The sequence below is a fragment of the Eretmochelys imbricata genome, chromosome 2 (assembly GCF_965152235.1).
Source record: "Eretmochelys imbricata isolate rEreImb1 chromosome 2, rEreImb1.hap1, whole genome shotgun sequence".
NCBI lineage: Eukaryota > Metazoa > Chordata > Testudines > Cheloniidae > Eretmochelys > Eretmochelys imbricata.
Genome location: NC_135573.1, coordinates 81,947,628 through 82,019,716, shown reverse-complemented (window position 1 = coordinate 82,019,716; position 72,089 = coordinate 81,947,628). Strand labels below are relative to the sequence as shown.

Below are 72,089 nucleotides of genomic sequence, written 5' to 3'. Positions count from 1 at the left end.
CTTCTTAGCTGCATACTGATTGCAGGACTAAAGGATATCTTTAAAGTGTAATAGGTATGATAAAAATAAACATCTTTCCATAAATTTAAAGGTGGTTCATGTGGACCAGATCCTCAGTTGGTGTAAACTGGCATAGGTCCACTGAAGTCAATGGAGCTCTGCTGATCTACATCAGCTGAGGAACTAGCCCTGTGTATTTATTGGGATACATGTGCTTGAAAGAAGAAAATACTTTAATGCAGTGAGCCTATAAAGTGATTCTGGGGTGGAAATATTTACTAGCTTCCTCTCTTTTGAGCTCTAGTTCACTGTGACATGTTAACATGCCAAAGTAATGTCAATAGCCAGCCAGCCAAGTAACATTCACTGTCATTCATGTCATTCCGTTAAAATTTGCCTGAGCAAGGTCCAATACAGGGGTTCTCAAACTGGGGGTTGGGACCCCTCAGGGGGTTGGGAGGTTATTACAGGGGGGCAGGACGGGCTCTAGGCTCCAACAAAGCAAGCACATGGTTGGGGCAGCACAATCCCAGGGGCGGCGTTCTGGCCACTCCTTTTTTTTTTTTTGCTTGGGCGGTTTGCTTGGGGTGGCAAAAAACCTAGAGCCGGCCCTGCATGCGGGGTAGTGAGCTGTCACCTCCACCCAAAACCCCACTTTTCCTCCAGCATTTATAATGGTGTTAAATATATAAAAATGTGTTTTTAATGTATAAGGGGGGGGGGGGTCGCACTCAGAGGCTTGCTATGTGAAAGGGGCCACCAGTACAAAAGTTTGAGAACCACTGGTCTAATATGCCTTGCTCCTTGTTTCTTACTGAAAACCATCACTCGTACTATTTCCGTATTATTTTGTCAGTCTGAAATAGCGCTGTGCACATAATTGATTTTTCCATTCATCCTGAACTAAAACTGATTTTAAAAAAAAAAAAATTGGTGAATTGAAAAAGTTGGGAAAATGTTTTTGGTCCAACTAAATGTTTTGGGCATTTTTAACCATTTTAGTCAAAGCAAAGGAAATGAAGGATCTAGATCCACAAAACAGAGGCGGTGTTGGTTGGTTTGTGCATCTCTTATACTTATTAGTCCTGTAGATAAGACAGCAGCTCAGTTCCAGGCCCAGCTCCAATTAATATTTAAGAATTTATACAACATGGAACAGGAGATATTGAGGTCAACCCCCTAACTCATAAGAATAACCTATAGCCTTGTGATGAGAGCACTGACTAGCAATGGGCAGACCTGGATTCAAGTCGAAAGTAGGGATTTTCACCTAGATTTCCCTCCTGCCAGTCAACTGCACTAACTACTAAGTTATTGAGTCTAAGTGGGGGCACCTCAGTTTGTGAATAGTGCCTAAGTCCCCTTGTGAGTCTAGCTAAAAAAAAATCAAAGTTTCATTTTAATAATATCAAAACAACATTTTTATGTTTTCATTTTATCTGAAACAATTCACCCAGATCAACACAAGTTCACAAAATGTTTGTCTACCTGAATCTGTCAAAATTTTTCAAAATGTTGAATTGCTTATATTTTTTTCTTTCTCCCCCTCTTTCCCTTTTTCCTTTGTTCCTTTTTGCTACTGTAATTAAATGAATGTTATCTAGGTTTCCCCCAGTTTTTCTTTCTTTTGTTCCTTTTTTTGTTTGTTTTTTTGGCCGCTTTGTAAATTTTCAAAACTTGTGTAACTTTGGAAAGTTACAGAGTGGCAAAAGGAAAAATGAAACAGACAGACAGACCTTGGATGTTCATTTTATTACACTCTGCGGCAAAAAAGGGGAAGACAGGAGAAAAATGAAATTTCAAATTGTTTTGCAAGAATTTAAAAAAAAAATGGTTCCCCTGTGAACCTGCAAAACAGAAACAACTTTGAAATGTCAGAGTTCTGTGATATTGGGTTTCCATTTTTCTATCCACTCTAACAATGGATGGGATGCTCATTCAGAGCCTCCCATGTGGGCCTATGGTGAACAGGTTAGGGGACACAGGGAGATTCCATTCAGATGGGATGGACATTGAATATATTCTTCAAAAAACAACAAGAAGGTCGGCCTTCCCGCTGAACTACAAAAGGCCAATTAACCTTGGGATGAAATAAAGGAATTTAATTTTTCTTCATTCTTACTGCAGACACAGACAACCTTCCTCCCTTATGAGGTAACTTAATATTCACATTATGCTTTATGGGATATCCTTTATTTACCTAATGCTTTCCTGTCCAGTCTTTTCAGGCTATGAATCTTGTATATTTTATATACACAAAGGTGACTTTTCCTTCCTTTAATGACCGTGGCTTATCAGTGTAGGCAACCGATACTGGACTCATAAATATGTCACTCTCAGTTTAGTCGCTGCCCTTCTACTTCATAAGAATATTCCTTAGTGCTCACCCCTCCCCTCCACCCACTGCATCACCACAGTCCACTCATACCCTTGATTTTTGTTGAACTCTCCACTGATTGATGTAAACAAATCACCAATTTAAGCTACTGGCAAAAATCACTGTAACGGGAGCACACAGAGAATATAATACAAGGTTGGTGGAGCCAGTGCCTTCCGATTCCAATTAAATATTTCCTGTAAGTCTGTGCCAATTGTGCATCTTGTAAGAACATTTGAAAGCAGGAGTTTGAACTCCAAGGGACCCTCTTGCCTCAAAACCTGTTTCCTGTTTAACAAGATTTAACAAGTAGAACCAAACATGCGCAATCAGCAACAAAAGTCATTGTGAGCAGCTCTGATGTGTGAAGGTGCTGTGTTTCCTCCCTGCTACATATGCCCACTCTACTGGCCCTGGAGTTGGCTTGGATGATGCAGTCCCCCAACATCCTATGGTGCAGGTTTCTCATGGATGGAGATCTAAGGAATCAATGCAAAATTAGTTTGTCTAAATGAGTTAAAGCTTCTTGGCCAAATGACATCTTCCCACTTCTTAAATGCTTTTATGTTTCCAATTTATTTACCTATCTGGTATCATTCCCTGGAAAGTTGTGTGAAATTCAGCAAAAAATCATTTTCACAAAATATCCAGTACAGTACGTTTAATATCTGCTTTCTGAGGCAAGGTATCTTGTAGTGTTTGCTGTACTTGAGAGTAAGTTTATCCCTTCAATTGGAGACAGAGCCGCAGAGTTTAGCAGATTGTGTTGAAATTTGGACATGGTTTCTGGCTGGGGAAGGGGAGTAGATTTGCGGAAGGGGGGAATTAAAGCTCCCTCAGTTCAATTAACTTAGGCTAGGCCCTACTTTTTTGGAAGGCTCTGTGGCTTCTGCTCCCACCCACACTGCCCACCTGGTATACAGATGGTCCATGGTCCCGTAGCTGCTGCTTCTCCTCCCACAGCTGAGCCCTCTGCTCCTCTCTCCTTCCTCTTGCCCCTAAAAGGAGCAGGCACTGAAGGAGGGAGCCTGGCTGTCCAAGAGCCAATGGTTATTTCTGAGGAGGGAAGGGTTGAGGGACCAGCTGGAGAATGCTTCATTTTACAGAGGAGCAGAGTGGTGGAGACAAGAAAGAGAAGCCAGAGGGAGTGAGTGGGCTGAGGCTGCGACATGAGCAGGGCTTGGAGTGGAACCCAACTTCCACTTCCAAATCCTAGAGGCAGAAATGGTCCATTTCTAAATGTTGAATATGATTACATCCGAAACTGAGAAGATGGACCCTAGCAACCCCAAAGTTCAAGAATTCCAGTTCAGGTCCATCTCTAATCAGAGTGAATATTTACTGAGTGGTGAGATTATATGCATTTTGGTACAGAACACTGAGGAGGCACTGCCTGTTCCCAAAGCAGCTTTCAATCTATGAAATGGTAAGGAATTAATCATATATATTTGTATAATTGCTGCATGTGTGTTCTGTGTATGCATAATGTATGTTATGTAGATTGTAAGCCCATGAAGCTTTCTTCCCAAGCATTTGCCCTGCGCCTAGCACAATGGGACCATCATTTAGGTTGCATCCTCTAGGTGCTACTGTAATAATAATAATAATAATAATTAATAATCCTGTTGGTCCAATACCAACGGTAATGAAATTCATATTTCTTTTTCCTCAAAAATGCTTGTTGATCAAGTCTCTCAAATACATTCTACACCTTTCAGCCCTCTGAAATCAACCCTGGTTCCAGAGTTATGTCCATTGGTGGGTGACCTTTGTCATAACTATTGTGCTAGGGAATTAGGTATAGTGAAGACAGTGCTCTACATGTTTCTATGTCATTTCCTTTGACATCCTCCTTGGTATCATTGATCATGCCAATGGGGAATTATGAAGTTCAGGTTTTAAAATGAGGTTTGTTTGTTTACTGAGATCATGAATTCTGCCATTATGATTGGCTATTGGAGAAAAAAGAGCTTAAAAATTGGATAAGGGTTCTTGGAAAAAAAAGTTTTATCTGGACCACTCCTAGTTTCAGAGCTATCATCAGGTGAGGTACCTAATGGGTCAAACTAGGGTCTTTCTGTAGAGAAGTTCCTCAATCACCTAAACTTTCTAGGTCAGGCTAGCTCTTCAGCTGACACAATCTACCACTATTTGATGAATACTGTGTTGTTACCACTTCTGATAGGTTTCGGGAAATAGAAAGCAGGGTAATGAGCACTCAAATTCCATAGTTCTGCCATCTGGGGAAAACATCAGGAGGTCTTCACTCAGTTTTTAGACCCAATAAAGTATCTATAATATAGTTATAATGACTTATTCTTGGTGGGACTCTCAATTTCAGATAAATTCTAGAGCTGTAATTCTGAACTCAGTCGATGCAGTGAGATTGTGCTGGACTGCCTGTTGTTGTTAGTAGTAGTATTGTGGTAGCACCTACCAGGTACAATCAGGATTGGGTCCCTGTTGTGCTAAGCACGGTACCCTGTACCCTGTTGTGCTGAGCACTGCATTATAAATGACTCTCCTTGCCCCAAAGAACTTCCAGTCTCCCTAGATTCTTCAGGATGATGTACTAATTCCCAATAACAACGCCTATCACAACAAACAACACTGATCACATTTTTGTATATTAAGAAACCTGGCCCCATGTTTTAAACCTTCCTCATAAAAATGCATTATTCTGACAAAGTGGAAATCCTCTGACATCTCTGTTTTTTGACTGAAGAATCAGTGTGTGTATGACTTTTCCTGATAAATTAGGTATCTTTGACTGGCTGTGGTCTGCATTGCTTAATTGATAAGCACAGCAATGTCTTCCCTTTTATGATTCAATCTGCTCATATTTGCACCATTCCACTCTCATATTTGTCTTATTTCATATTACCTGAGACATATCATCTTACCTAATTTATGTAAACTGAAAGAAAACTGTTACAAAATTTAAACAATAAAAAAGATGACAGCTGATATAGCCAGGCACTGTTGTCGTGAGAACAGATTCTGGAGAGCCTATAAATATCCTCTGTGTACTGCCAGTCATGGAGAACATAGAAGACGGCCGTCCTGCTGGAATAGATTATTTACATTACCTCACATCTGTCATCAGTCCAGAGTATTCTTTGTGTGTGCATGCAGCAGGAGATTAGAGAGGCTGCTTCCAGAAGAGAAACAGACAGGATTTGTGGCCGCATTTGTTTGGGTGGTTGAATAGTCAATAGCACTAGTGTTTGGTTTATCAGCAGGTCCAGTTAACTTGCTGTAACTTGGGCCTTTTCTTGATGCACTTGTTAGCTTGCCATGTTGTAGTTTAGGCTCCCCACTAAGCAAAAATGTGGGTAGCAAACATGGCTTCAAAATGTATTAGCCTGCATCTTAACAGGGCTTTTCAATCATGTTGAGCTAACTTGATGATGCTAACGTCAGTGCACCTTTTGCCCATCAAAGTAAGGCTTGAAGTTTAGAAAACCTACACTGCCAAGCAACTGATTACATAGTATCTCTGGGAACTGCCACAAAAATGTGAAAGTACAGATCCCAAGCCTGCTGCCACTGAAGTTAACAGCAAAACTCTCATTCACTTGAATGAGGTAAGGCTTAGTCTCATTGGCCAAGATTTTCAAAATTGACTAGATATCTTGGGTGTCTCAAATTTTGTAGTGCTCAGCTTAAGACAACTTTAAGAAACACAATTTTCAGAAAGTGTTGAACACCTGAAGTTGCCTCAGGTTGGGTATCCAAAAATTGAGGCACCAGAAACCCCTAGTCCCGTTTGAAAATCTTGGCCATTTAAGATGTTCCGAGGCCTACAGGCATCGAGACCAAAATTTTCAAACCTCCGTGCCTAAAGTTAGGCTCCTGAATCCATATTTAGCCACCGAAATAAAAGTGGCCTAATTTTCAGAGCATGAGCAGCTCCCATTGGCTCCGACCATGGCTTAAAAGCGACATTCTGGCTTCCAGTTTGTTAGTAATGATACACCTCACAGTTTAGTATTGTGTAACTAACAACAAAACAGCATCAGCTCCTTTGGGGGAGGGGGTCTTTTCTCCAGTAAGTGTGTGTGCGTAACTCTCCTTCTTCACTGAAGGGAGGAGTAGCTAAGGGATCTAAATAGATCTACTACATTTTTAATCCAAGACATAGAATTTCCTACCCTCTCCCTCCACACACAAGCATCAGAGTGCTGTCCGGCTCCAGATGAGAGAGTAGATGAACTTGAGCTACCAATTTGGGAATCTTCTGGGCTCAGGTGAGATGACCTGGATAGAAATGGAAGCGGGAGAAGATTTCCTCTTAGGCAGTGTGGATGTGGGGTTGTGCTTACCACATTGGCTCTGACCTTTAACATCAAAAGCGGAGCCCTGATTAATACTGTGTACAGGAAGAAAGAGAGATTTTTTTGCTTACCAGCCTGTGAAAAGGAGAATTTGTTTAATTCTAAACTGTTTGCTTTATCATCCTACGACAAGACCAAAATGACATTTTCAACCTGGACTTTGTGCACTGTTTTGTTGACTTCCGCAGAGCTGGCTAATTATTTGACCCATCGTGGCATAGTATTGTCCCCTTATATGACATGCTTACACAGAGTGCTAGGAAAGGGTTGGGAAAAGCACACAAGAAGAAGGCAAATGTGAGAATTCAGAATCTTAAAATTCTTCTAGTGGAGGGGATAATTCAAATGTAAAGTTTGGAGGAGACTTGTGGAGTCCCACATGGTATGGGAGTTATATGAAAAAGTGAAATTTCTTTTTCTAATACCTTCATATTTGAATTATAAAAAGACAGATCAAGAAACTATAAATGTTTATTATTATTATTTGTTATCATTTACATTACAGTAGCTGTTAAATAGACAAGACTAACAAAGAAAAGAAGAAAGGAAGTATTATACACATTTCACAGAAGAGAAACTGAGGAAAAGAGCAAAGACTTACTTAAGGATGTCTGGGACGGAGCTGGGAATTAAAATCAGAAATTCTGAGTCTAGCTACTTAAAATTATGTTAGACCCTTATAGCTCTTCAGCATTATACTTTAATTTTAAAAAACAAGCCAGAAAACCATTTGGTGTCTAAGGGATCAAATAACTATTAAACATATTGCAAAAAATGGTCAAGAGAAAAGAACAGTTGCAGCATGAATAAGCATGTAATCAAAATGATGGCTATACTTCATGGAAATTGGACTCTGTGTGTACAATATGTCAGGTAAATCCTTTTCATGCCAACTGTCTATAGCATGCCCAAACAGCTGGATAAGGGAGATAGGGAAGGGATGATTGGACCAAACATTCCCATCAGGATGTGGGAGGGATAAGGAGAAAAGAGGATGTGAAGCGCAGCCAGCTTGGCTTCCAGAAGAGTAGGGAAGAGAGGGAGGCAGAAGGGAGGGGAGTAAAGTTATTCTGAGCAGGTGGTAGAGCACAGGTGCAAGGGCTGCTTCCTGAGACAGCTGTGCTGTTATCTTTTCTTGAGCCCTTAGCTATTCATTAAAATATTCTCTTTGGAACTCTCTCTCTTCATACTCACATTTCCCTCTTGTTCCTGCAGTAGTTCTGCATAAGTGACTTGTCCACCTGCAGTGATTCCCTCTTCCTCATACAGGAACATTTGGTACAGGTCACTTTTCATCACTTTCCCTATGTGCAGAAAAAGATCTTCCCACATTTTCTTTTTCGTTGCCTTCAGGTTATTTGATGTTCCATCACCTGGGATCACATTCACCAGTCCCCTTTCCTGCTCTACACTACAATTAGAGCTGGTTGAAAAATGCTAATTATTTTTCATGGGACATTACAAAAAGTTTTCACTGAAAAAATTCTCACAAGGGTGTGCTGTTTCAATTAAAACACGAAAACCAAAATTTAGGGGTGGGGGGAGTTTTTGAAAACTGTTTAGAGGGAAATGTAACAGTTTTCTGTAAAATTCAGGGTTTAAAACCAAAAATCAAATCATTTTTCCTAAAACCAAAAATGTTCACTGTTCAGGTTTTTGTTGAAAAACTAGAAAATTGTGACTAAAAAAAAATGGCCACAAACATTTTTGTTTTGTTCAAAAAGACATTTTCCATTGAAAAAATATTCTGATTAACATTTTTTCAGTCAAATCTAACTAAAATGAAAACCAAGAAATTGTAAAATTGATAACCATGATGGTAGCTCATCCATCCTTTGCAATTCCAAGGAATGTGGTGAAAATAACAATTTTGCTTCCTGTGATTTCCTACCAGGTGCATTCTCGTTGGACTAGAGATGATAAAAATAGCTTAGGTAATTAGAATTCACACACAAATCTCATAAGAACAGGGAAGTGGGGTCCAAGATTATTGTGTAAATGGGAGCACTACAGGGAATAAGGAGAAGTAGAAGGCTTCATTTAGTCACTTTATAGTTAGTTTAGCTTACTTAAAAAGATTTTTGTAGAGGTAAACAGGAGACTCAAAACCATCTCCGTGTGAAGGGTCTCAGCAAGTGAATGAGAGGTAATTTTCAAGGGAAAGTTCAGAGAAAGGATGAAAAGTTTACTTTAGAGAACCTTGCAGAGATTCTATCAGAAGATCAGCTCATCTGTGTAAGACATTCAGGTTCGGGACGGAGCCTGAGCTCTGTGATTCCGCTAGGGGGAAGGGTCCACGTTGCAATTTTATAGCCCCGTGAGTCTGAGTCAGCTGACAGGGCCAGCCGTGGGTGTTTTATTGCTGTGTAGACATACCCAGAGAGGCTAGTTTCTCTAGGCAGTGTTTACAAGGCATGCCCATGCCATAAACCAGTCTATAAAACCACACTAACAGGGCTCTGTCTACAAAGGCCAGGAAAACCATGGGTCCAATCACAGTCCCATTTACTTCAAAAGAAGATTCCCAATTGATTACAATGGGAGCAGAAGAGGCCCCATCTCAGAACTCTTCTAATATAAATGGTATTGTATTTCAGAATGATATTGATATGTTAATACAGTTTCCTCGGCCACTAAAATAGGGTGTTTAATTTAACAAAGGGGTTCCTTGGGATGTCTGAATATAATTCAGAATACCTGTTTCCACTTGCATCAGTGCTAGCTGTCAGAATAGATTGGTTTTAAAAGATTTCAGAAATGAGCCACCAGATTGTGTTTATTTCAAAAAAAGCAGAATGAAGCAGAAAAAATAGCAGTCATCAATGCACAATTTCCAAATAGACATGCATCCTTAAAAAAGCCATTTAGTTTCCTAGTTCAAGGGTAAGTTTGTTCCCAGAAGATGAGGTAATTTAGTGAAATAATAATGTCCCCCCATTAAAAAAAAACCCCATAATAGAATTCAGCTTTAGGAACTGCAGAGGAAGGAAACTGTAACTTCTGTCAAAGCATAGGGATGAGATTAGCATTAATAAAGCATTCTTCACAGAGCAGAATGATAGCGTATGGCCTAATACACATCCAAATAACTCCCATTTCCACAATGTTTCCTTTCAGATATGGGATTTTTTAATTAATTGTAGACAAGAAAGCTGAAAGTGTACTTTCTTCTGCTAAATTCCTCTTGACTATTAATTCCTGTGCTGAGTATTGTACCATCGTATCACTGTTAACTATTTGAGAAACTAAAGAGCTACACTTACTTTCCTTATCACAGTGTTGAGATATTTTCTCTGTGTTACCAGGAGTGTTTTGATTGGTTTTGACTGGGTCCACAGAGAAGACATAGTTGCTATTTTCCAAAGCTGACGTTATTTCTAGAATAAAGCCTCTAGTTAGCACTGCCCAATAGTCACTCGTAGGTTTGAATTGTTAATCTCTAGTAGTTATTTTTAATCTCCTTTTAATGTTATGCCAATCTGAGGCAAAACAGTTATAAAGAATTGCTTCTAGAGCTGGTCAACTATTTTCAGTTAGTTTGATTAATTTAATACTTCTTTTTGTGTGCAAATTATCTGTGAACAGACTTTGATATTTGCTTATTTTGTTTGCTGTTTGTAATTACTAAGTGAATGGGTTTATGCGAACATCAGTCAGTTTATGGATTGCTTGCTATTTGCATGGTGTAAATAGTCACCTAAATCACATGGTATTGTTTCTGCTTCCTGATTGGCTGACTCCCAGACCTGCAGTTTTAAAGATGGCCACGCAATCCCTTCTGGTGCAAATACTTCTGCAAGTAGGCTCCTGTATGTGTATTCAGGTGTGAATACCTAATCAGATGAGCATTCATAACACTTTCACTTTCTGTTGACTTTCCAGTAAACAGAATTGCTCCGCCATGGATGGTCGTTCACCATAAACTAGCGAAAAGGGAACATGAATGTCATCAAGGCTAATATGCAGTCTTTATTTGAACAGACGTTTGTGAATAGATTGGCTGCAGAATTTACCTGGTTCTAACTGTGACTATTAGGTTGTTTTTTGTTACTGTGCAATATGCTCATGTGGCATAAAACCGACAGGTCTCTACAGGACCAGCACCCAGAAGGGAATGGTTTTCTCCTGATTTCTATAAAGCTTTTATTATGTTGTAACAAGCTGGCGTGTTTGCCTGAAACTCTGACCCTGTCTGTTGGTGTTGGTCTTACTGCGAAAGGGTTAAGTGGCTCTGCTGGCTCAATGAAGCAGGTGGCTTGTTACTTTGCCGAGTTAAAACAAAAACAGAAGAGCCTGTAGTGAAAGGATCTAGACAGTCCTGAGGCAACCCTACCAGCAGCCAAGCTTGGGGAGAAAGTCTGAGCTGAACTTTGTTGCCGAATTGTTAATAAAGCCCAAACCCCAAGGAAAGTAAAAAGATTTTGACTCTAGGCAATGTGTAGATGTTGTTTTAGGATACTTCGGGAAAGATATCTGCTCAGAGTTGTATTTTCCTTTTTGGTGATGATAATGTTACACTCTGAGTTGAACTGAATTGAGGAAACTTTCAGAAGTACTAGATTTAAAAATCAAGTACTGGCAAAACTCCCATTGAGTTAAATGAGAGCAGGATTGTGTCCTGTGTCCTTTCATCTATTGCTCTGCTCAGTTGTGGTGCCAGAGATCTTATAAAAAGGGCATAACATTCAGGAGCATTAATTAGGCATCAGCTCAACCCTTTCAATAATAATATTATTACAACCTGCCTTTATTTTCCACATGGGTAATGGAAAAACAATGGCAAATAGGCGATCCTATTCATAGATTCCAGAGTGAGTAGCTCGCAGTGCTAACATTTCCTAGTTTGTCAGCTTATTAGTAGGACTGTGTATGATGGAGGAACAGAGGGCACTTCATTGTGATTTTATCAACAATTTATCAACACAGAAACCCACAGACTTTCCCTTTAAAGTTGATAACACCTTAAACCATAGGCAAGGATTTGTCCACTGGGATGACATGGAGGATAGATACCACCTCACAGGACAGTTGAGCTATTCCCACTGAGATACTCTATCATGAAAGAGTGGCAGCTGTCCGGGGACAGCAGAGGCAAAGTGTGCTGCACGCCTTGTCAGTATATTTAGCTATTGTTAATGGGGGGCATAGCTAGCAATTTGGAATTTGCACATACACACATTGACCATACCATTGCCTTCCCTACCCACAGTTCCCCCCAAGTCGAATACAATAGGAATGCTTACACTGTGGGGGAAGGTAGACAAAGACATCTAGCAGTGTGTTTATGAAAGTCCTGGTGCAGATTCTTTCCATTTTTCTGGCCCCCGTAAGGAATAATCCCTAGGAAACTCTTCATACAGTGGCATAGATGGCCTATATCTGCCCATATACTAATATTATTTTGGGAATAATACAAAAAGGCATCTCTAAAATGTACCCAAATTACATAATCATTAATGCTTTAAATAAAAACTCTCTTCAGTGAGTAGGTGAGTCCCATGCTCGTGGAAAAATTGTTTACTACCAGTTTCTAGAAATGCTACTGCAAGACATTATTAATATTATCACACTTGTTCCTTGGTGTAGTGTGTGGCATAGAACCGATCTGACTCTCTTATGTAGGCATTTGCCAATGAAGTACTGTAACAGGGCTCACAACCCACCCCTCTTCCTGGGACCCGCTTGCCCTCCCCAATAAGGCTCAGAGAGGCTTCAGGGTTGTGCAACACCAGTGTCTTTATTTACTTAACTTCATCGCACCACCAGTGTCCATCTATGTACAGCTTTACAGGATTAATCTCTTCCTTTACAGGCAGAGTCAGCCTTCAGCTAGGAGGCCTCCAGTTCCCTGGCTGCCCCCCAGCCATCTGGCTCCCTCCCAGTCTTTACAGCCCTTGGCTTGTCAGGCCAGCAGGTGCTGCCAATCCTCAGGCCAGCATCAGGCCTTTTCCATCAGCCCCAATCTGCTTCCCCTGATTGAAGCTGACTGGGCTGGGGATAATTTAGGTGCCTTTGCACCAGTACCCTGCTATAAATACATAACTCATACACAACCTGTATCAATGAAACCAGTTTAGCAAATTGGCCAGCTACTAGAGAGGAGATGTATATCATAATAGTTCTCCTGGTCAGCGCTGAAGGCTCATGACATTGTTACGAGGAGGTTTCTCCTGGCTGTAGATGATACACACTGACTTTCTGCTGCTCAAGGGTCTTCAGATACAAGCTGATACTGCTACACACCTTCTAAAAAACGCAGCTGTTTTTATGAGGGTCACGCAATGCTCGGGTACAGGAACTGTTTTCACAAGATTCACACTGTTTCACGTTAATGGCAGAAGAATAAAGCTCTGCTGTCTGTCCAAGTGGAAATGAAAGATTTCATGTGGCTCTTTGCAAAAAGAAATACTGATAACACTAGTGGTTTGGGCATGTTCTCTCACTCGCTCTAAAACAGGATTGCATGTTCATGGCTCTATGTGTGTGTGAGAGAGAGACCTATTACTTCTGGATTCGTAACTGCTGCTATGTTACTGCACCACCGGCGTCTAACTCACTGCGCTTTGTGAAGTCTCTCAGGGTACTTTAAATATGAAGGGAGAGATTCTGTGCTCTATTTCTAAGAGGTGCCACACAGAATGTGCAGCCCAGGAGGAGAGGAGGTTAAACCACATTTGCACTCTCTTAATCCTGAGTTGCACCAGCTCCTGGCACATTAAAGACAGCCCCAGGTATCTAAGTTACAGCAGCCTCCCTGGGTTATTCCATGGGCCCAGTGCTGCCCAGGTTTTCCACAGCACTGTGTGCTGTATGGCCTTGCACCTGAGACATTGCTTTTGCCCCCAGTGTGCCCCCCACCCCCATGCCAGGGCTTCTGAGGGGATCCCAAAGAGGCAGTCTGACGGCTGTCTTCTGCTGTATCTATGCTGGAGGAATCCTTCCTGTGCCCGATATGGCACTTTCAGGGCTCGTTTCTGCCCGCAGTTTTGTGTGGTTTAAAGGGGCACTGTGATGGGGCGCACAGTGCCCCTTTACAGGAAAGGGTTAGCGCCACATTGTGGGCTGAGGAAGCCATGCCCCCACCTCCCAACTGGGCATGCTCCAGCTGTACCAGTATAAAGGAGAGCAGCCCAGCTCAGTCTAGAGGAGATGCTGGCGGGAAAGGACTGTGTGCCAGGAGCTCCTGCTGAGGATGGCCTCCAGCCTGTGCCAGAAGAGAGCGGCGACATGGACCACAGCCTCGGACCCCAGCAGCCCATGGAGCCCCAGAGAGCGACCAGTGCTGGGGAACTAAGAGATCCCAATGCCTCCTGGACTATGACACCTGAGACTACGGTATTGGAGTGGTATCTCCCACTGAGGTAAGCTTGGCATGTTTTGGTGGGACTCCCCACGGAGCTAGTAGCTGGTCATATCACCACTACTAGGGCCCTGGGTCGGGGCCCAGTGGAGTCAGGTGGGCCTGGGTCCCCAACCCCCCAGCTGATGGCCCCCATAGACTCTGGCCATTGGGCCCCACTGCCCTGACAGGAGGGGCAAGTTTCATAGACTCCGGCCACTAGGCCGTACTACCCCAAATGAGCATGGCATTTTGTATAAACTCTGGCCACTAGGCCACTCTACCCCACAGCTAAGCCTAGACGTGCGAACTTGAGCTGAGGGAGATAGGCATGTAAGGCTCGTGCGCCAGCCCCTACTCCTCGAGAAAGGCAGGCACACTCACCCCACACCGGACAGGGCCTTAACCATGTCACAGGCACCATAAAGTTTTATAGCTGGAAATGCTTAAAGTTGACTTCCTTTCAGAAGGACTTAAGCTCATATTTCAAATTAGCCCTGCTCTTAAAGGCTTTGCAGAACTAGGCCTAAATCTGTCCGTCTACGCTGGCAAAAATGAAACCTTTGATTCACCACCAGGATCCACCAGGCCAGCTCCGTGTGAGGTAGTAATGATAAAAGATGCAGTGTAGACACTGCTCAGGCCTATTTATCACTGTGCCATCCAACCCTGCTCTGGACTTCCACCAGTTCTACCATCCTACCTACACTACAGCCCTTCACCAAGTAGTACCAGGAATAGGGGAGCATAAATGTGAGCCCAAACCCAGCTTTGCTTCTCTCACAATTTACTCCCTATGCACATCAACCATAGCCGAGGCTCTGGCCCACAGAGACCCCCTTCTGGACCAAACTCCACGTGCAGAAACAATTGAATGGGAGCTGTATATTCATCCAAGGATGGAATTTTGATCTCTGCATTTAGGCTACTATATGGTCCCTTGGTTGGGATGGGAATTTGCCTCACAACTATGTACAAGATCAGGTCAGAGGCTGATGTGCCTGAAAATGGATGAATCACTTGTCTGTTCCTGTATTTTTCCTATGTATGGCAGCTGCTTTTTATAAATAGTGTGAGTCATCTGTGTGGTAACCACCAACCTGTTGGAGATATGCCTTAGGGGAATTAGGCAAATTAGGAGAGGAAAAAATACATTACTTTAAAACAATGGATTTCAACAACTTCAATATTGCAGATCTTAGAATGTGCACCCTCTTGTTTTCATCAGGGACCCTGACTAGTTGTAGAAAGAACTGTGGACTCCCTATATACCATCCACAGCATTGTATTCTGTGTCTTCTCTGGTGACTAGGGCCAGGAAAGTTATGAGTTAGACTACTGACAGAAGTTCTTTGAAGGACAAGTGGGTAAAAATGAAGCTCAAGTTATTGAAATTAAGAAAACAATGAGAGACTTTCTGTCTGTCCTCATTGGAGTATGGAAAAAAGTTTAGAGAAGGCAGAGAAGAGCTGAGAATTTGAAAGGGGTTAAGGTCCCCAGAGTAGTGAAAGATACAGGTTTTCATGAGTTTCATGGATAAATCCCTGCCCAAGCTGTTAGATATTGTGATACTGGCTCAGTGGTTTGAGCGTTGGCCTGCTAAACCCAGGGTTGTGAGTTCAATCCTTGAGGGGGCCATTTAGGGATCGGGGGCAAAAATTGGGGATTGGTCCGAGCAGGGGGTTGGACTAGATGACCTCCAGAGGTCCCTTCCAACTCTATGATTCTATGATATTGGTCATGTCATGAAGAGATGTTCAAGTGCCATGGAGGCGCTCAGTTAGAACAGAGGAAAATAAAACTACTAACATTATTATTTTATTTATTATTTATTTGCATTACAGTGGAGCCTAGAAACCCCAGCTGAGACTGGAACCCCTCTCCCCAGAGCAGAAAAGAAATACAAATAGTGCGGCTAAAATATAGGGTTTCAGGTGAGGGGTTTAGCACCGAAGTCTTATACCTGGCAAAGCTGCAGGGTATATACATCAGGGAGATTCACATGTTCTGGGACAGTATTCTACAGCAAGGTGGCTTGGAAAAGTAGTGGCTGATGGAAGTAATAGTCTCAAAAACCAAAGGTTATGTATGACGTGAGCTATCTTGAGAGATTCAGGGAGTGATCCAAAGCTCATTGACCTCAATGGACATTTTCCATTGACTTCAATGCATTTTGGATTGGGTCCTAGATTAGAATTTAAAGGCACAGACTATCACATGCAAACAACACTGCCTTTAACATATGCTATACTGATCAAGTTAAAGCCTAGGAAGGAGTGTAGACTTTAACTCAGGTATTTTAGCATTTGTTAAGGTATATGTTGCCTTACACATTTAGAATGTGTTGGTTAATATATGCTAACAATGCACCTTTCAATTCCTAGTATAGACAGGGCCTTAGTGACTTACTTTGGTTTGAAACATTTTTACACCCAGTGCAGAACATCTGTGCTAGGAGTTTGCACTGATGTAAAAATACTCAGTGCAGACAAGGTCAACATTTATATTGTAAGTCAGTGGCTGGGCCAAGATTAGAACTCAGGAGTTCCTGGCTCCCAGTCTTGTGCATATTCTATTAAGCCTCACTGTGTGTCCCTTTTTTAAAGGTGCCATATAAGAACAAGTGCCATTCACAAGAAAGGTGTAGCAGGCATTTGTTTGTCCAGATTCATAAATGAACATTTGCATAATCACTCTCTGAACACAGATTGTTGGTCATCTGTTACTACTCGTTTTACTACACGGTAAGTTAGATGCCACCAGTCAAAATATATTTAAATACTAAATGTAAATAATATCAAACGATAAAAAGTCAAAAATAAATAAAATGGTCATAACTGATGCAACACAAGACTTTATTACGTTAAGTTTTATTAGATTCCAGACAAAGAAAATATTTTTACATTCTTTAGACAACAGCTAATGTTCAAAGAACATTTGAAAACAGTTCAAAACGTTGCTGGCAGCAGTACAGATATGATTTGGCAGTATGAAAATAATTCAATTTGTTTTCATTCTGGTCTTGGTCACCTCTCTGATTCTGTGTGCTACACAATGAGAATCTGTAGAGTGCACTCAAAGCTCTGACTAAAAATTAGTGCTATAGCTGAAACACCTTAACATTTGACCTCGGTTCAGAGGTAACATGCAGGCATACACACACAAATATTGCTCTGTTTGATGAGTACAAGGAGACACAGTACCATGAGGATTATCAATGTAGCACTGGAAGTGCTGGCATTTTTCAGAATTATGGTAATATTAATAATAATATAATAGGTAGTTAATAAAACCTTTTGTTGCATATTTTTCCCAAGATCCTAAAGCATTTTTACTAGATTAATTAAACTGCTAAATGCCTTTCTGAGATTGAGGAAGTTGTGTTATTTCCATTTTATAGATGTGTAAACTAAGGCACAGAATGGTGAAGTAACTTGCCCAACATGTCACAGCCCGTAAATGACTGAGCTGAGGTTAGAACCATGGAGTACTCTTGTCAGTCTCCTATTTCATCGGTAGGATTACACTGAATATTTTAATATACATAGCCATAAGATTCCAATTAAAACTTAGGGGCTAGATTCACAAAGGGACTTAGGTGCCTGGAAAATCTCTGGCCCAATGACACTTTAATTATAGATAATTATTAATAATTAAATCGTCATTGGGCCAGCAAGAGAGCAAGTATGAGAATGACTGTGTAGCTGGTGGTTAGGGCATCCATGTGGGATACTCAGAGTCCAGCTCCCCTGCTCTAATGACTCTTCATTATTTATCCACAGTGGAACAGCTTCCACAGCAGAGACTGAGGGAGCCCCAAATCTGAATATCCCATATCCCCAGTGGTTAGTGCATGCTCCTGAAAGGTAGGAGACGCCTGTTCAAATCCTTAAGCAGAGGGGGGAATTGAAACTTGGTCTCCCACATGCCAGGTGAATGCTCTCACTACTGAGGTGAAAGTTATAAGGGTGGCCATTTTCAATGGGACACGATCTGAGCACACCTACCAGATGTGACCTTGCATGTAAACAGGTGTTCTCTTGCCCCAGGTTGTGAATCGCTCTAGGGATCAGGCAGGGAAGAGGACACTTAAATGAAGCAGCAGTGTGCATACCTGGAGGCAGGAACTTAGGTCCCTAGGAAACTTTTACCCTTACTATTTAGGCACCAAGTGAGTTTAAGTGCTTACAGAGTTTGGTGGGAGTTTTGTGAATTGCAGTGGAGCCTAACTTAGGGTTTTAAGTGCCCAGGTACCTTTGTGAATCCACCATGAGTTCCAAGCAAGTAACTGAGCTCTCTTAATGAACAGCAGCTAGGTTATATTGATTCCGTTTCATAGATGATATAACTGTCTCATGAACTCCAGGCAATTGATCTCGTCTCTGTATTGTTTTTGCAGTGTATTTTTTTTTATTGAATAATATGGGCACAAATCCAGTTTATATTGCAGTCAATAAGTTATACTATTTTACAGCTTGATGAACCACAAATGAATAACTGACATCAACAGAAGTAATTAAGCCCTTGCTGTTTCTAAGTACTGTAGATATTGTGCATTTAGATGGTAAGTGTATTTTTAATTAACACGTTTCCAGAAACACATCTTTCACATTTTTACTAAGATGTAACTGTATAACTACCAACTTGCTCTACTTAGAATGTTTTCATGAATCTGAGTCTGACACTGATGTGTTATAAAGCAAAGGATAAGGTATTTTATCACAGCATTTAAATTCATTAGGTAAAATCCTGCAGCCGTTTCTCCAGCAAAACTCCCATTGGAATTTGATACCCATTGGATATTTGATAAATATTTTCTTGCTAGAACTTTGTGTGCCAAACACTCCAGTATGTTTTCCAAATCGCACAAAGTTATAAAAGAACTTAGTCCATTGTACGGTAAGATTGTAGCATTCAGATTTTAAAATACTGGGAACCATAAGTAATGTTCCACGATCAAAATATGTCTGCAATAGTTTCCTTTTTGCAGTAAAATAATTCTACCTTAAGTACTAATGTATGAAGACCACTTTATACTTTACCTGTGATTTAGCTAGTTGTAATATTAACACTTGAATACGATTCAAGACAGCTGGTGTAGCACAAATACTCTTAATGTTGAGCTAAGCTTTTATAGAGCCAAAGCTGCTCGCTTTGGTGAGTCGTCCCACTGAAGTCAATGAGCCTATTTGTGTAAGTAAAGTGAACGTGATTTCTGGCCCATTATTATTTAGCTCTATACGTTCTGATTCTTTATCTTCTATAGATTCATGCCCAATGTGTTTTATCTTCCACAGTGGTTAAGATTTGCTATTGTTGAATCATTGTTTCCGAAGTTTTTAGAAAACTTCTAGTGCAGCAATCACAGCTCATGACTAATTGCTTATTCACTATAAGCTTTTTGTTACAGTAAACACTTGCATATGATATGCCAGTTTTTGGAAACCCAGGAGGTTCACAGGAGCAAACAAAGTGTTTTCCTGCTCTTTGAAAGCAATTACCCCTGCACGGTGAAAATGAATTGGTTTTGAAAACGCCCTCTTATGGTATGTCTACACTGCAATTAAACATGTGCAGCTGGCCCATGTCAGCTGACTCGGGCTCATGGGGCTCGGGCTGCGGAGCTGCAGAACTGCCATGTATATGTTCAAGCTCATGTTGGACCCCGAGCTCTGGGACCCCTTGAGGCGGGAAGGGCCCCGGAGGCCAGGCTCCAGTCCAAGCCCAAACACCTCCACTGCAATTTTACAATCAGTAGCCCAAGCCCCGTGAGCTCAAGTCAGCTGATGTGGGCCAGCTGTGGGTGTTTATCTGCAGTGTAGCCGTATCCTAAAGGAAGAGTCATTCAGTCATTCTGTGAAAGGTATCAAAAGTAAGGATTTCAAATACTTATTTCCAGTTTAAAAACTTTGCATAGGCCATAGACAAGAATTATAAGAATGACAGTCACATATTAAGGGCAGTTAGAGTGAAAATCAGAACAGAGCTGAAGTTCCCTTTTTGGACTCAGAGGGTATGTCTACATTGCAATGAAAAACTCAGGGTTGTGGGGCTCAGGCTAAGAGGCTGTTTAATTGCAGTATCGAACATTCGGGCTTCTGCTGGAACCAGGGATCTAAGAATCTGAAAGGTGGGAGAGTCCCACATCTTGGCTATGGTCCGAGCCCAAACGTTTACACCACAGTTAAACAGCCCCTTAGCCCAAGCCCCGCAAACCTAAGTCTGCTGGGACAGGCCATTCGCCGATGTCTTCTAATTGCAATGTAGACTTATCCACAATCACATTTAAGAGCCAATGCTTATTCCCGCCTGACCCACGTCAAATATCTGGGGAATGGAATTATCTTATCATGATCTCTTATACACACACACAGTTTTGTATATATGTTACATACCAAAAACTTCTTTAAAAGAACATTAAGTCTGCAAAATTAACCCCACTCAAAAGCTAGGAAATGTCAGAATTAAAGTTGTCCATGAAATCTTAATTCAGTCCCCTTGTGTGTGTGCTTTATGGTACGGTCTTTAATTACATGCTCACGTACTATCATTTGCACAGGACTCCTGTCTCGTTCTTCAGTTCCCTAGTTTTTGAAAAAGCAAATTGAAAAACCAGAAATTCCATCCTGTAGAATCTTATGGACTCCCACATAGTTCAACAGGGTTAGAAACTTTAAATCTAAAGGACAGACCGCCGTCACTTGAGCTAACTCGTAGCAGTAGTAGGTTGTCATCTTAAATATGAGCAAGCCTCTTGAAGGAGATGAGGCACACGCTTTGACAGTGGGTTTCACAACTATTTGCTGACAGCAGAGGAATGTTGAGACTCAAAAATCCTTTGTTCTATTCCAGATTCTGGGGGGAGTTGTACATTCGTGGTTACAGACCCTCCTGCCTCTGTTCCCACGCATCTTCCCAATCCTGACCTCTTCTGTCCCTGGCCCTTCCGGCCTGTCCTCATCCCAATCCAGTCTAAATTCCCCATCCCAGGCCCACATCCCCACACACATTGGACTAGCTCCTCATCACGATACATTCATGTCAGGTTGTTTCCTCCTTGCTGTCTGGACACCAGCAGGAGGAACACTGAGAGCACAGGAGAGACAGTTTCCCTGCCCTCAGGTCCTTTGTGCAGCAGCACAGTGACATATGGCTGCTGGGAGGAGCAATTTCAGGGAAAGTCCTGATCAGCCCCAGCATCCCCAGAATGGAACATGCTCAGTACAGAAAGAATGTTTGGAGAATTTACCTGTGAAATTCTAACAATGCACCTTGACCACTTTACCTGCATGGTGCCCAGTGAGCCACCTCTGTCCTGGCTACTAGCATTCCAAAGCTGTGAGCTGCAAACATCCATCACTTAAAAAAGAAAAAAAAAAAATCTACCTGCCAGACAAATGTTTTCTCCTTTCTCTCCCAAATGTGGAATTTCATTCACCTAAAACTACATTGCTCTGAGGCCCAATAGTCACTCCTGAACTAGCTAAAAATGTGATATCTCATAACTTCTCAGGGTTACAAATAGGACCTTTTTACCATTAGCAAAGAAAATTTCTAGTTTACATGCATCCACTGGCTAGTAGCCCTAGAAAATCTCAGGACACTTGACTTTAAAATGGCATCTTTATGAAGGGAAAATGTATTCTGTATAATATTTAGATGGTTTTAAAATGTCCTAATTATATTTTTTCTCTACCCTCGAAGACATTCAGTTTTCCATTTAACATGGGGTAAAAATAGGATATTTGATATTATTTCAGGGTGGTAATACCTGAAAGAACTATCAGGATAAGACTCCTTGGGGGACTGGAGCATAAACTAAGTGACAATCAGTTCTGGTTTCTGACTGGAAGGCCAACAAATAATGCAGTGTTTGCAGCGTAAATATTGCAGGAGTATAGGGGAAAACACAAGGACCTGCATTATTGTTTGTAGATTTAGAGTAGGCTTATGACAGAGTTCCTAGAGAAATAATATGGTGGTACTTACGATTGTGCAATCTGCCAGAGACATATGTTCAGACTATTGACATGCAGGAGGGTAACACAACAGTAGTGAGAAACTACTGCAGCTCCAGTGAGTCATTCATTGAGAGGGTAGGTCTAGACCAGAGGTTCTCAGCCCATGGCCTGTGGGCTGCATGTGGCCCAATTAGCACACAGCTGGGCTGCAGCTGTGTGCTAAAAAAACCTCTGGCAGGGCTGGCTGAGGCACAGACGGCGGCTTGAAGCCTGCACTAGCGCTCCCGCCAGCAGGGCGCTGGTGAGTACCGCAGGGGGGTGGGAGAGTAGGTCTGTGGATAGGTTTGTGGGCGGTGGGCTCTGGGCAGTGAGGGGGTGGGGGACACTGGGAACTAGTGGTTTGCCGGGGTGCTGCAGCACCCCCAGGTTTCAGGTGGGGCTCCGCTCCTGGTGCAGTGCCAGGGGTCCTGGCTGCCCATCCACGTGCTGCGGCACTTAGGTCCTGGCTGCCCAGCCCCACGTGGAGGAGTCTGGATCCCGTTGCTGCCCTGCCCCATACAGCAGGGTCCAGGTCTGGCTGCCGCCCGGCCCTGCATGGCGGGGTCCTGTGGTCCAGCTGCCTGCTGCCTGGCCTGTGCCCAGGGCTCTGCTCCTAGCCCTGCTCTGGGTGGGGGCACTGGGCATAGGGGACTATGGGTGGTTTTTGGGGGGGCACTGTGGTTTTCAACCTGTGGCCCACGTAACACATTGTGCGCCGCATATGTGGCCCACAATGATAAACAGGTTGAGAACCACTGGTCTACACCAAGGATCAGCTGAAAACTCATTCCTATTTGTGACTGTAACGGACACCTGCACACAAGCGGTTAAGGGAGAGGCTCCATGGAAGCATGCTTTTCACTGATGACGTGATGTGCTGCACAGATAAATACAAACTGGAAAGGAATCTAGAATGTTGGAGGGCTGCATTAGAAGAAAACAGTTTACGAAACAGTCTACAAATGATGGAATACATATAATGCTTCATAGAGAGGTAATGAGATGCCAGTAAAACTAGACAGTGTAGTGTTAAAGTCTGTGCAACAATTCAAATACCTGAGTTCAATGTTGCGCTATGATGGGGATGTGGATGTTAGAAGCTGCATGAAGTGCACTTGGTGCAGATGAAGGGAGTTGATGGGAATTCTCTGCTATAAGCATATGCCAAGGAAACTAAATAGAAAAGTGTATAAGCCCATGATTAGGCCAGCTATGATGTGCAGGTTAGAATGCTCACCTTGGAGGAAGAGCAAACAATTACTTGACACTGCCAAAATGAGAATGCTCAGGTGGACGCTGGGTGAGATGAAAGCTGTTAGGCTATGCTGTGAAATTTTATGAGCCATGATGCAGGTGGCGTCCATCATGGAAAAGCTGAGGGAGCATTGGCAGAGATGGCTGGATCATGTGACACGGTCTCCCACAGTATTCTTGTCAGCAAGTTAAGGAAGTATGGGCTGGATGAATGCACTATAAGGTGGGTAGAAAGCTGGCTAGATTGTCGGGCTCAACAGGTAGTGATCAACGGGTAGTGATCAATGGCTCCATGTCTAGTTGGCAGCCGGTGTCAAGTGGAGTGCCCCAGGGGTCGGTCTTGGGGCCGGTTTTGTTCAATATCTTCATAAATGATCTGGAGGATGGTGTAGATTGCACTCTCAGCAAATTTGTGGATGATACTAAACTGGGAGGAGTGGTAGATACGCTGGAGGGGAGGGATAGGATACAGAAGGACCTAAACAAATTGGAGGATTGGGCCAAAAGAAATCTGATGAGGTTCAATAAGGATAAGTGCAGGGTCCTGCACTTAGGATGGAAGAATCCAATGCACCGCTACAGACTAGGGGCCGAATGGCTAGGCAGCAGTTCTGCGGAAAAGGACCTAGGGGTGACAGTGGATGAGAAGCTGGATATGAGTCAGCAGTGTGCCCTTGTTGCCAAGAAGGCCAATGGCATTTTGGGATGTATAAGTAGGGGCATTGCGAGCAGATCGAGGGACGTGATTGTCCCCCTCTATTCGACATTGGTGAGGCCTCATCTGGAGTAGTGTGTCCAGTTTTGGGCCCCACACCACAAGAAGGATGTGGATAAATTGGAGAGAGTCCAGCGAAGGGCAACAAAAATGATTAGGGGTCTAGAACACATGACTTATGAGGAGAGGCTGAGGGAGCTGGGATTGTTTAGTCTGCAGAAGAGAAGAATGAGCGGGGATTTGATAGCTGCTTTCAACTACCTGAAAGGGGGTTCCAAAGAGGATGGCTCTAGACTGTTCTCAATGGTAGCAGATGACAGAACGATGAGTAATGGTCTCAAGTTGCAGTGGGGGAGGTTTAGATTGGGTATTAGGAAAAACTTTTTCACTATGAGGGTGGTGAAACACTGGAATGCATTACCTAGGGAGGTGGTAGAATCTCCTTCCTTAGAGGTTTTTAAGGTCAGGCTTGACAAAGCCCTGGCTGGGATGATTTAACTGGGAATTGGTCCTGCTTCGAGCAGGGGGTTGGACTAGATGACCTTCTGGGGTCCCTTCCAACCCTGATATTCTATGATTCTATGTGAGATGGTGAGATGCAGAATAGGTTGGCCAAAGAGTACAGGGAGTGGTTTGAGATGTTACAGGAGGATATGAAGAAGGTTGGCTTCAGCTTGGAAGATGTGCTTGTGGAATTGAAGAACAAGGGCTGCTGACACCAATTGACAAGATAAGGCAAAGACGAAGAAGAACAGAATATCTGATACTTGGTGTATGTGTGTGCGGCAGGTAGAATACTGCATAAAGCTTTTATTGAGACTTCTTGAGCAGTGGCGGATTAGGCACTGGGCCCACAGGGCCCATGTCCAGGGGCCCCAGTCAACTTGGGGGTCCCTGGCTTCCGCTGCCCAGTGAGTGGGGTGCGGGAAGCCCCTCTGAGCCGCCCCCCACCCCGTCCCAGGCAAAAGCAGCGGGGTGGGGGAAGCACCGTGACGCTGATCCCCTGCAGAAGCGCAGGGTTGGTGGGAGAAAAGGTCTTGGGAAAAATTTTTGAAGGAGAAAGTAGTTAAGGACATTGAGGTCAATGGTAAATGGGACAAAATACAACATGGTTTTACAAAAGGTATATTGTGCCAAACCAACCTGATCTCCTTTGAGCAAGTAACAGATTTTTTAGACAACGGAAACTCAGTGGATCTAATTTACCTAGACTTCAGTAAGGCATCTGATATGGTGCCACACTGGGAATTATTAGTTAAATTGGAAAAGATGGGGATCAATATGAAAATTGAAAGGTGGATAAGGAATTGGTTAAAAGGGAGACTACAGCGGGTCATACTGAAAGGTGAACTGTCAGACTAGAGGGAGGTTACCAGTGGAGTTCCTCAGGGATCAGTTTTGGGATCAATCTTATTTAATCTTTTTATTACTGACCTCGGCACAAAAAGTGGGTGTGTGCTAATAAAGTTTGCAGATAATACAAAGCTGGGAGGTTTTGCCAATTTAGAGAAGGACCGGGATATCATACAGGAGGATCTGGATGACCTTGTAAACTGGAGTAATAGTAATAGAATGAAATTTAATAGTGAGAAGTATAAAGTTATGGATTTAGGGATTAATCACAAGAATTTTAGTTATAAGCTGGGGACACGTCAGTTAGAAGTAACAGAGGAGGAAAGAGTAGTGGTTGACCGCAGGATGACTATGAGCTGCCAGTGTGATATGGCTGTGAAAAAAGTTAATGCGGTCTTGGGATGCATCAGGCGAGGTATTTCCAGTAGAGATAAGGAGGTGTTAGTACAGTTATACAAGGCACTGGTGAGACCTCACCTGGAATACTGTGTGCAGTTCTGGTCTCCCATGTTTAAGAAGGATGAATTCAAACTGGAACAGGTACAGAGAAGGGCTACTAGGATGATCCGAAGAATGGAAAACCTGTCTTATGAAAGGAGGCTCAAGGAGCTTGGTTTGTTTAGCCTAACCAAAAGAAGGCTGAGGGGAGATATGATTGCTCTCTATTAATATATCAGAGGAATAAATACCCGCGAGGGAGAGGAATTATTTAAGCTCAGTACCAATGTGGACACAAGAACAAATGGATATAAACTGGCCATCGGGAAGTTTAGACTTGAAATTAGACGAAGGTTTCTAACCATCAGAGGAGTGAAGTTCTGGAATAGCCTTCCAAGGGAAGAAGTGGGGGCAAAAGACCTATCTGACTTCAAGATTAAACTCGATAAATTTATGGAGGAGATGGTATGATGGGATAACATGATTTTGGCAATTAATTGATCTTTAACTATTCATGGTAAATAGGCCCAATGGCCTGTGATGGGATGTTAATGGGGTGGGATCTGAGTTACTACAGAGAATTCTTTCCTGGGTAACTGGCTGGTGAATCTTGCCCACATGCTCAGGGTTCAGCTGATCACCATATTTGGGGTCGGGAAGGAATTTTCTTCCAGGGCAGATTGGAAAAGGCCCTGGAGGTTTTTCGCCTTCCTCTGTAGCATGGGGCACTTGCTGGAGGATTCTCTGCACCTTGAAGTCTTTAAACCATGATTTGTGGACTTCCAATAGCTCAGACATAGGTGAGAGGTTTATTGTAGGAGTGGGTGGGTGAGATTCTGTGGCCTGTGTTGTGCAGAAGGTCGGACTAGATCATAATGGTCCCTTCTGACCTTAATAGCTATGAGTCTGAGAAGCCCCAGCACCTGAAGCTCCACTGCAGCTCTGGGACTGGAGGAGGTTTCACTCCCTGCTGCAGCCTTGGGGCCGTGACGCGGGGACAGAGCTTCCCCGGTCTGGGGGAGGTGGGGGGGCAGAAAGGAGCAAATCGGTTGTGGGATGGGTAGAATGGGGGGGGACCCTGGGTGAAACAGGGATGGGGCCCCAGGGAAGTGGCAGAAAGGGGTGGGGCTGTGGGTGGGACTACAGGCAGAAGGGGCAGAATGGGGGCAGGACCACAGGGCTGGGGAGGGGCCCCCCACTTTCTCTGGCCCAGGGCCCCAGGAAACCTTAATCTACCTCCATTGTTGAGATAACTGTCATAACTTACTATACTTCATCCCTTGTGAGAATACAGCCATTGGAAAGGCCTGACAATAAAACCTTCATAGCACATCGTACCATCATGTGTACTCTCTTTAGACATACATACATAAGAGAGAGAGAAAATATAACTGTTTTACGGATTTTCTTTTCTTCCCTGTTCAGTCTCCTACCTTGGTGCAGCACTATATGTCAGAAAGGAAAATGTCTACGCGGGGAAGTTGGCTGGATTCAGTGTTAAGAAGGTGAGGGACTCAGTGTTCTGACTGTTATAGTTAGCCTGAGGATGCACCATGGATACATCTGCTGAATCATTGCTGGGACTTCAGGTTTTCTGCTCAAGAGCACCATCTGACCAAGCTGAGTATAGCTGAATTTTCAGTTCCTAATGCATTTAGGCCCAGACCCACAAAGAGTGTTAGGTGCTGTGATGCTGAGCATTGCAATACTTAACTTTCAGCTGCCTAGAAAATCACAAGGACAATACTGCAATCCACAAAGCCTGAGTTAGGCACTTAAGTTCCCTATATGATGAATGGGGAAAGAGAGTTGCCTTAGAATTCCATCCATAAAAGCCAGCCCACTGGGTGGCTCATTGCCTAAGATAGCCAAACGGAAATGATGAGAAAGATGTGTTTTAAGTCCCAGCCCTCTCTCGGAGATAGGCACCTAAGTCCAGGTTGCTGGAGGTGCCTCTCTCTGCTTCTGTTCTATAACTGGTAGCCCCTCTCCTGGAGTTATGCAGCTTAAGGCCCTACATTGTTTCTTGTGGCATGAATAGGGCGCCTCCCTCATTGCACACAAAGCAGCAGGAGCAGTAGGAAGCAGAGCCCACCTTGTAACTTTCAGCCTAATGGTTAGAGTGCTTGCCTAGGATGTGGGAGACCCAGGTCTAATTCCCCTCCCTGCCTGATGGGGAGAGAGGATTATGAACAGGGGCCTGCCAAACTTGTCAGGAGAGTGCTCTGACCACTGAGCTATGAGATGATGTGCAGCTCCCTCAGACTCGCTTGTGGAAGCTGTTTGATGTGTAAATAATGAAAGCGTCACTGGAGCAGGGGGACTGGACACTGGGTCTCCAATGTGGATGCCCTCACCACCACACTACAGTCATTCCCTTTTGCGCTCTCTCCCTGTGGTCCAGTGATTCTTTGAGTTCTTATCCAAAGTGGAACAGCTTCTGCAGAGAGATTGAAGGAGCCCCACAATAGATTATCCCATAGCTCCATGGTTAGAGCACTCTTCTCAAAGGTGTGTGAGACTCCTGCAGAAATCTTTTTCCTCCCCTCAAGCAGAGTGGGGAATTGAACCTGGGTCTCCCATATCTCAGCTGAGTGCTCTAACTACTGGGCTAAAAGCAGTGACGTGAGCATGCCCTGCTCCTCTGCTAGCCAGGCATGGGACCTAATCTCGTAAGTGGCCTCTGAGCCTACCTACCAAATCAGCATCCCTTTCCCCTCCAGATAGACATTTACCCACCTGTCTTCCCCCAGTTGTTGGGGATTAGGCAGAAGATAAATCTCCAGATGCCTAGAATGAGGCAGCAGTGCATGTGCCCAGAGGCAGAAACTTAGGGAACTTCAACACTGAAAACTTAGGCTCTGAGAGAGTTTAGGTGACTACAGGGTTAGGTAGGAGTTTTATGGATCACAGTGGAATCTAAAAATTGGACTTAGGCACCTAAACCTCAGCCTGGCCTACACTAAAGGGAAAAGTTGATCTAAACTACACAATTTGAGTGATGTGACTAGCTTAACTAAAATTGATGTAGCTTATATCGATTTACCGCGAGGTCTATACTACGTGACTCTTCTCGATCAGTTAGAGGAGTCAACGGGAGAGCAATTGGCGGTCGATTTAGTGGATCTTCACTAGACCCGCTAAATCCACTGCTGATGCATTGTTTGCTGCAGCGTCGATCCTCCGATAAGTGTAGACAAGCCCTTAGGCACCTAAGTCTTGCATTTAGGAGTCTAAGTACCTGTGTGGATCTGGGCCTGAGAGATAATGACTACTTCTCACTACTAATGTCACAACTGCTTCACCATCAAGACTTATCATTCTCATAGGTATTTTCCATTGTAGTCAGAGGGCCTGATTCTTCTCACTTATATAGGTATAAGTCAGGACTGATTCCACTAAAGTCAGTGGAGTTACATTAACATAGATTCATTATTTCCCCTCAAGGGCTGATCTACACAGTTTTTACACCAATCTAACTAAATATACCAGTGCAAGATAAACTTTGTTAAACCAGTATGTATGTGGCTACATGAAAGGATTAACTAAATGTAGTTTTAAACTGAGTTTAATTTAGTTAAATTAATATTTAAAGTATTAAATCAGTAAGAAAAATATATACAAGATGTCATCCTTAGATATTCATGGAGTATACAGGCAAGTTTCTGAAATTAGACAAGCATATAGTTTCTTGATCATTATTTAAAAATATCATCTGCAAAACTCCTGGTTTCTTGTATTCACAGCATCTGTACAATTGGCTGGTTTGTCAGCATCATTCTTTCTGGAAATAATTGTCCTTGAATGTGTCTGCCTGAAGTCTGGCTTACCAGTCTGTTTGTTTAAAAACCTAGTGCAGAGAAAAGTGTTGCATAAATCTATTTATATGAACAATACTGGAAATAATATATGTTGAAGTTATTTCCATCTCCCTTGCTATTTATAGGCTAGATCCTGATATTTATATGTTGGCATAAAGCCCATTAAGGTTAATGGGAGTTTTGCCAGAATAAGAAGTGCTTAAAGATAAAAATTCAACATATTCTGATAAATTTGAATATAGCACTGCCTTCTATTTCAGTCTAGTCTATATCATTTTAATTGAAATAATTATCCCAGATATTCAATTGCATATGACAGCTCTTAACATGTTAGTAACATTGGAATAATATGTTGTTAATTGTAACCATATGTTATCTTCAAGGCCTTCCATAGGCTCTTTTCTTATTCAAAATGCTGATGTTCCTTATTAATAAAAAGACAATTCATTATTACTAGTGATAAGGCAACATAATAACACCTGCCAAAACAGATAAATATAAAGAATGGAAACTATTTGTATTACAAACTGTTTGTGCTTGCAGCTTGATTAAATTAAAAGGATAAAAATTGGCACTGATTGAATGAATTAAATGGATATTACTGTATTCATGTACCAATCTGCCTATAATACATATGTTTACATGCACAGAAACATATGTACTATTTAACTACAATACAAAGCTATGTAAATGAAACCACGAACACTGAGAGGAAGTTAACAGTTGCGTTCTGAGGTGATTCAGAAGAGGTGATTCACCTGTGAGATCTTAGTCGTGAATGACTGTCTTGATGTGGGTGTTAATTGCTTGGATGGAAACTACCTTTTCTGTCTCTCTCAGGACTTTGAGTTTACCTCTGCTAACTCCTCCTTGCAGAGTCCATGAGGATTCAATCAGATTTGTTGCTGCTCGGGATGCAGTGAGGCTGAGACCCTGTAAATCTAGGAGAGCAGAAGCATTTGGGGTCTTGAACTTTATCAGGTTTGAATGTGTGATTGTGAAAGTAAAGAGCAGAAAAATGACAGCACTCCGTAAATCACACAGAAAGAAAATCAGAGCTGTCAAAAGCAGGAGAAAAACAGACTCGGGCAAAAGCAGAGTTTACAAAGCAAAGGAGTGAGACTTATTTTTAATCTCTCTCAGGAGCCCTGTGGCTCCTAGAAATCAACCCCTCTGCACCCTTTTTGTTGCTACCCAGATTCCTGCAACTTGCTAAATGGCCTGTTTCTGGAATTGGGAAAAAATAAAAATATAGGCTTGATTTGCAGCTCCACTCTATCAGGTGTATACCAATTCAGTGGCATCTGGTGTAACAGAGCAGTGACTCAGGTCCCAAGATTTTAACCACATTGGTCCCCAGATTCTCAACTACTGGAAACCCAGGAGACTCCACGATTATAGTTTTCTATGTATATTTCTTTACCAGTGTCCTGCTCCCAGTTGGTCTTCACCTTTTTCCATCAGGGATAGTGGCAATATAAGAATTTTTTATCAAGATCAGATAGAGAGGTCCCACTAGAAACCTATTAAATTGATGGCAAATAAACTAAATTGTGTTAATTTTTGTATCGTCATTAAGAAAAAATGTTTTAACTGTATATGCATGCAAATAAGTAGTGCTGGTCAAACTATTTGCTGTGAATAATTATTCATTACAAATTGAGTCCCTTGTTTTGTTACGGAATCATTAGTGAATCAATCCTGATTTTCCTCAAATGTATTCATTACTCATGAGTATTTATTGAATAGTCTGGGTGAATTGTTTTCAGTCCATAGTAGTTAGAAAACTGCTACTAACTCATGTGGTGTGGTGGCTCACTGAAGTCACACGGTATCGTTTTTGCTCTCTTAATGGATGACTGAAACAGGAGGATAGTGTACAACAAATAACACACTTCTGGAATTAATTTATGATTAAGTTAACCGGGTTCAAGATTTGCAAACATTTTGATGAATACCCAGCAGTTGTACAAATACCCACAAAATTTTATTTGTATTTACTTGTGTGTATTACGGAAATACCCATACACCCCAATCAGAATCAAGGCCCTACTCTGGGTGCTGTACAGACACACAGGAAGCCACAGTCTGTGCCGTAAAGAGGTTTCACTATCAGAATCCTAATGATCTGAACTCAGCACTTGTATTCACAAACATTTCTATATTTTTGTTATTGTATTTGACTATTGCTACAAATGAGGAAGATTTTGTAAATGTGTTGCTAAAACGAGAGAAATATGCTAATTGGACCCAGTACATCAGTTAAACACAAAATCCCAATGTTTTTCCAGTATTACAGTTTACATCAGTGATACCTGAAATTAAATCTGGATTTCCCTGGTTTGGACTCATAAGAGAGGGTAACCAGATGGCACATTCAGTATTTCCTGGGCTAATTTCCAGGTCTTTATAGGAACACAGAAGTATTTTACTAATGAGGGCAAAGATGAACTTGTATTGCAGGAAAGGAAAGAGAAGAAAGTTTCACTAGCCAATTCAAGAAGGAGGCAGCTGAATTTGTTTTAAAATTGAAGCCAATCAGGTGAGATGAGCCACATTTTTCATAGTCTAATGTCCAGGAAGTCAAACCAGCATACATACAATCGAAATTGCAGCCTTTGTAGGAATATCCTATTTTTTTTCTCAGCCCATATTCATGTCTTAAAGGCTTGATTTAATCTTCTGAATATATTTAATATATAACAGTAGTTGAAGCATATGCATTGAATATATTATTCAGAGAAATTATAGGCATGTAATTAGAACTTTGTTGTGAGATAGTAATTAGTCTGACCATCAGATTCCCAGCCATGGTCGCCTGTGCACAATATCTGGATTTTTTGACATAAGAGTTACTCTTTTCATGGCAATGAGAGGTAAGAGTTATTAAGAGGTCCATATCAATTATTCTGAACTGTTAAATCTGGAGTGTTTAATATGTGTTTTGAGTGTTTTGATTTTTCATTCCAGATTCAGAAAGTCTTTCACTTCCAGACCTGGTCAAAACTCAGTATTTCCATTGTGTAGGAAATTCCCATATTTTTTTAAATTTCATGTCATCCTAAATTAGAACAAAAAGTCAAAATGTCCCAATTTCCTGTGAAACAAAATTTGCAAATTTTTTTGTTTCCGTTCAGTCAGAATGTTTTGTTTTAATAAAATCTAAACATTTATTTTTGATTTTGACTTTTTAATTGTACAGTATATTTGATCATGTAAAATGCATTTATAATTGATAAGTTGTTTTGAAATGAAACACTGAAGTGTTTTATTCTGAAAATTTTGACATAATGTTTCTGCTTCAAAATGCTTCATTTTGGGCTTCCCCTCCCACAAAAGCATAATTTTGTGGAAATGGTTATGTCCCTGCTGGATCTTTAGATTTTGACAAATTGGCGTTTTCCAATGGGAAAAACATTACATTGGAAAATGTTCAACCTGCTATACTAATTTATTTTTTTCCTAGCAGAAAAATAGGAAATAAAAGCTCCTGTAATGATTCTTTAGCCGTTTCTACACAGAAACTATTTTTTCTTAGTGAGGTATAATAATTACAGTAAATTGTTTCCACTTGTCCTGAAAATATTCCTTATTAGAAGTGTTTAAAAAAGAGAGGGTGGAGTGGGCATGATATCTGCATGACCTTTTTGCTTGGAGAAAACTATTAGTTTGGCAATAAGGATAATTAAGGTGTGATTGGCATTTACTGGGTTTTTGGTATCTGCTTCTATTACAAGAATAATAATAAAGAACCTGTTCTAGAGAATGATTTGTGAGAATGGGGGAAGAATATAATCTCACTGTACTGGATGTAACACCCTTTATAAGTTGATCATTTTGATAAGGATTGCAATGGGCTGTAATAGCTTTAGTATTTTATGTGTCTTTGATATCACTACTGGGGCTTTTATCTAGTAAAGTGATTAAGACTGAATTAAAATCTTCTCCACTAATAATTAATAAACAGGTTGTATGGGGAACTAACAGAAATAAAATCCGTGTGGGATAAATCAGATGGTGAGGGCAAGTCATCGTTTTCTGTTTTAATTGTAAATAATACTACTGTGGAACCGTCTAATTGTGAAGTCATTTATTTCATAGAAGACTTTTTCTCTAAATTGAAATTCATAGATTAGTGGTTTGTAGATTGCAATGCAGGTAACCAGTTTTGGATGTTCATTCTACTTCATTGCTAATGGAGTTTCATTATATTTAAGGTCACTATGGGGCTGATCCTGCAGCATTGGAGTCAGTGGGGAGTTTTGCCATTGACTTCTGTGGATGTAGGATTGGGCCCTATGAGATGGTTCTTCTCTATTTTACAAAGAGAAACAAACTACTAGGCTGTACCAAAGTTAGCTACTGCCCAGTATTCCAGTGGCCTGGAATCAATGGGAGTTTTGGATGCTCAAGGAAGAATGATAGAAAGGATTGTCCAGTGGGTAGAGTGATAGCCTTGGGCTGGGGAGACCAACATACAATTCCCTGCTCTGTCTGTCACAGACTTCCTGTGTAAACTTGGGCAAATCCCTTCGTCTCTGTGCTTCAGTTCCCCATTTTAAAAATGGGGATAATAAGGAAGTGCTGTCTCCTCGGGGCATTGTGAGAATAAATATGTTAAAGATCATGAGGTACCCAGATAGAAGAAATTCAGAATTAGGTCTTGAAGGAGCTAAGCATATTTTTACCCCCACCAAGACCTGAGTGTCAGAATTTTCCCCTTCTATATATAAAATTTGTGGAAGGTAGCAAATAGATGCAAGTAGAAAGTCCATAAAAACAAAGAAGTAAATATGAAATTAAAAAAATCCCCAAAGCTCCCACCACCAAAATACAAAGAAAATACTGTGTGTTAACTATTCAGAGACAAAACCAGAAGTCATAACAATCCACCACACATTATTAATAGAGATCACAAGACAATAGACTTGCTAGGTTCAAGGCATACTGCTATTAGACTCAGTAAAAAATAATACATAGTCCCAGGAAGCAAGATAAACTGTCTTACTTTTTCACTTGAACAAGAAAATATCATGCAAAAATGAAATGAGGTTAAATTTAAAATCACAGAAGAATGACAAGTTAATTTAAGGGTCTTTTCAAACATTTAGATCTGTTCTGTAATGTTCATTCCACTCCTACCAGAGACAGTGCTCTGCTCCTCATCTTCGACAACCTACGTTACAGGAGCTGCTTCTGCTTCTAGCACTGCAGATATCCAAGGTATATCAGACCATCAGTATTAACACTTATACAAAAGTCACTGAAGTCAACGATGGCACAATGTACCATATGGGAATGGGATGAAAATCATAAAAGGCAGGAGCGGGGGATGAGCTGTGTCTGTACAGGTCTCCAGCAGTTGTGTAGCCTTAATCCCCTCCAACCTTGGGAGATATTTCTCTCTGAGTTGATGATACAATAAGCCATGTCTCTGCAGAAACACAAAGATCTGGACATTAGTCCCCTCCCTCTGTTACAGCCTGCTCTTAACTATATTTAAGTCAATGGCAAAATTCTAATTGACCTCAGTGCTAGTAGGATCAGGCATTAGCATTTTGTATTAGCACTAGCCTTAGCTAATTTGCATTGTCTCCCTTTTTAACTGAAATTGCCATTGGAAAAAGACTAGTGCTTTTCCAGCAATACAGCAGCAATCAAAAGATTTCCCTTTTATGTTCATCCCAATAAGGGGAGAAAAATTGTGTTCAGAAGGTTTTGGAATGAGGGATCGAGAAGTCATGGCTGAGCATGTTGTATTGAGGGAGAGGTGTACTGCCGGGACTTGACTTGACTTGAACCTTGTTAATCCTGGCTGGCTCCAAGGGGCTGAAAGATTATATTTAGGTGTACATCACTCTGCAGAGCAGTTGGGCGCCTGTGGCCATGAGGCTGAGGCTCCCAACAGGGTCTTTGGGAAGATTTTCCCACACTTCCCTGTAAGTTAGATTTGTATGTTAGGACTCATCAAGGGGAATTTCCTGTGCATTATGGCCCTGAATAAGGAAAGTACTTTAAGCACATCTTAAACTTTAAACAGGTGTCTCATCACTTCAGTGGATCTATCCATCTGCACATGCTTCAGTGCTTTGCTGAATCTGGGCCTATGCGCATCCCCAAAGTGTTGCTCTGTAATGAGAAAAGATGTTTTTGGTGATGTGTGTAGTATGGGCTCCCCAAGCAGAGAAAAAGTGTGCAAGGGCCACATGGTTGGGAACATGTGCCTTAGATAGAAGAAATTCAGGATGACACCTCAAAGGAGCTAACCATATCAAAATAAAGGTTTACAAAATAAGCCTGCTGGAATATAAGAGAAATCTATGGTCAAAGGGAGGACAACGCTGAAGGAGACTCCAGGGAAAGCAGATCTGCAAGTGAATGCTCTGTCGTGAGCAGGAGGCCCAGCCAAGAGAGAGACAGTGAAGAGACCAGGCTGGGAGTGAATAGGAAGAGGCTGTGGGAAAGGAAGACAGGGAAATTTAAGGTTTCTCAGGCTGGGAGCTCATAGTAGAGGGTGGGTGTGTTCCTCCTTGAGGAAGTATGGAAGGGGTGGATTAAAGTAAAGGGAAAGGCTGAAGCCAAGGTGAAAAGGGAGGGCTGTACCTAGTGGAAGAGTCTGGGTGAAAGATTTGGTTTTAGCTTTACATTGGACTTTGAGTTGAACTCTGGAAGTGGTGGACTTTGGGACTTAGCTGGAGGGCTAAGTCACTGCAGTGACCTGATAGGACTGGGAGCTGGTGAATAACTGACATTAAAGGGAAGTTTAGGCGAGGCAGGGTCTCCTGCCAGATTTGGGGAGACCCTGTTACAGTCTTATTGAAATCAATATGACAGCCTGTGGAATAAAGTACAAGGATGCCAGAATCGGGTCTCACATTTCATAAGGCACCTATGACTGTGGTTTCTAAGTGCTGGAGGAATGAAAGCTGCAGGCAATTGCAACATCAACCCTTTATTTACATTGACTTCCATGGGGGAAGGACTATTCCCTTACATTTTCCAAAATGTGTAGAGCTTATGCTTTCGTTGCAATTTTATCCTCCACAAAGGCATAGCTGTACCAACTTTTCATACAACTGATTTGAGAAAACAAGGTTATAGTTTCTATCTGGACTGTGTAAAAAATAAACGCTGTCATAAAATAAAAAAACCACTGCTTTGGAAACTGACATAGTCAATCATTTTGACAGGAGATTTTGAAACAGGGCAACGCTCAAGAAGTAATGCTAACATCATAACTTTTAAAAAGTTGTGCCTAGAAGAGGAAAGACTGGGGAGGAAAACTACCAAATGAAGACAATGATTTTTAAAGCTGTGTGACTGTGCTGGATCAATCCAGGGCTGGCCTTGCATTCCTCGGGCTTGATTCAGCACTTCTAACACACTCCTGATTTAGCAAAAGTCCCTTGATTTCAGTGTGGTGGGTGGGTGGGTGAGAGCTGCTAGAAATGACCTCTAGATGCAACTCTCAGCATTTTAATGGACTGTTTTACTTGAAGTCCCAGCTCCTGGAGCCAGGTAATAACATGAGAATCTCAACTTAAAAAGGAAAAAAAAAAAGTTTTTTGCCTTCATGGTTATGGAGAAAAGTGACCAGCAGGCACCGGAAAGGCTCAGAAAGCAGAAGGCAAAAGAAAAAGAACCCAACATGTATTACTGTAAAAAAATCTTATTTTTTTTAAAGAAAAAAAGCCTCCAGAATTCTCTTTCCCATAGAAACACCTCCAGCCTCTCAAAGACAAATGAGCCCAGAGTTTCCATGAAGAGAAAAACCTCTCTGGCCTAACACAGCCGGTTTGGTTTCTGTAAGCGGATGGATTGTTTGTGTAGCTCGGGCTGAAACGTCTGTGTGGAAATCACCCAAAAGCACATCCCCCGCGAGTCCCCCGGCTGCTGCGGGGAACCATCTCCTGCCCAGTGTGACTCGCCGACGGGCACAATGGGAACTCGCTCAAGGGCAGCGTTTGATCTGGATTTCATGGCTGGAGCCAAACAACCCCAGCCACCCACAGAACCGGAGCCCGGCGTGCAGCCAGCCCCTCTCTCCTTTCCAGCCTCCCCCTGAAGGCGTGGCTAGGCACCCAGGTCTGAGCCTTTGGAAAGGGGCTTTTCCCCCGTCCCGGGGGAGGGTCAGGGTGCCATGAGCTCCTCGCTCGTGTGGTGGTGACACACCCGCGGCTTTCTCACCCTCGGCAGTCAATATCCACGAGCCCGCACGCCCATCGCTGAGCTCTGACGCCCACCTCTGCAACAGCTCGCTGCGCCTTTTGAAAACATATTGGAGGAAAGAAAAGGGCGGGGGGCGACTCCCACTCCTATAGGTGTAACCCAGTGGGGTCAACTCTTGGGATATAGACTCAGAAACGTTTGTCTTTCCAGGTACTCACGGGGGAGGTAGAAATCCTAAGAAGAGAAAGCGACCAGGGTCAAATCCTTTGGCATCTGCTCCACTGAAACCCAGCCAAGCAGAACTTGGGTCCTAGCAGCTTATTCGGTCTGACTGGCTGTAACCGAGATCAGTGTTGCACTGGAGGAAGGACAGCATCGATAGTTTTTTGGGTTTTTTTTTAAGGATTTTTACCTTCTTGCAGTATGTTGTGTGTGTATCTGCCTAGCTGAGACTTTAGACTATATTAGGTTTTAACTTTACTTATTGAATAGAAGGATTTGTAAAGGGAAGGGGAACTCGAAGGAGCCTACGAAATAGATTGGGGCGACACGAACACGCAGTGGATTTTCAATCAATCGGTCTGGTGTAATGTCACAGTTGTTTGAGAGTGGAAATACTTCCTGTCATTGGCTGGCCTTGATAACGTTATATTTTAAAGGAGCTTGGATAAGAGACATGGGGGGAATTGCACAGCAGGTAGCCTTTAATAACTCCTCTGCTTATCAGCCTGGCCTAAATTTACCAGCAAGTTTTAAAGTACATTAAGTTACATAAACATGGCATGGAAAAGAATGCATTTCATCCCTTGATAGCGACCAAAGTGACCTCTACTGTATCTCACCTAGAGCCCGATTTAATTAATGCACATTCTGACACTCAACAACAGTGGGAGAACCTGGACTTACTCGCTTTAAACATGGGCTTTGTGTTAATGGGCAGCACACTAAATTGACTATGTCTGCTTATTTCATTAAACAAATGGCACTCGAATCCCCCTGCTTAGCCCTAAATGTTACTTGGGAGGAAGTTCAGAACATATTTCAGGTGATTGGGGTTAATAGTATCAGGGACAATTTCCAAAGGGTTACAGATGATCTGTGTTGAACAGAAGATCCGACGTTTATGGCACTAAATCCAGTGTTTGCTAGAAACAAGTCGAAAGTTGGCAATAAAGGTTAACAATTGGATATGAAAACAAGCTTGTGAACCTCTGCAAAGGAGACCGGCTTAAGTTAAAGGGATCTGTAGTCAAGGAAGAGGGCATACATTTCTCACACACATTAATGTATTTGTTATATTCTTCACAGCTGTATTTTTAGTACTCTCGCTCTTTCTCTATTTTTAAAGCCACTTGTGTAACCAACAGCTTTGTCAAAGGAGACTACAGGGGGTTTGAACTTGTGTATTATTTATTGTTCACTAATCCTCTTTTTCACCGGAGTTTTCACAACCCGCAAACTGAAGCGAATTATAACCTAAGAAAACAGTCCCCCCCCCCCAAATTAACTGTAGTTAATGACTGGATTAAAATTGAGATGGATGTAATCCAGCCAAAATAAACCCCGCGATCCCCCAGAGAGCGCTACAGAAGAGAGAAGCCAGCCTCCGCCTGCAGTGTTGTGTAAAAGAAACCCACACAACGAGGGACTCTTTCCTTCAGCCAGGCTGAATCGGCCACAGAGCCTATCTTGAGCATTTTGACTCGATTGATCGAAATAAGCCGGAACAATCTAACTGCCGATATATTGGAATGGCTAAAAAGTGATGGCTATTATATACGTATATTTCAGCAACTCTTCCCCTTCTCAACCATCCCAACATGATTAGCGCTGCCCCCTTCCCCCCAGCCCCAACCCGATTTCAATTCAGTTATTCATTCCGCCAGTTGGAGGTAAAACATGCAGCAAAGGAGCAGGGGCTTAACACGGCTAGGAACGGTTTAAAGCCCGAGAGAAAACTCGCTATTTTCGCTACTGGGTGAAAGTACGTCAGAAGTGGGGTGCGGGGGAGGGGAGTGGCAATTTAAAATGAGCAATTTAAACCAACCTGTGGTTAGTGGTTTTGGAACCGAACTGAAACGAAAAGAAGCGGAGGGGGGTTAATTTCCACGTTGCCTCTGACACAGTACACAGGATTTTCTTATCGGAGTCTACTGGAGAAAATAAAATGAAATTTGTAGCCTGGCTGTACAGTAAACAGGCAGCTAATCAGTGATGAAAAAGTTTTGAAGTCTGGAGGGTCACATGCAGGTCACCTTTGAGCCATCAGAGCCACATCTCTGCCAGGCTAAAGTGTCTCTGCCCATATCTCCCCTCTTCTCTCCAGCCGGAGCAGGAGAGAGATCCTGGAGAAACACGCAATTCCTTCGGATACAGGCATGTTCTTGCCTTCGAATATTGAAAGGAATCCCAGACGAGTGGCGTGAGGATATAGAGTAGCAGTGTTTAGCGGGCACAACACCCATTCAAGCAAGAAACTTGTTATGAAACTGAGTGAGGGTCGGGATAGATCCGAGACGCATTCATCGAAATTTCCGCTCAGTGAAAATCCAGTATCCTCCCATTATATCAACCATCCGGGGTGCCTGGCCATATACCGATGTAATACTTTCTGGTTTACTTTATTAAGGATCTGCTGGAGAATGTAAACGACAAGCCGATTGCTTTCACCCACTTCAGCAGAAACATTTACTGCTAACAGCCATCATGGAACGAAATTACCGTTGTTACATATCATTAAACCTCATGGCAGTCTGTTTGGGTCTCTCACTTTAGCAAATCTAAACATGACTGAGACGTATTCTGGGTTACTGAAGTAAATCAATTGGAAGCCATGCAGCTGCATTCAAGAAAATGGTCCGGTGTCCAGACCTCTCTGCCTACTGTTATATTGTTTAACTTGCATCTCAAATTAGGGGGAAAACCCCCAATCATTTAAATCTCACACTTGGACATAATGAGCAGTATTAGTCAGGCAGACGGGACCTGAAAGGAATCTCTCGCAATTCAGCAAAGAAATTGTTTCTCCGAAAACAGGCTCTTTTTCTCCACAAGAAATCCTCCTTCCATATACACAACCAAAATAAAGCAATGCATTGAAACTCAAAGCACCGAACCCGCGCTCTCAACAAACTATTACACCCCATATTTTATCCCCAATCATGCAAACTGTTCGCTTCCCACTCACCTTGCCCGGAAAAAAAAAAACCTCTACCCAAGATAAACACTCTCTATCAGCAGGTTTTTTAATTGTGTCTGTCGGAACGAATAGTTTCTGATGGCTACAGGGAGGGAGACATGCTTCATCTAGCCCCTTGCTACAGATGACTCTCTTTCTGTACAAACTGATGATGACAGATATCCAGCTGATAACCTCTGGGGAACGAAGTTATTTTAATTTCCAGTCACTTTCCTGCTAAGTACCATATCAGTTTGTACACAGCTGAGATAAGAGAAAGAATAAGAAAGAAAGAGACTAAAAATGTAGCCATAATGGCTGGAGTGGACGGAGTGGGTTCTCATATCCTGTCTTTGACTTTACCTGAGTCCTCCTACAACAAATCGAGGATAGCTTTGATTTTACCAGAAAAAGCCTGGGGACGTTTTGATGGCTATTCACCTGATTTCTTAATGTGAACGTAAGGCAAACAGCGTGTGGCTCATACAAAAAGATAAAGGGGCCGATTCGGTATGACCTAGGTGAAGTTCAGTCTATAGAACATCATGGCCCTTGACTCTTTAAAAGTAATTTCCCGCAACCTGCGGGAAAAAAATACGGGAAGGGAAACTGATCGGTGAAATGGGTTTTTAGTGAAAACAAAGCCTCACCCCTCACCTGGTAAGGGCAACTCCCATCTTTTCATATGCGGGGTATTTATACCTCCCTACCGTATGTGCCACTCCATGCATCTGATGAAGTGGGTTCTAGCCCACCAAAGTTTATGCCCAAATAACTTTGTTAATCTCTAAGGTGCCACAAGGACTCCTCCTTGTTTTTGCTGATACAGACTAACACAGCTACCCCTCTGAAACCTTGTCTATTTCTGTTCAGGGAGAAGAGAGCGATGGATGGATACTTAGCTAGACAGAATAATCTTGGGGAGAAATATAATTGGGCAAAGGGGTTTTGATGGTGCCCCAGCTTGCCGTTCTATCAGCATGCAACTTTTGGATTAGTCGCTGATCCCCTTTTGTAAGCATTTGCCTGACACTGATATCTCTGAAAAGTGGTTTCTGATCTCTATCTCCCCCCGCATTCAGCGCGCTTCCCATTGTGCCTGCGCAGCCCCTCACGCCAGCGCTGGGAGCAGCGGTGCGTCTGTCCTGTGACTCGCGCTGGGACTGGCACCCCTCCGGAGCGCAGTGTTTGTTTAGGGCTCACTGAATCCAATCAGGACTTGCTGGCTGCAGTTTTCCGGCAGGGCTGTGAGAGGCGCCTCCTCTCTCCTTTTTATACCATGCGCCGCTCGCAGTAGCCGCTGGACTCGAGTTTGCCGCTCTCCTCTCTCCTCGCTCACTGGATTAAAGCCTGCTGAGACCAAAGCAAGGAAGCCAATGCGAAGCAATCACGAGAGGTTTGCTTACTGATTTTGTTTCTTCTTGTACTCTTGATTTAAAACACGATCCGGGCTCACTGAGGGTTCTGCTGGTGCACGAGGAGTTGCTCTGGACAGACTTCTGATCCCTTTGCCTGGAAGCCTTATCTAACAGCCCCTTATCTCCTAGTTATCTTGCAAAGGGAGAGACGTATTTTGTGCCTGTTTGCAAGGGGGGTTTGTGTGTTGGGACTGATATTCATGTGGTTATCTTAAGAGTCCCGAGGTGGTTTGGGAAGCTCAGAGAAGGAAACTTGCGCGTCCACTTTTGTTGCTTGAGCGGCTGACACTTCCCCCTTCTCCAAACTCTCTCTGTCGCTTTCTACCCCTCTCCTCCAAGGACTTGGCACTGGGCTGGGCTGGGGGTGTGTGGCCAGTTTAATACGCTCGCGGTGTGATCTCCGCCGGGGGGCCCAGCTGGTCTGACGTGCCGCAGTTTGAGTTTGTTGATTGTGGATTGGTGCCATTTCCAAGGTGTGCTATAGTGGGTTTGGACTTGCAACTCCACAGGCCCGGAGTAAGTGGCGCAGGCTGGCACCAGCTTCCTCCGAAAGGTACATGCCCCTCGCCCTTAGCAGATCGCCTTTCCTGGGTGGGCTTTGCACACCCCGTCCCTTTTGCGACCTTTTGTCTGAAACAAACAAAACCGAGGGAAAGACACGGATTGACGGAACGCTGTGGGTCTGTTTCCCAAGAGCTATAGAGAACCTGACCCGTGCCATTGCTAATCGCTTTCCCCGTGGAAGGAATTCAGATGACTCACGCATCGGAAAACAAGGAAGGGGCGCGTGGGTAGCCGACAATAAACGGGGCTCTCCCCTTCCCCTCTCGTTTTCGATCTGCCACCCAAGATAAGGTGGGGACGCACAGCCTGGTGCCCTGCTCCCTGCCTGCTCTACCTATTGCTGGGGGCAGCTGAGCCCGGGCCGCTGGCGCGCCCTGCTAGGACGCACGCGGGGCTGGGGGCTGCGGGGTGTTAATGACCTTTGCCGGCTGATCCTTATTCTGCCCGGGAGCCAGACAACGCCGCCCAGGCGACAGGAGCGATTAGAGGGTCCCCTCGCCCCCCCCCCCCAGCGGGTCTCAGCAAAGAGGGAGACGCTGGGGTCTGTTTGCTAACTGGATTTTTTCTTCTCTTTTGTGCCCCCCCCCGGCTCCCCCCCCCATCCCCTCCCCAGAGGCTAGACGGGGACCTGGATGGCCCTGACTGACGGCGGCTGGTGCGTGGTGAAGCGGTGCGGCGCGGACGCTGGCGACTCCTCCTGCCCCTTCCCCGCCAGGGAGCCGGGCCCCTCTCCGCCCTCTCCGGCCTCTTCCTCCTGCTGCTCCCCGGGCGAGCGCGGCTCCTCCAAGACTCCGCAGCACGAGCCCGAAGGGACCCGGCCTCCTCCCGCCGCCGAGGGCAGGTCCCTGCTCGCCCCCTACGTGCACTTCGGAGCCCCCCACGCGCCCAGCCTGCCCAGCTGGGAGGACATCCTGCTCTTCACGGATTTAGACCAGACCAACAAGCTGCTCTGGTCCAGCCGCGGCTCCAAGCTGAGCCCCTTCGGCGCCGAGCAGCCCGAGGAGATGTACCAGACCCTGGCGATCTCGGCCAGCCAAGGGCCCCCGGCCCCTTACGATGGATCTGCCGGCAGCTTCATGCACTCCACGGCCAGCTCCCCGGTCTACGTGCCCACCACCCGCGTGGGCTCCATGCTGCCCAGCCTCCCCTACCTCCAAGGCAGCGGGGCCGCCCAGCCCAGCCACCCGGGCAGCAGCCACTCGGTGTGGCCCCAGCCGGCCTCGGAGAGCCCCTCGTACAGCAACGGCAGCGGCTCGCACCCCTCGGGCCGCTTCCCTTACTCCCCCAGCCCGCCCATGGCCAACGGGGCCTCCCGAGAGCCGGGGGGCTACAGCAACAGCCTCAATGCCAGGGACCAGTACAGCCCGCTGGGCAGGCCTCTGAACGGATCTTACCCCGGCCACTACCCCTCCTATGTGGGACCCCAGCTCACCCCGGCCTGGCCCACGGGACCTTTTGAGAACTCCATGCTGCACTGTCTGCAAAGCCGAGCCACCCCGATCCCGGTGCGGGCTCCCAGCTCAGGTAAGAGCGCCCAGACCCCGCCACGGGCTTGGGTCTGGGTGAAGGGCCGGCCAAGCTCTCGAGGGCTACAACAGGAACGAAATAACCCGAGGGAGCGAGAGAGAGGATTTCCCCGCCAGGGGAGGGGAGCTGGGGCGGCATTTTTTGTCTGTGGCCAGCCTGTGTTTTCTGCTGCAAGGCTGGGAGCTGTGCTCGCAGAGAGGGGAGGAAGTGACAGGGAAGCAGATGGCACTGAAATATAATTCTTAGTCCTTATTTGTGTATCCTTTGAGGAGGAGGACTGGAGGAGGTCGGTGTCTTTGGAGAAAATGTGAAGATCCTGGGGCGTGGGGTTTGTGGGTTTTTTAAAGGGGAGGATAAAGGTGCCAGGAGGAGCCGTTGTATTAGCACAACCACAGGCTTTGAATGAATATGCATAAAGTTTGCTGAATAGGAATCCTAAAAGGCCGCGGACCTTCAGGTGTCTTTTGGAATAAGTTTTCTCTCCTGAGTTGTGTGCAGGGACAGTGGTTTGGAAGGGATCAGTGGAAGTATTTTGAGACCCCCCATTCTTTTGGTGTTTTTGAATGGTGTGGCTTTGGTGATAATGGCAGGCAGGGGGCCGGTAATACAAAAGTATCTTTTGGAATAAAAGTTACTGCCTTGCTTTTTGTATTTTTTTTTAAATGGCATCAATTAGAAGTATTTTCATCGGCGTTTTAAGCCTGGTTTTTTTTTTTTTTGAAAGAAAAGAAAAGAACTGGTTAATGTAAGTCACTTCCAGATGTCTCTTTATTGTATATTCGTGCTTCCCCGTATTAACATAATCCGATTAAGAAATAGTGAAAAATGCAGTGTAAATCACATCTTCTATTCGAAATAAACGATTCAGGCACATTACGGAGACTCGTTCAATGGATTTTTGTGATTTCCAAAGGCAAATCCAAAGCCAGTTAGTGTTAGCAATTTTTAAATTAAAATCAATGGGAATTTCTGTTTTAAAACCGCTGGCACAGTCAGGCTCCCAGTGGCGGAATGTACTGATGGAAGCGTCTTTTAGCAAAAGAAATTATGCGCGTCATTAAATTAACTGTGGGGTTGAAGACTGAGTTACTTTGCGATGATTTTTGGTTATTGCAATCTCTTCAATTTCTTTCAGTCGGAATATAATTTTGCGCTTGCGTTTGCCTGTCACTCTACTAATAAATATTTTATGCACATGGATTCAGTACAATTTTCCTTCTAAACAACAGAAGGAACCACCTAAAAATCTTTTCATCGCTCGATAAACAATCCTTCTCCAGTCCCCCAATGCAATATATTTGATTTAGGCATTTTAAGTCCCACTCTCGTGTTTACTAACGTGACACAGAGAATGAAGATGATTAATTTTTTAGAGATAGCAGTGAAAGAGCAAAGCAAAGCAGAAAACCCTCCTCCTCTCATGCAACACGAACGTTGAGTGTCAGGACTTTCAAAGTTAAAGTGTAAAACACGGTGATAACCGGCCTGGATCAAACCCGCAAGGAAGCAATCATATCATCTGCCTAAGGAGAGGGTTATGGGAATGGAAATGCTCATAGACGAGTGAGGGCGGAGGGGAAAAGGCTCATGGATAGGTTTGAAGAGGAAGGAAGGAATGGGCAACCCTAAACAGAAAGAGGTTAAGGAAGAAGGGTTAGATCTGCAAGGAAGGGCGAGCGGACACATTTCTGTCCCTGGATCTCTTTCTGGATCACTGATTCTCCTTCGAAAATACCAGATGTACTTTCCTTATGTATTCTTCAAGAAACTGATTTGATTCTTGTTTCGTTTACACAATGTTAAAACGATTAAGTCGGTAGTATATCCCTCCCTGGTCCCTACAACCTTGTCTTTGGAAAAGCGGTGATAATATTACATGGAGTGTAATATGTTTAATTCCTGATTTAAAACGGCCGGGAAAGTAGCTCAGCTAATTTCACGGGATACATTTTAATGTTTCTAACGGTATTCCCCCGTAAACTTTCCTGAAGATCAGTTTTGTGACCAAAAAGGTGTGGGCATGTGCAAGACGGGGGGAGGCATTGGCTGCTGGAGATACAGTCTTCAGAGCGGGGTTAATGTCTTCTTGTGAAGGAAATAAGAGACTCTAGGCAAGATCCAGACTAGGAACAATCAAAGTGTGTGTGCATCCGAACTACAAAGCGCAGGTGTCCTGTCAGTCACCAGACCTCAACATCTCTTTCTTCTCCCCTCCTCCCCCAATCAGGTTTAGACTAAATTCAGAGTAGCATGTGAATGCAATCTGTTTATAATGTTTGTGGGCGAGGTGATATCTTTTTATTTATTGGACCACTTCTGTTGGTGAGAGAGACAAGCTTTCCCGCTTACACAGAGTTGTCCTTCAAGTCTGGGTAAGGATAAACTCTGGGTAAGCTCCAAAGCGTGTCTCTCTCACCAACAGACTTGGCCCAATAAAAGATATAACCTCGCCCACTTTGTCTCTCTAATATCCTGGGACCAACACGGCTACAACTACACTGCATATATTTGTGTGAGAAATATTATCTCAGCACAAATAACCTTCTGTATGGTTTCCCCATCAACTAGTTTATTTAAGAAGATTTCAAGGTCTAGTATATGCTTGATATAACATTAAAATAGAAGCAAACAAACCGATTAGAGTCCTCCACAAATTGAGGTTCTCTTATGCTATCCATTCTTAGAGTTCCAGCCCACAGCTTTAACTCAGAAACATCCCCATTGGCTTGGGCCTGTAATATTATAATAATTATGGCACTTAATGTTCTGGGTGCTTGCTGTATAATACAATAACCATAAACGGATATCACAAATAAAATGTACAATATCTACTATAGATTTGTGTAGGTCTCCTAATATTTCCATGAACGCTCTTTTATTCCCCGGTGGGAACTCAAAGGAGAGAAGTGCCTCTGTTGGAGAGGAAAATAATGGATTCGGGGAGATTTGCACAAAGTTAAAAAAAAAAACAAAAAACAAACCTTAAACCCCACTACCGATTCCATCACATCACTTCCGACTAACGATAAAAAGTTTTCTGTTTCTGCAAGTTAGACTCCCGCATTTAAAACGGGTCCAATTATAAACGTTTTATCAAATAAAAAGATCAGCGCTCAGAACACATGCAGTGTGTGCAATCAAGCTCTTTGTTTAAATGTAAGGCAAAGAGTATCGTGGAATTCTCATAATTTAACGGAAACAGAATTCTCATAAATAATACAATGACAGAATTCTCATAACTTTACTTATAAGAGTTTCTAAGCTTTTACTGAACAATTAAAGCTATATTCTTTTATTATAATTATAAATATATCTAGCATGGATTAAGGAAGAACTATTCTAAAGGCTAGAGATATATTACCTCCATAGAATTTCTTTCCATAGGTATGAAGGTAACATTTTAAAGTAAACAATTGGAAAAAATAACTGTTTAACTCCAGTGTCCTTGAAGCCTTAAGCATTTTACTGATTACTGTATTCAATGGCAGCTTTTAGTGCAAAGATTAATAAATCTTAGTGATGTGTTAAGAGTTACAAGCTGACAGTGTAATTTGAACTGTGGTCTCTGGACTCTGCCATGTTCTGATTTCATTTGAACTTGTAATTTTTGTAAATGAAGGGAGGAAAAAAATTTGCCGGGAGGGGGACCAGGGAGGGGGAAATACAATTTCTTTCTAGGCGAAGTACGTTTAGTATACTCAAACAGTTATATCAAACCCTTATTTGACATTTACAAGATCTCTTTCACTTTAGGGAACACAAAGCTAATATGTGAAACATAAAAGAGTAACCTCAAGACGAACAAAGTCAGGTAGAACAGGGCATTAAAAGGAGCGAGAATCAATTATGAAGCTACACTTCTGCAACAATGGCTTCCTCCTCTCTTAAACTAAGAAAGTGATATAGAAGTAAAACATTTTAAATTATCTCTGTATCATATATGCGTGTGTATATATACACACACACACACAATTATATAAATCAATATATATAAAATTGATTTATATATATATATTTGTGTGTGTATATATATACACACACACATATATTGTACAGAGATAATTTAAAATGTTTTCATATATATAAATTGTTCTCTATCTTTAAAATATGGAGAGATGAATCAGATAAAAGAAAGGGTTCCACAGGAGGAAATGTTTGATTGTTATAGTTGGGATTTATTTATTTATTGCCTAACATGTGTATCTTTATTAACTGTTTAGTAATTAATAGATCCCTGTGATAAAATGTTAGGTATTTTTCCACTTAGTATATTTCTTAATAATGAGATTTAGTTTCTCTCCCCCACACACAACACTAATCGTTGTCTCAACTACAGATTTAGTAAAATCCAGTTAGCAAAGACTTTTTTTATATTGAAGTTTTAATAAGTTGTAATGCGTTTTTTTCAGTAAGAATCTAAAACGGTCAAACACTTGCTCAGTCGTGAGTGAGAATTATTTGACAAAAATAACTTCACTTCCAATTTACTATGATTACAGTTAGACTCCCAAGTGGACTTTGGAAGGTGGATATTTTGGCAACGAACATAAGAGCTTTGAACACCAATCTCTGCCCTGTGTAAACGCCTTTTAATTTATTGCTTCTTTCTATACAATAAATAAATAATTTAAATAAACACCGCGAGCAATTCTGATTGAAAATAGATTCTGTTCAATATAGGCAATATACGAAAGGTTGGTAAAATTCTGAGATCCGAATAATTCTGCCAGACTAAACGAAAATTGGTAAATATCGCACTGTCTGATTTTCAGTTTCAAAAGTTCACGATTGCATCTTTAACTGACCCAACCGCCCTGTCCCGCGGGTTTTCACTATGGCAAAATTCTCGTTGTGATCAACGTGAGAAGGATCGGGCCGTAGGGGGGGAAAAAAAGTCCCACCCCGTGGGTTGTTACCACGATTCTTTTTTTACTGTGTGGCATTTTTGTCACGCTCTCTCACGAGAGGAGCATGTGTATCAAGGCCAGGCGGGTTGGAAACATCATCAGGCGGTGTTTTAAACAGCGCTGACCTCAGTGGTGAGAGATTCAGAGTCGTGCCTGCAACTGCGTTGTGGCCGGAGGAGCTAAGGGCTGGAGACTGGGGGGGGGGGGGGGGGCGTGGGTCAGCCTGGCCTGGGGCTTCCAGATCGCGAGAGAACCCCCGGGGACAGATGGTAAACGGGTCACTTCGATTCGTCTGCCCAAGGCGCATTTTGCTGCACAGGACAGCCGTGACCTGAGCGTGTGCTAGGCTCCGAAGAGCAAATGACGACGCAGGTTGGGGGGGTGCGCGGCCGGGGTATCTCGGTTCAGCCGGGCCTTGCACGACTTCACTTTAAAATGGCTCTGATGAGGATGAGTCAAAGGGAGGAAGCAGAGGGCAAAGCTCGCTGGGGCTGGGCAAGTTTCCTGCCGCCGTCTTGTTGCGCAATGCCCCCAGCCCTCCCCGCAGAGCCAGCGATCTCTGCCCGCTGATTTCAGCTCGCTCCCCCGGGTCTGACAGCAGGGGATGGTTGTATTGTTAACTCGCCTTCCTTTGACTGTGTCCCCCTCCTAGACCTGCTGGAAGATCTGTCCGAGAGCCGGGAATGTGTGAACTGCGGCTCCATTCAGACCCCTCTGTGGAGAAGGGACGGCACCGGCAACTATCTGTGCAACGCCTGCGGGCTGTACACCAAAATGAACGGCCTAAGCAGGCCCCTCATCAAACCCCAGAAGAGAGTGGTGAGTGAGTGAGCGCCAGGCACAGACGGCTGGGAGCCAGCCCCATTCCACATTCCAGCCCCCCCCCCCTCAGAAACTGGAGTCACACCTTTTGAGTGTGAACGGCTGCTGACGTCATAAGCCTTCAATACCGACCCCCTGTTCCTAGGGCTTGAGCCTGCAGTCCTAGCTCCCACAATTTGCCCTTTAGCTCCCTCTGCCCACTCACACAGTCCCTGATCCTGCCAGGAATGTAGGGCTCAGTTCTGTTCCCACTGAACTCAGTAGGAAGACCCCCCCCATTGACCTAACTATGCAGCGACAGGCCTTCAGTGCCCACAGCTTTCACTGGAGTCAGTGGGAGCCCAGGGTGCTCAGCACCTTGTAGGCTCAGGGTGACCCTGTCCTGACCGGCAGAAAATGAGTTCAACACAGTAGAAAAGCCCCTTTAACGTGGGTGAAGTGGCAGACTAACCTGTGAGAAGATGTGTTAGCCTTAGCCGGTTATGCTGCAACCTAGGTTCCCCCTATGCAGCCCTCTTGCTGTCCTTCTAGTGCTTTAGTCCAGCGTTGCTGCCTGGCTCATCTTTAGGTCATAATTATTTTGGAGCATAAACAGGGGAAATAAGAGTTCTCCCTTTGGGTGTTTTTTTAAAATTGATAAACCCCCATCAAAGAAGCAAAGCAGATGTTTAAAAATACACACTGAAAATACTGGAAGTTTCAGTTTTTCGGAGTGTTGAAAATTGTTTGTCCAGGGGGCTAGAAATTCCTAAAGATCTACCTTGTTTGTGAAGAGCTTATTTCTCTGGATCTCTGGGATTTTTGTTTATATAATTCAAGGAAAACCAATTGCTTAAACAAGATAAAAGTATTTGTTTTTTGTTTTACGCCTAAAAATGAACCATAATTTGTCAAAAACGCACATTGAAACCCGGGGGGGAACAAACACTATAGACCAGAACCCCATCTTATAATTCAGCACTGGCACTGAAGAGGGAAGGAGAAAATGGAACAAGAGGGAACTGCAGACAGGTTTTAATAAATCTGTGTTGAGGACAGAAAAGAAAGAGAATTCTCCTTTCGATAATTGCCATTAATGGGATAGTTATAATAAGTGATGTTGACATAATCCAAACCAGGGCTTGGACCCCCAGTGTCTGAAGACAGTGTGACAAACTGATCAAGCTTCAAGACCCCTTCAATCACCCCAGCTGTTGCAGTTCCTTCATATTTCTATTGTATAAAAAGAAATGCCATTCTTTGTTAAACAACAATTCTATCACCATCCACTACAACATTTTCTGTAACTGGAAAAAAACACCTGACAAGCTTTTAAAAACCTGACAAGCTTTTAAAAGCCGCATTTTCTTCATCATGTCAACATTCATCTAGTGAAATGCCTGCTCTTAAGCCAAATAATTCATTAAAAGCAAAAGTTAATTACTGTTGAATGCTCAATTTCTTAACTGGTTATTTAGCAAATTTCATTAAGGCTATTTAGCAGGAAAAATGCAGCACATGGGGTCAGATCCTCAGCTGGTGTAAATGATCATAGCTTTCCTAACTTTAAGGTCATGGAACAGATATACTCCAGCTGAGGATCTGGTCCATGGTGTTCCTGGTTTTCACTTTTGTGTGTGTGTGTGTGTGCATTGCAGCAATTTCAATCTGACACCTCAATGAAACAAAAGTTTTACAGTGTTCTATGAAAAATATAGTCATAATCTATTCCAAATACATACAACCAAATTATATATTATGTATGATTGTATATTCATACATCTGTAAGTATATATAAAAAAATGGTTTGAAGATGATAAGCATGTTTTGGCCCTTGTCCTACTATTACTGAAGTCAATGGTAAAGCTCCTGCAGCAGGAAAGCCAAGATTTTTTTCCATTTTAGTGCCAAAACTTTTTGAAAGTTAAATAGTTTTTTAGATAAATTAGATTTTACTACAACAGCGATGCAGAAAATTATAGAAAACTTTCAATATAAAATATATTGAGGCTTATGCTAATTTCCATGCAAACAAAAATAAAAGAACAACAAAAAAATTGTGATAAAATCCAACTATGTAAATTTTAGAAAATGCAGCGTATACACTGGGGCCAAATCCTGTTCACACACACACAAAACTCTCTTGATTTCAACAGTCATTTTGCTTTAGGAAGGTAAGCAGAATTTGGAAGCAGTGTGTATCTTTCATTTTCTTTTATTAATTAATACAACAAATTCTGTTTCAGTACTAATTATTTGTTACAGTACATTCCGTATTGCCTTAAATTGGTACCGATTGAAACCACAGCTTGCTGATTGTCTTCAGTATGCAATCAGTAATGACTTTTAGATTCAAAGTTCCCAGTCAAAGCAATTATATTTAATTTATAATTCTCTTTACAACTGTGATGTAAAGTTACAGCTCACTACTTAGTTACACAAATGGATAGAATTCAAGAGACTTGACTATAGCTCTGAAAAGTACTTATCATTCTGAAAACATTATTTTGTGTTTTCTGTGCGGCAGGTGTGGTATCAAAGGTCTCCAGATATTTCGAGCAAACCAACAGTAAATGATACAAATGGAAAGGGCCCAAGAAATTAGTTTTTGTTGTGGACTCTTTCTTTATGGTCATGATGGGCTGAATGCAGTGCACTGAAACTGACTGCTCCATGCAAATCTTTTCAGCCTGCAAACATAGCTAGTCCCAGATTTTTTGACATTGCAATACTTTGTAAAATAACAGATTTATGATGTAGCTGGAATTCCTTGCTTGTGATGAATGTGAAAGAGAGCGCTTGTTACAGGAACTTTTATAACCCATTCACCTTCATTTCACATATTTATGAGGACTGGCTTCACTTATGATATATAGTCTGCAGTCATAAAGCTCTTTGTTATATGGTATTTTCTGATATAAGGTTGCTTCATCTTGGCTCCAAACTCCACTGAAGAGTGTCATAAATGGCTTGTTTATAATATGGACCTTGCTGTCACACACCAATTTACTGACTTCCTAGAACATTCACACAGAGAGAGAGAGCACTGTTCTGTAAAGCATGTTCCTGAAGTATGTTGTTTTTCACTTGGTGATAAATATGTTTTTACAAAAATGACACTGTTTGTTGTACATATTAAGTCCCTTTGATATCTGTTCCATATTCCTTTTCCATGTCAAAACAAAAGTTTGCAGCTGTCAGCCCTTCAGGTGAAGTTCAGCTTGTGAAAATTGAGCTGTCTCTTTGCTTTAAACAGAATCCCTGCCATACTGGAATGTTCATTTTTCACTGCTGATGTAGGAAGGTCATTAAAAGAAGCTGATTTTTCTCAAACCAATTTAAGGCAATGCTTAAAAAGTAGGCAATTTAAGGCAACTCAAAAAACTGCTGCGTCAAAACGATTACTTTACAGTAGCACATTGTGAAAAGGGAGAGTGCTCCACTGTGCACTGCCCCGTTTTCATTTGGATGGAAATCTGTTGAAATCCTTTCATATCCAACCTATCAGAGGAAGTGATGATATCCCATGGTCTAGACACACAACTGGTGATCAGAAACTCTTGAGTTCTAATTTTGCCTCTCCAGAATTGGGAAAATCACATTACCTCTTTGCATAAGTTTCCTTGTTTATAAAATGAGGATAATAATACACACACTCTGGGGTGGGTGGAGGGCTTAATTAGATTAGGTTGTGAAGCAGCTTACAGAAGCTGAATGTTGTCATGCTGACTTTGTATTACACATAGCTTTGGTAAACCAGTTCCCAGTCTATTCCTCTCTCCAGCTGTTAAGTGGCAAACTATATTTGTTTATATTTGTTTGTTTATGTTTTTGTTTACTTGTGCTTGTCCCCTAGCCTTCTTCGAGACGGCTTGGTTTGTCTTGTGCCAACTGTCACACCACAACCACAACCCTGTGGCGTAGGAATGCAGAGGGCGAGCCAGTATGCAATGCCTGTGGCCTTTATATGAAACTTCACGGGGTAGGCAGCTATTTCAGTCCACATTTGATTCCTGTTTCGTAAGGACCCAATCCTCGTATGGAACATCCATTGACTTCAGTGTGCTGAGCACTAACAGGGGCAGGCTCCACGGGCTTGAGTCTATGCTCATTGAAGTCAATAGCAAAGCTCCCTTCGACTTTAATGTTGCAGGATCAGAGCCTAAATGAAGCCATCTTAAAGATTCTGTAAATGTATGTTAAATTGAAGAATAAGAAAAAAATTATTCAGAATGGCACTTGTTAGTAAATTGTTGGTTATGCTTTTTCAGCAAATGTAGAAAAATAATGGTGTAAGAAAATAACTGTACTGTGAATATAATGGAATCCATTTAGCTCTAGACTCTGGGAAACCTGTGACTAAAGTTATGCACATGTATAAGTCTTTGAAGGATTGGGATTTTAGAATTTATCAATACTTTGTCCAGCATTTAAAAAAAAGAAATTAAGTGATGGTTATAAAACATGATCATATCACGTACATTAATTGATTATATTTTCCAAAGCTATTTTTTATTGGGTAAGTGATATTAATTTTGAATACATATTTTCTATTTCAAAGGTATGTTATTTGTGCCTTTAATGACCCAGACTCCAAAGCAGCTATTTACGCATTTTCTTGGTATAAAGATAAGCTTGAATATGATGCATTAGTTCACATGGATAAATACTTAAAAAGAATATATATTATGTTTTAAAGACCCATCCTACAAGCACTTAGGTCAAGGCCTGTTCATGCATAACTGGAGTCAGTAGGAACAGGATTGGGCCCTTCATGTGTATCTGTTTTCCAGGATCAGCCTCTAAATCCTTAGGATCCAGTCCTGTTGTCCTTAGGAAAATCTCTGGCTGAAGTATATGAGAGTTTTGCCTAAGTAAAAACTTCAGACTTTTTGGAATCACTGCTAGAACAGTGGAAAAATTAGGTATTTTTTGGAAAGTAGAGTCTATATAATCATAAAAATGCTTTAAAGTGTTGATTTCAATTGATTTAGTTGGTAGCACCATTTGATCTTATGTTAAAATTTGGTTTCTGCTGAGTGCTGTACATGAAAAACTTTATGATCTGTGTTCATTCTCCCCACCTTCCCCCCCACCAGGTTCCTCGGCCTCTTGCCATGAAAAAAGAAGGAATTCAGACTAGAAAGCGAAAACCAAAGAACATAAATAAGTCAAAGACATGTTCTGGTAAATATTGTAAGACAGGATATTTGGATGTAAGGATTTTGTCATTCTGGAAAATATTTGTTTCTAATCACAGTTACTGCTGTTGCAGGTAACAATAATAATGCAGTTCCTATGACTCCAACATCCACGTCTTCTACTAACTCAGATGATTGTAGCAAAAATGCTTCCCCTAGCACACAAACTACAGCCTCGGGGGTAAGTGATAAAATAGTATCTTTATTTGTAAGCAAGCTGATCGCTGTACAATATGTTATCTCAGCTTTTATCTTATCTAACAGTACAATAATCTAAACAAACTTTTCAGTTTTGTTAGCTGATACAGGAGCAAGATTTTCTGAGGAAATTACATATAAATGTAAACAAAACGACAAGCTGGAGTACTTTACAGACCTCTTAATTAAGATCTATATAAATTTTATGATTAAATCAACCAAAGCTTACACAAAAACATTTTGTTTTGAAGAGTTTAAATGGTTTTATCTTAAAACTGTTTTTTTTAGACATAATAGCAATGCACGGCATCGTGACAACATCAATAACGTTAGTGCACATAACACAGATTCCTTGAATGCTGGCCAACGTGCATGTCTAATTCAAAGCACCACCCATCTCATCTTTTCCAAAAGTTATTTTAAAATGTGTGCATGCGTTACACACACCCAACTCCCTCCCCCAAGCGTAATTTAAAGTCTCACTAAAAGCAACAAAACTCAGTCCTGAGGTCTGTGTACAGGCAAGATGAATTGAGATGTGCACTTAGGGCCTGATCCAAAGCCCATGGAAATCAATGGAAAGATTCCCACTGGGAGTGGAGGCTGTTCAGTACTTCACAGGACTGAGCCCAGGAGGTCCACTGAACAATGTCTTGTTTATTTCAAACTCTTATTTTCATCTACACACCACACCTTCTTACCACCCCTCAGATCAGCATTTGGGATAATACATACTATAGTTAAAGTTGAAAAGTAGTTTAATTTATAACCTCTTTTATTTATCTACACCTCCCCCCCACACACACACACACACCGTCGCAGTCTTCTGTATTCTTCATTTACTATATCATTTACTTTAAAAGATACCCTTAGCATGGCTTTCACTGTTCCTTTATTACTAAAAAGAAACTTGTTTATCATAACTCTTTTTTGGTATGTTTCCCGATCCAAATACCTTTCCGTGGTTTCTTTCCTGAAATATGCAGTTTCACCATAAACAAAACAAAAACAAAAACAAGTTTTGTTGTTTGTAGACTTATTTACAACAATCCTGCTCAGAGATGCTGGACTTTTGTATCTGATGCCAGCAAGCGATGTTATTAAAAGGCTGTATGTGACACGAAAGAATTCAGAGAGTTCAAACAATAAATAAAATACATTAAAGGAAGGGAAATTTGAAACTAAAACAAAGGTCTAAAATGGAAAATTATTAGGTTTCAAGCTCCCTCTGTGCCCTCCCCTCTCCCAAACATTTGATAAGAAAATCCACTTAGATCTAAATTCACCACTAACTTCAGTGGCATTGGATGAGACCTAAACCAGTAATAACGGCAAGTAATCTCCCACTTGTCCATTTTGAATCATGAATGCACATTATAAGAATTGAATCTGTGAAGTAGTTGGAATAATGGCATGTACTATATATACCCATGTCCACGCACTTGATCTTATAACCTTGTTTGCTTTAGGCAGTCAATAATTAACATGTGAAAGGAACAGGAGAGGCAAGAAGATGCAAGCAGAAGGTCATGGTCTTTAAGGCTTGATCCTGCTGCCATTGAAGTCATGGTGCGCTTCACCATTAACTTTAGTGGAAGTAAGCTCGGTCTCTGTGTCTGAATCACAGGAGTTGGTGAGCATGCTCAGGACCTGTTGAAGGCAATGGGAATTAAGGGCATTCAGCATCTCAGAGCAATGGAACCTAAATCTGATCACATGTAAAAAAAATTTATATTAATGCCAAACCTCTTTCTCCCTCTCCACCCATTCAGATATTTTTTTCATGAGAATTTAGAGCTGATGGACTGATGGCCATTCTCTACTTATTATTAGAACAGGTACAGCCCAGACATTAGCAGTGCAAGCTTCCCCCTGCTGATCTACCTGTATCAGCTGGAAGAACTGCTCATAGGGATGACTCCATGCCTATTTAGTCCTCGGCTTTTCTAGCAAAAATGTTGTCATTTAGGGCCAACTGTGCTTTTGGTGTTTTTGTTATGTGGACACTTGTTCACTGGGAATTATAATGAACTATATATTCTAACAAACTCATTCCATGTAGCTCACTGTATTGACACATTTTTGACTGCCCTACTTCTTATACTTTGAGGAGTAGAAAAATGCTAAATTGACAAAAAAGAACCAAAATACATTAGGGAAAAATATATGAAGTTTTAGAAACTATTGCCTGAAATTCATAGAAATGTTATTGCTAAATGAATCATTTAGAGAAAATGAATTCCTTTGCTGGTACAAAAGTAATTTGTTATGCTTTTGCAAGGTTGCCAAAAGAGTTCCTAGCAATGTGGAAATCTAATGGGAATGAAATTCAGCAGAATTTGTTTCAGCAAGATTCATTTTCAGCCCTACCTTTTCCGTTTCCTTTAAAAGTAAAATAAATGGGGGAGGTGGGTGGAGGGAGAAGGTACTTATCCTCTGAAAGGCAGTTACTCAACTGAGCAGCTTTGAAACTGCACATTTCATACAGGGAATTTTACTGGCTGCCAGCCTTGAGAAAAGACGATGGCTTAAATGTTGATTTTATGCCCCTAGTTGAAGAAGTTAAAAAAATTAAAACATATGATTGATTAATAGCAATGGGCATGAATTATAACATTTGGATCCAGCTCCAGACTTAGACCATCCCAATGTTTGGAAGTGTTTGCATCTGAGCTTTTGGGATGACCCATTATAAAGATGGGGGTTCTTTGCAAAATTCACATCTGGATCTAGGGATTTTAGTTTGGGCCCATTTCTGTGTATAAGTACTGAGTTTTCTCCATTGTTAATATGGACCAGCACTGTTTACAGGCTATATGAAGTTGCTTTATATCCTTATAAAAGAATATTTGAAACTTTCAAAACATACTGCCTCTATATCTTGAGACACATCATCCCACTGATGCCCCCCGTTAAGTGCACAGAGGAGAAAACTGCACATAACAATATGCTGAAATAAACTAATATAAAATTCATATGCCCCAGTCCACACCCTTCTGTAGATGTGCAGAGGCTGCAGTGGGCATGGTTGCCAGCACTATTCCATTACCCCATTAGGACAAAACACAGTGTAAGACTGTTACAAAGTCTGCTCTTTATGGCAATAGATGGAGTCTCCATGAGCCAGAGCTGATGTCAGTGAGAATACAGCAACAATGAGGGAATTCTCCCTTCAGTAAAGCATTGGGCCTATATAAGAGCTGAAAGAGGCCCTGAACTCTGTGGCAAGAGGAGCCACTACAGCACCTGGCATTGGAATTGCTATGGCTATTGTGTCTTGGGCATAAAATATGGCACACTCATATAGCAAGTTGTCTGGATGATGTAAATCCACATCAGAGCACAGCAGCCAGGGCCCCACTTCTCCTGTTGCCGTTTGTGCAATGAATAGGAATCTTGGTGTGCCAGTGGGAACCAATGTGCACCACAAATGGTGCCTTGTAAAGCAGCCTGGATCGTGTCTAGAAGTGCTGTCCTTTACATCTGTTTTTCTGCTTTGGGCAGGTAGAGACCACATAGGGGAGCTTCTTCTGCCTACTTATGCTCCCTGTGGAATAGATATGATCACCCTTTCTGCAGCATGCCAGTACTTTGTGCGTCTAGTGTCCATGAGGAGCACCTGGGCTTGCTTTCACGGGGACCATGATGGTGCTCTACATTTTGTTGCAGCTTATGCTCCTGGACAGCACTTCCACTCTTTTGAAGTTCAGCCCGCATCATGGGTGGACAGAGACTGACCGGGTCCTTTGTCTATGTTGTCCTGGTCATGATAAATTTTAAGCATAGCAGGCCAGTTATTGCCCTCACTTACACCTATACAACCCAAGCAATATCCTGGAACTGAAGAACTCATTCCTGTTTATCTGGTAACTGAGTGGGTGTATGTAGATATATGTGTCCATTAATGCATAACAGTGCAATTTTGTGAGTCTGTGCAGCAAAAAAATTGAGTCAATGCTGTGTAATTTAAAATCTTAAGGACATTTTTGTTTGGTTGGTTTTGTTTATTAATGAGCGGAAACGAACACAAAATTTTTCTCAGAAGGGCCATACAAATAAATATTGTGATAGTCTAATGTCGGGCCTCGTCCTGCAGTCCTTGTGGAGGAAAAACTCCCATTGATTTCACTTGTAATTTTGCTTTTAGAAGGACTTCAGGATTGGGTCCTTAGAGTGACAATAGCATGTACAGCAGTCTTGCCAGGCTGGAATATTGGCTGTCTTTTGGAAATTAGTGACATATTAACCATAGATTTATTTTGGTATAATATAAAGGAGAGATTAGAGTAAATGTAAACTTACACATTTCTAGTATAAGCAAAAGGAGTAATTACACCAGCATTAAAAATATAATTCTACATAGTGGCAATGTCACTGAATCAACAGAATTCCATTTTTGTTATATTCATACTTATTTTTAAGTCAATCATTGTTAAGACAAGATTACAGCAGAAAAGGAAACAATAGTATTCAGAAGAATAATATTCAGAGAAAGTGCTATGGATAGGCAGGCTTACAGGAGAGCCACGGACACTGGAAAATTAAGGGAACCCCCAACGTTTACCAAATCAGGTTTTGTGTAACAAAGAACTTTTGTAAGCGTGCTTTGAATAAATAAAGGTTATCACTGAAGCTGAGCCAAGCCAGGGCAATGCAACAGGATGCACATCATTTATCAGTAGAGACTGGCTTACTATAGATCTAGCCATAAACCAGTAACACCTAGAATTGATATAGCACTTTAGATCTTTAAAGCCCTGTGAAAGTATTAACTAAGGGGCAGCTCATGGCTCTTGGTTAATCCCTGCTCCCTCTCCCCAAATCTCCTCCACAGCTTCTTTGCATCTCCACTGCCAGCATGGGGGCGGGGAGATAATAGGCTGCATCTCTACTATTCTCTCCATCACCACAATGCAGATTGGTAGGAAGTGGATTGAAAGACGCAGGGAGTGGGTGGAAGCTTGACTCTGTCCCCTGATATTATGGCCTTCACAGCTGAGTCTGTGCATGGGGTTAGTAATCTGTCACTGGTTTCAGGGCCAGTATTAATAGTTGGTTACTTCCCCCTGGAACAAGTGGGAGCAGGGAAGGCATTCTGCCTCTCTTAGTCGGCAAGGCTGCCTCTCACAAGATAAAACTGGCAGCAGATTTTTAGGCTTTAGTGTAAAAAATGTATGTAGTGGTGTCTGTCTGTGTCTTATATTGTTGGGGAGAACTATAAGCGCAATGCCAGTTAGGCAGAGGATTCACTACAGCTTTGGGATCCCACCCTGACACTTCAAATTCCTTGATCTTCCTTCTCCAACTCTTCCAGCCTGACTCTATTCAGTTTCTGCCTCTTGGACAGAGTCTCACACTCTCTCTCTGTGCCATGGCTGCTCTGAATTTGTCCCCAAAGACCTACACATGGGGTGGAATTTACATGGGTAACTTAGGCTGAGCGTTGCAGTACCCAACGTTTAGGTGTCCTGCTGCCAAGTGGAATTCTCTATCCTGAATTAGGTGCCCAGGCTTCCTATACAAGACATGGGGAGAGTTAGGTGCCTGAAAAGGGGATTCAAAAAAGCCAGCTCGCTGGGCAGGGAGCTGTCTAAGCTAGCCAGTAGGAAATGCCAAGGAGAGGGAGTCACCTAAGTACCACCTCTCCGAGCAACTTAGGAGTCACACTTTGGATCCTCTCCTGGAGTCAAATACCTAAGCCAGGTCAGCTCTGTCTCCCGTGGTTAGAGCACATGGTCAGGATGTAGAAGACCCGGTTTCAGATCCCTGCCTGATGTGAAGCAGGGATTTGACCCCAGGCCTCCCGCCTCCTTGGTCTATGGCAAAGGTTCCCATAATTTTTTTGCTGCACCGACCTTTGGAGATTCATGCCCCATGCACACTCACCTCTGTACAGGGGAAAGGCCCAAAGGGGGGGACTTGGATAGTGCTGAGGTCAGAGATGCCCAGGAGGTGGGGGAGAGGGGAAAATCCCCATGTGACTAGTGAGCTCCAGGGTGCCTCCCCTGCGGAGGGGGATCAGCTGCTAGGGCCAAGGGGAGGGCCCTGTGGGGAAAGCATGGATCCCCTGGGGTCAGTTTTGGGCAAGGGCTACTTAGCCTAAGGGTAGCTTCTTAGCCCCATAGGGTGAGGGGGAGACCAGAGCCACGGAGTATGAGGGGATTCTAGTTCAGTGGGCAGCAGATCCAACCTCAGGCACCCCCCTACCTAACCACACTCACCTTGGCAGCAGCAGAACTCTGTGGTCTCCCACCACCCGGCAGAGCTACCAACTCCCTCCCCAGGCCCTGCTCCCCTGAGCAGCTCCCCCCTGGCTGGCCTGTCTCCCCCCTGGCTGGCCTGTCACCCCCCCAGCAGAGACCCCATATCCGTCATGCCCTGACCCCTGCTTCCCCAGCAGAGCCCTCCCCTTGCCAGTCCTCCTCCCCCACACTCACAGCGGTGCTGTGTCCAGTGTCAGAACTGGGGCCGTCCAGGATGCCCTGGAGGATGGGGCAGCAGGCCCTGCCCACAGCCCAACCCACAGAAAGATGCTGGAGTCCGGGGACCAGCCTTCTCCTACTCCCCACCCCCACCCCAAGGCACTCTCATCCCCCTGATAAACTCATCATGCTCGCCCCCAGCAGAGAAATGGGTTGAAATAATCCACAATAATACATTAATAATTAACATAATAACAATACAATAATACAGTTCGGGGACTTATAGCAGAGATGTTTAATCACGAGCAGACCTGCGTAACCTAATGATTCAGCCATGGGCATTTCACCACGTAAAGATTATTTTCCATGTCTCACTTTAGGAACTCCCCAAATTGAATTTGTCATGCCATTAACTAGGAGTGGTTTCTAAACTAAGCTGCCCTGCCCATCCCCCTCCCTCCCACACCTTTTCTCCTCCCCCACTTCATGCTGGCTCATTTTAGGAGCTGGACCCAGTCTGGGTCAGGCACTGATATGCAGCCTTCAAACCGGAAGTGCCTCTGCATTCTCTGGTATCTGCGGGAGCGTTAACAGATAAGCCACAAATGGGAACACAAACCAGATCTCTCTGCTCCACCCTCGTAGAATTGAATCAGGGAAAGAGTGAATTACTTTTTCCAGACAAGGAAAAAGCAGGTGAGCTGTTTACCCGAAGGAATAATAGCAGCAGGGAGAGGTGAATGGGAACCTTTCACACTAATTTCTAGTGTACACGATCTTTGCAAAACTTGTTCAAATGTAAAAATATTGTTTTCCTGTAGTTTAAACTCTTTCCTCCCAGGGAGGGTGAATGTATTTTTAAAAATGTCTTTCTAGTTAAAGAGGAACCTATGTTATATATTATAGATATAAAAGCCTCTTCCCAAAGTGTAGGCTGCTCCAAGACCATTAAAGCAGGACAAATACAAGGAAAGTCCTGGGGAAGGAGAGGAGACACCCATGGATCTGACAGCACACCACCAAAGGAAAACATTATCTTTCTTTTAAATTTTATATATTGAACTTACTTGTCCTTTATTTATCAGGGCAGTGGGCTTCCACCCTGCGCTAGCTAAGTCTCCAGACCATTTAACATTCTGCTGAGATTACCAATAAAGAGGCCAATTAGACTGGTTGCTTTTTGTGATGTTCACTTCAAATTGGAATGAGAGCATCAAACTCTTTTCAGATGGGCCACTGACCAGGCATCAGTTAGTAAACTTTGGTCACTAATGACAGAACTGGATTTGAATCACCAACCTACAAGGGAAAGGCTCTGTGATCCAAACCTTGCCAGACTCACTCAGTTTTTTACTTAAGCAAAACTCCCAAAGATTACAATGCTCATTTTGACTGGGTGCAGTCAAATTGGTTATATCCCATAACCAATAACATAAGCTCTCTTCTACGACAAGAGACTTGAAGTAAGCATGACAAGGTGGTTGAGGTAATATCTGTTACTGGCCCAACTTCTGTTGGTAAGAGAGACAAGCTTACATGGAGCTTTTCTTCAGGTAAGTGCTGTGTAAGCTCAAAAGCTTGTCTCTCACACCACCAGATGTTGATCCAATAAAAGGTTATTCCCTCAGCCACCTGGTCTCTAATATCCTAGGAGCAACATGGCTACCTCAACACTGCAACAACAATTGAAGTAAGGATAGCAGCAGCCATGGTTGCTATCATTCATTCCTTGCACACCCAAAACTCCTATTGAAATCAGTGGGTTTTGCAATATGGTATTATTATTATTATGTGAAAAGGCAGTGCAGCATTCAAACAAATTATTAGCGTTGATGGAAAATTTTCATACAAAACATTTTTTCCATCGGAAAATGGCATTTCTCTGAGGTTGAAACTTTTCACGGGAATGTGTCAATTTCAATGACATTTTGGTTAGAAAAAAAATTGTGAGGAAGCATGTTGATAATGTCCAAACATTCTATTTTGACATCTGAAATGGAAGCTTTATTGGTTTGAAATGATGTTTTGCTTCAAAAATGATCATATATTACAATTTTTTAAGAAAATGAAACATTCTAATTTAATCAAAATGAAATGTTTTGATTGACCTGAAATAACTTTTTTAAAAAAACTTTTGGTTCACAGAAAATTTCAAAATTTGGAGCTTTTTGTTTTGATTTTGAAATGTTAGAATTTTCCACTGAACGGAATTTCTGGTTTCTGATCAGCTCTGCAAATTATCCGTAAAATGTCTTTTCAGAGGAGCACGGGATTCTGATGTAAATAAAACATTGTGAAACATTTGAATGATGCCAGAGTAAATGGACCTTTTAAGAATGGACTTAATTTCAGGAGTAGCAATAAATCTGCATCATAAAGTGCACTGTTTTTGATCAGATAACATTTATATCACCCTACAAATATTTATAACAGTAATATAATTTTGTTTTACTGAATAGCAGTATAATATCTAATAAATAAAACATAAATATAGCAGGAGAAGTAAGCATACTGTAGGTATATAGGTATAAGTTACCTATATAACTGGTTGGTGGTCAAAGTCAGATCTTCTGAATTATTTTTTATTAACATGGATACTTTCTGAAGTACTTCCAGAGACGACAATTCTTCAGGTTACACCAATGGACCCTCACTAACTTTCAAGAGCTCTGCTGAGGGGGAAACTGGACCCCAGTTTACCACAGGCAGAAAATATCAGCTGACCACAAATATCTCTTTCAGTGGAAAAAGAAATTTAACCTGGGGCAAATTTGTCTCTACTGGTGGATATTGCCACCTTTCACCATGAAGACTCACAAAGCATTGTGGGAAGCCGCCCTTGAACAAAAGCGGAAATTTCCATAAACATTTGGGCGAGTCTCTGCTTTTTATATATGAGAACTGCTAGTTTGGCGCCGCTCCAGGTGAAGATCTGAGAGATGGGCCTGAGGGAGGTTTTCCTTTTGTGTGAAATGATTGGATTAAATATATGTACTTTCCACTTAAATAATGGGCAGGCTATTTCCGCAGTCCCATTGTCAGCTATTCCCTTTTATAGGAATTTGGTCCAACAAGTATCCATTTACAAGCAAATTAAGATTTTAAAGTCAATTTATCCAAGAGTTAATTTCTCATGAAGTCAGCTCTTAAACATTTCCTTTATTAGGTGAAATGTTGCCTCTTTCTCTATCTGGCACTGAAGTTTTCCTTTTCAGCAGATCTCCTAGGTCACATGGAAAAAGTGGATTGTTTTTATCTTTGGAACTCTCAGCTTCTCTGTTAAAATAAATGGACTGACTATTATTAGATTTCAGAGTCACATCCACCAAACCTTCCCTGTGGTTTGTCTCACTGATTTAGATCTTTGTAGGTTGCAGTGGATAGGAGGGTTGTAACAAATCCAGGCCCACTGAGAACTTTGTGGTTCAAGCTCACCATAACCAATCCAAACTTTATGGTGACAGCAAGGATGGAGCTAAGACCGTCTTGGTTCGAAAGCATAGGCCTCTGCCACTTGAGATAAACATGAATCTTTGCTAGCTGTCAGCAGTATGGGGATGATGTCATACATTTGAGTGGTTCTGGGCCAAGACTGTGAGAAGTGACTAATTATTTTGGCTACCTCTGTTTTTGGGTGCCCACTTTTTGAGGCATCTAAAATGAGTTTAATTTTCAGAAAGTTCTGAATACCCACTTTGTGAAAGTCAGGCCACTTAAGTTGTCTCAAACTAGGCACCCGAAAATGTAGGCACCCGAAATCAGTAGCCATTTTTGAAAATCTTGACCCGTGATTCCATCCAGTAGGGGGCACTAGAGCACACCCACCCACGGACTAGCACATTACAATCTAATCATGCTAATTTCCATTTCTTTCGGCTTGTCCAGCTCTCCCTTTTTCTGGTAGATTATTTCCATCTTTTGAAAGATAATCATGTAATATTTCCCAAATACTGATAGCTCTTGAGGTGGGACGATGCCAACAGAAGGGTCCGTTATATACTGGGGAGAATGCGCTGGCTGTCCTGATGGGTTTTTTTTTCAATCAGAGGTTTTGAGGTACAAGAGCGGCAGAGTGGGGTCAAATCCTGATCCTTCATTCAAAGGCCAAGCAAATCGGCTCTGCTTGGAGTCTGGTGCACCCAGTGGACAATAACATTTCTGCAGAATTCTTGGCTTTAGAAGCATTGCACATAGAACACTTACTTCTAGTAGCTTTCATGGAGCTCTGGCTCCATTTTTCACAAAGGCAAATTCTTTTCAGCTCTCCAGACTCCCGATTTGTTTAATTGATAGGACTGAGTTAAAGCACACTTATGTTTTTTTTCCTGTTCTCCAGGCGGGTTCTTCAGTGATGTCTGGCCAAGGAGAGAGCACCAGCCCTGAAGGCAGCACACTCAAGTATTCAGGTCAAGAAGGGCTGTACACAGGAGTCAGCCTGACCTCCACAGCTGAAGTTACAGCATCGGTGAGACAGGATTCCTGGTGTGCCCTAGCTTTAGCATGATTCAGAGAAGATGAATCTGGATACCTGCACTGGGCTGCAGCCTTTAGACGTCCACACTTGTTTTTGTTTTGTTCTGTTTTATCAGGAAGTCTGAGCAGCAGGGAGAGTGCTGGCTAGAACATTCCTCTGATGTTTTTGTGCCTTAATGATAGAGGTGTTTTTTCCAAAGAGGTTCTGCCTTAGCATCCAGCTCCTCATCTATGCAAGAAAAACAAGGGAAAGTGAATCTCTCCCAGGGTAAAATGAATACAGCCAAAAAGAGCACCCTAGAGCTTTTGTTAGGTTCCAGAAATACATCTTCAAGAAATCCAGCAACGCTGCCTTTTTGATTGTATGTTTGTTTTCACTCTCTCACTTCTCCAAAGAATTTGATTGGTGTAGTCATCTTTTGGGAGGGAGATAAGGGAAGCCTTTGATGATAAGGGATAGTGAGATAAATTTAAGAAACCGCTAATGTGCGTATTGCTTATGCCAATGCACACATCTTGAACTAAACCTTTGATGCCCTCTCACAGGTCAGTTCTCCTGTTAGCACTGTCCGTATCCAGTATGCCTCCATTACTCTGTCATTTTCCTGCATCAGAGTTCAAGTACACCCATGGAGGAAATCACAATGTTTGGTACAAGTCTCTCAAGGTCGAGTCCGTTAATGAGATCTTTTGTTTTAAAATATTTACTCACTTTGCAAGACTGCATTATAACTTTTAATGTACACTGTGACTGAGGTTTATGAAAGTTAATATTTTGTGACTGAACTCTATATAGTCAGTCAGAATTTGTAAACAGGGTAGCAATCAGATATTTTTCTTCCATATATAAAATAATTTTTTAAAAAAAAAGAAGTGCAATTTGCGTTGCAGCAATCAGTGTTAAATCATTTGCATAAGATTTAACAACAGTTTTTATATGAATGAATGAATGTAAACATTTTAACTTAATGGTACGTAAATAATTTAAAAGAAAAAAGTTAACTAGGCATCCTTATGCTTTTTTTTTTATTGCAGCAAAAACATCCCACTTTCTGTATTTCCAGTTGTTAAAACACAGTTTTCAAGAACAAACCTTCTCTCAGGAAAAACACCCTTATCCATTTACTCATAAGTTTTGTGCAGAAAAGCAAACGCATCCCCAGTGTTTTGCCATTGAATAAGTATGTGCTGGAAAGATACAAATTGCAATGAAACGTTACTACCTAACTGATACATATGTAAATACTCCATAAGATATTGAGGCATCTTTAAGATTTAGGATGCAATCTGTATAGTGTGACTGACCCATAGTTAGGTTGGTTTACATTGTTTTTTAAATGGGATGTCATTTGGAAAGTTGTTCTTTCATCAGAGCTTTACAAATAAAAGGGTATTGTTTTTTTCTGTACAATGAGACTTCTCCTTTGTTTCACTCTGGTATATTACAAAATATTTAGCAGTATTAAAAGCTATAGAAATGTGTATGATGCAGCTGCAGTGTTTGAAGAACTCAGTGATGTCTTCTTATTTAGCTGTCTAATCTAGCTGTCTAATCATTCTGTCTATGTATCTTATGTATAGAATATATAAAATTTCTATAGCTCCTATCACCGTAATACCCAGTAGCATGTAAAAACAGGGCAATATACCTGATGAAAAATCAGTAAGATTGAACTCCTACCCACTCCTCAAGTTTTTAATATTACTCTCTTGCTCATATCACATCTCAAGATAGTGATGACATTGTTTCCATAAGTGGCCTGATTCTCCCTTGCACACCTAATATCCTTTTGACGTCACCTGGAGTTTCAAGGGTATGAAGACTACAGGATTGGGCCCAAACATTGCTGATGAAAACAGGAAATAATATTTCATATGACTTCCAGTACTATTAGCAGTAGTGTGGGATGGGGAAGCAGGAGCTCCTGAATGGTAATCGTAGCTCCGCTATCAATATGCTGTACAATCTTGGATGAGTCTCGGCCGCGGGCCCAGCCTTTCATTTGGTGTGACGTGGCATAACTCCACTGATGTCAATGAAGCTATGCTAGTTGGCACCAGCTGAAACTCTGCGCCTCTATTTTTCCGAGCCACATAAAACGAGGTTAATAAAGTTTCTCTTCCTAGCTCTCAGGGATGCTGTGAGGATTGATGAGTGAATTAGTTAATGTTGGTACAATGGTTTGACAGTGAAAGCACTGTACAAGTTCTAAGTAAGCAGAAAGGGCTGTCTTATAGGAGTCAGGGTTGAGAAAGCAAAGGAAATTGCGTATGGAGAAGAGGTTTTCAATGTGAAATCTTTATTAGTTGAAATGCTGTCGCAACATCATAAATCGGCTACAGCACAGGGGAGAATGTCTCCCTTTATTCCTTAGTGGAAAAAGCATCATTTATGAAACACTTTGATTCCCTGGAGCAACGGTTGCATGAACTCATCCCTTTCTCCTGCTGAGATAGGTAGATAGAACAGTGGTTTACTCTGTGTGTGTGTCTTTAGGGTGAGACAATATAAACCAGGTTTTGTGTTAACACAATAGTATGGTTTTATTCAGAAAAGTGACTCTGTAAAATGGCAGCTTCTTACACCCTAGAGACACTCCCTGTGTGTATGCCTTGGCAGCCCTGCTGTCTTGTGACAAAATAAAGGTTTACTGCTTTTTGCCTCTGTTGGTACTGCAGAGTCAGCACAACTATGGGAATGAGGGCTGGGTTTTATTCTGGCTCACACATCAACAGAATGGATAACAAACTGGTCCAAATTCTTCCCTCCATTGCGCCTGCACCTCTCCGTAGGTAGGGGGTGGCACTGGTGTAACTAAGGGAAGAAGATGGCTAGTAGAACAAGCTCTTATGTACCTGAAAACTGTTATCATCTCCCCTCTCAATCTTCTTTTCTCCAGACTAAACAAACCCATTTTTTTCACTCTTTCCTCAGAGGTCATATTCTCGAAACCTTTAATCATTTTTGTTGCTCTTCTCTGGACTTTCTCCAATTTGTCCACATCTTTCCTGAAATGTGGCTCCCAGAACTGGACACAATACTCCAGTTGAGGCCTAATCAGCATGGAGTAGAGCAGAAGAATTACTTCTCGTGTCTTACTCACAACACTCCTGCTAATACATCCTAGAATGATGTTTGCAACAATGTTACACTGCTGACTCATATTCAGCCAGTGATCCACTATGCCCCCCACAGATTCCTCTCCACAGGACTCCTTCCTAGGCAGTCATTTCCCATTTTGTATGTGTGCAACTGATTGTTCCTTCCTAAGTAGAGTACTTTGCATTTGTCCTTATTGAATTTCATCCTATTTACTTCAGACCATTTCTCCAGTTTGTCCCGATCATTTTGAATTTTAATCCTGTCCTCCCACTTATATATTTATAAAGAGTTTTGGAATCAGTGAAGGTTAAAGGTACAATATAAATGTAAATTATCATAGTATGGCTGATTGACCTTCCTTAAAGACACATAGTGACAACTGAAAAGCTCTAAGTGTATGGTAATATGGAGAGTGGGGGATTGTATCCCGGAAAGCAGTAACTCTGAAAAGGGTCTAGGAGTCACAGTGGACAAGCAACTGAGCATGAACTGCGAGTATGATGCTGTTGCAAAAAGGGCTAATGTAATCTTTGGCTGTATAAACACAGTAAGAAGGTGGGTTTACCTCTGTATACAACATGGATGAGACAGATACTGGAATCCAGTTCTGATGTTCAGGTATGAAAAAGGCAGCTGAAAAATTGGGGAGGGTATAGAGTTACAAACATTATTTGAGGGCTGGAAAATGCATTCTAGTGAGAGAGAGCTCAATCTCTTTATCTTAGCAAAAAGAAAACTGAGCCGTGAACTTCGTTATAGTGTGGAGAAAATACTGGGTACTAAAGGGCTGCTTAATCTAGTGGAGAAAGGATTAATAAGAACAACTGGCTGGAAGCTGAAGCCAGACCAATGGAAATTTGAAATAAGGCACAAATTAATGAGGACACTTAATCATTGGAACAAACTACAAAGGGGAGGCATGGATTCGCCCTCTTTTGATGTCTTCAAATCAAAACTGGATGCCTTTCTGGAAGATCTGCTTTAGCCAGACAAAGTCATGCTTCAGTCAAACACCAGTTATTATGCTCAATCCATGGGTAACTGGGTGAAATTTAATGGCTGTGATATACAGGAAGTCAGACTAGAGCTAATGGTACCTTGTGGCCTTAAACTCTATGAATCTCATGGATGGGACCTAAAACTGAGGTCCTGAATTCTGGTGATTATTAAAAGTACTGGTTGGCCTAGTGTCCTGGCCAAACTTCAGCTCAACTTCAGTGTTTGCCTACCTAAAATGTCCTGCTCCCTCTCCAAAATGGGCGCGAACTGTTGCTGTGTTAAACGGTTCCTGTGTTGCATGTATTTCAGTGGTGGGTGAACAATACATCACATCCCTCACCTGCTCCAGGGCAGTGCTGTGAGACTTAATTAATGCCTGTTAGGCCTGTGGATGTTACTGGATGGAAGGTGCCATATAAGAGCACTCGGTGAAGAATGACCAGAGGGATATGGAGCAACTGGGAGCTCTGGGTGATTCTGAAAACAGAAATCTTCAGAATGGGTAGGCTGCACTAGGGTGTCAAAATCCAGAGGCAGGGCCACATCCCGCTTGCTTTGTTCACAGGCGTAATCTTATTATAGTCAATGCCACATGAAAAGCAAGCAAAATTTGACCATTGCTTTCCTGTTTACTTAAGATCCAATCCTGAAGCATGGTCATCAACAGGAGAGGGTGCCCTATGCTCTGGTCCATAAGCAGTACAAAATGGCCTTACACCAGCCAGAGATAACCAGGAGAGAATCCCCACTGTGTAGGAGACCTCTCCATTGGCAGAAACCTGGCAGAGGATGCTCTGCCACACCAGTGCCCTGCACTAGCCCTGGCATTAGGGTAGGGAAGGGGTGTGCTGGGAGTGTTCCAGAGACATGGTGGGGGCAGGGAAGGAAGGGGCTTGGCAGCTCAGAGCTCTGCTACACCTCATCCTGGCCTGACCATATGCCAGTGGTGTAAATTGAAGCTGCTCCTGTGTAGCTTCCTCTTGACCTGGGGCTGGGTGGCTGAGGATCAGGGAGTTGAAAGTGGCTCTCTGTGTCCACTGGCCCCACAGGATCAGGATGTAGAATCTGCCACAGAGAGAGAGTTTTCATTAGACTTTCTGCTTTCCCTCTTCTCTGCTCCTTTTTCACAGTGTCTGTATTTGTTCCATTTTACTTAAAGGGGAGCATGATTAATCCCTTAAATAAAGGTTTCTGAATCTGAATCTTTGCCCTCCACCAGACCTTGTTTAGGGTTCAAACCAGGCTCCACCATCTCTGTCTGCTCTTGGCCACTTTTTGCGTGTTCTTTGTGTTGTTAAGTCTCTCTCTGACTAGTGTTTGATGGAGGGACTTTTTGGTCAGCCTCTTTTGCGTGTACCTTCAGCTGCCCAATGGCATGCCTGCTCTGGCTTCATTCTTAACACACATCCCAGATGTTTCCAGCTTCTTTTCTTTAAAAGGTTAGAGATAAGAAGTTGTTGAACTCTCTGGCAAATCTTGGCATTTGTTATACATT

At 42.4% G+C, this 72,089-nt stretch overlaps 1 protein-coding gene across 1 annotated transcript; it reads left to right on the top strand.

The window, feature by feature from the left end:
* Positions 1–43,595: 43,595 nt before the first annotated feature.
* On the top strand, positions 43,596–66,523 carry GATA6 (GATA binding protein 6). Its single transcript, XM_077809049.1, has 6 exons — positions 43,596–44,487; positions 50,050–50,216; positions 54,055–54,180; positions 55,298–55,385; positions 55,474–55,580; positions 66,356–66,523. Exons 1-6 carry the CDS (start codon positions 43,596–43,598, stop codon positions 66,521–66,523), a joined length of 1,548 nt encoding a protein of 515 aa, XP_077665175.1.
* Positions 66,524–72,089: the final 5,566 nt, after the last annotated feature.

Excerpts from the sequence above, each read along its gene's own strand:
- GATA6 (XM_077809049.1), top strand. The coding sequence starts at position 43,596 with ATGGCCCTGACTGACGGCGGCTGGTGCGTGGTGAAGCGGTGCGGCGCG. Across the intron at positions 50,217-54,054 it reads TCAAACCCCAGAAGAGAGTG|CCTTCTTCGAGACGGCTTGG; the intron begins GTGAGTGAGTGA and ends CTTGTCCCCTAG. Across the intron at positions 54,181-55,297 it reads TTTATATGAAACTTCACGGG|GTTCCTCGGCCTCTTGCCAT; the intron begins GTAGGCAGCTAT and ends CCCCCCCACCAG.